General features: G+C 39.4%; 2 protein-coding genes across 3 annotated transcripts in view; one reads left to right on the top strand and one right to left on the bottom strand.

Annotated features, from left to right (window-relative positions):
* The window catches only part of nradd (neurotrophin receptor associated death domain), a 12,748-nt gene extending 424 nt beyond the window's left edge, over positions 1-12,324 (top strand). The window contains exons 2-6 of the mRNA XM_081388603.1: positions 5,876-6,008; positions 6,121-6,489; positions 9,463-9,694; positions 9,872-10,014; positions 11,052-12,324. Of these exons, the coding sequence (XP_081244729.1) occupies positions 5,876-6,008; positions 6,121-6,489; positions 9,463-9,694; positions 9,872-10,014; positions 11,052-11,365 (1,191 nt within the window). The 3' untranslated portion in view covers positions 11,366-12,324. The remainder of the gene's footprint in view (positions 1-5,875; positions 6,009-6,120; positions 6,490-9,462; positions 9,695-9,871; positions 10,015-11,051) is intronic.
* Positions 12,325-28,094: 15,770 nt separating this feature from the next.
* On the bottom strand, positions 28,095-69,849 carry setd2 (SET domain containing 2, histone lysine methyltransferase). Of its 2 annotated transcripts, XM_081388132.1 has the most exons (23): positions 69,240-69,594; positions 67,419-67,518; positions 50,408-50,530; positions 48,922-48,943; positions 44,834-48,822; positions 44,531-44,662; positions 44,168-44,296; positions 43,947-44,070; positions 43,756-43,833; positions 43,404-43,501; positions 43,154-43,298; positions 42,429-42,563; positions 42,148-42,276; positions 40,804-41,970; positions 39,959-40,007; positions 39,582-39,858; positions 38,542-39,358; positions 36,756-36,881; positions 35,761-35,897; positions 35,465-35,576; positions 33,402-33,476; positions 33,196-33,297; positions 28,095-29,536 (listed from the first exon to the last, which is right to left on the bottom strand). In XM_081388132.1, the coding sequence occupies exons 3-23, from the start codon at positions 50,434-50,436 to the stop codon at positions 29,366-29,368; spliced, it is 8,043 nt and encodes a 2,680-aa protein (XP_081244258.1). In that variant the 5' UTR covers positions 50,437-50,530; positions 67,419-67,518; positions 69,240-69,594; the 3' UTR covers positions 28,095-29,365. The 2 variants fall into 2 exon arrangements, with proteins under 2 accessions (XP_081244258.1, XP_081244257.1); XM_081388131.1 differs by lacking the exon at positions 67,419-67,518 and having other exon boundaries at positions 69,240-69,849.
* Positions 69,850-72,089: the final 2,240 nt, after the last annotated feature.

Here is a 72,089-nt window from a genome sequence, read left to right as displayed (position 1 = left end):
AACTCGTAACACGTCGTTTCGTTTTTTATTTAATTTCTGGTGCATGGCTGTAAATAGTTTTCACTTCTCATATTTTCCGACGGTAGTGTCTTTCCAGTTACGTTACTTTTAATTAGGGGAGCCCGGGGAGGGTTGTAACACTGTTTGCTATAAGGTCTGTAACTCAATGTTTTTGTGCCATGTATCTAAAACTTGATCTAGTATGCCCATGTTTTTAAGATACATATTAAAGTAGTTTAGAAATCCACAACTTATCCCTAAACTGTATCAATTAAAGTAAAGTACAAAAAGTGACTGTTGTTACAACCTCTATTCGGTTAAGTTGTAACAAATCAAATTTAGGCTACTTGTTCAAACTACTTAAACACCCACCTTCATTTCATTGTAAACTTTTTAATTGAAACAATTTTTTTAATTGGAGCTAACAGCAATTAAAAACATATATTGACTGACTATATGTCAGTGCAGTATATTGAAATACATCGGAAAGTGTTACAGTTCATGTTATATATCATATTAAACAAGAGAACCTGATTCAAGTGACACTTTATTTAGCATTCATTAACATTTTCACAACAAGTCAGGCATCCAATTTTACTTTCTTATATCAAACCAGCAGGTTAAGAAAGAAATCTTGGCTAAATTCTTGTGGTGTTACAACTCAACTGCATTCCAACACTCCCCGTTCTCCCTGAACTAGCATGTTAGTCTGTCAGAGAATTGCAGGATTATATTATGCAGAATGTTTTTTTTTTTTTTTTTCCATGATTATCTTTTAATAAATTCTGGGTATTTCGTGTGACAAAAGCAAAGACAGTAAAGTAACGCCCTGTGTCTCCCGGGACCTGCATAGCATAACTTTAATGTTTTTCTTTCACACTTAGTGCAATATCCTGCAGTTGTTCTCAGTGTGTATAAAATGTTGAAAATTTACCATCCAAATGGAAAGTTTTCCAAATGATAAATTATGCTCAAATAAATACGCCCTGCAGATGTCAAAGCAGAGACAAATGGCCCTGTGATTTATTCCCGTTTATCCGAACACCAAAATAAAAAGCCGCTTTTTCACTCTAAATTAAAACCGTTAATCACAAAACGCCTGATTCATTTGTTCTGACTGTTACAGACGTATGCAAAACCCAAACGATGAACGTTTTTGCTTGATGATTTTGCACCCTTTTCAGGTCAGTGGTAGTTAATGCATTAAATGCTTCTTGCCTGATCCAGATCCATGTCTCCTGGTGTGTTCAAACAGTCTCTGGGGGAGCCAGGGATAGCAGCAGACCCCCCCCCCCCCCATGTCTGTTGGTTGATAGGCAACCACAGCTTAAGAACTGCAGGGGCCCGGGATATCCGGAGCATTGTAATTATCATAATTTTCTCTTGGTCTGTGGAGAGCGAGGGTGTATAAATCGCAGCTCAGTAATTTGACTTTCCATTTAGCCACATCACTTTACTTCTTTCGGTGGGGGCCAGAATTGCGGTTTCCTCTTGAACTCACAACCTCTTTTTTTTTTCTTCCCTCTCTCTTGTTCCCCTCTCGTTTTGATAGAGAAGTCTTTGGCGGCAAACTGACACTTTTGTAAATGATCTTGAAGTTGTACAGGCCCGAGGCCGTGTTTAGCCTGTTGTGAAACAGATCTTCTGCTACTGTTGGCTGCAGGAGATAAGATAGCGGTCAGTCTCAGTGGATGTCTGTGGTTGTATGTTTGGCCGGTAGGAGTGAGGGGTCAATCCCTGTTGCCTTTAGGGGCTCATAGCTCCTTTCATGTTCTCATAATTCAGACTGCTCTTTCCAAACTCGCTCATGGCAGCACAGATGTGCTTATATATTATATTATATCATACACAGCATTGGACTTAAAGGCATAGTCAACCCAAAAAAATATTACTTGCCTCACCTTCATGTCATTCCAAATCAGTATGACTTTCTTTGTTCTATAAAGAAGAAGATATTTTGAAAAATGTCTCTGTGGTTTTTGACCATACAATGAAAGTTAATGGGGTACGATGTTGTCTTTGACCCCACTGACTTTCATTGAATGGACAAAAATAGTTCTTTAAAACATCATCTTTTTGTGTCCCGCAGGTCATACAGGTTTGGAAGGACTATTAAATGATGATTGAATTTAAATTTTTGGGTGGACTATCCCTTTACGAAAGTCCCTATCATTCAGTGTGTGGGGCATGTTTGACCTACATTATTAAGTGTGGCATCCAGACTGACATTATCTCTCAGTGAAGCGAACGAAATGTTTGGGTAAATCAAAGATGTTTTGTGTGAAGTCGCTTCATTCATATGCATTATCTCTCTGCATTATGTGGAATCAGCACTGACGTGTCTGTATTCATGCCCACCCCCGTCCCTCCTCAGAGCACTACATTCCTGCTCTGCCCAAATGTTTATAGGTGTAGGTGATATATCATTTGTCCCCACTTTGTACATTGTATTTAGCTAGACTTAGGTACAAATTATATGGTGAGATATTGTCATTGAGGATGTTAAGTTACCCTCAGCTTACTTTGTTTGGTTAGTATTAAACACCACATTAGGAAAACTGTACATTCCAATAGTACTGCTCAGAAATCTCTCTGTCTCTTTCCATCTTTCCAAGAAATAATGTATACTTATTTATAGGACCCCTTCCCCCAAAAGCTTTTTCCAATTAGTTTTAATTCAAACCGTACCTGTCAAGAGTTTACTTAGGAAACTTTAAAAAAAAGATATGTTTTTGAAAGAAGTCTCTTATGTTCACCAAGGCTGCATTTGTTTAATCAAAAATGCAGTAAAAACATCAATAATATTGTGAAATATTATTACAAATTAAAATAACTGTTTCTCTAAAAGTCATTTATTCCTGTGAAACATTTAACATTACTGTATTTTTGAAGAAATAAATGTGGCCTTGGTGAGCATAAGAGACATCTTTTAAAAACATAAACAATTTTGGACAGGTACTATGGTACTGTTCAAGTTTAAGTGTTGGGTTTGTAAGATTTTTCTATAATTCAGTCTCTTATGCTTGCCAAGACTTTTTTGTTTTAATATTATAATATTGTGAAATATCATTACAATTTAAAATAACTCTTTTATTTGAATATACACTACTGTTCAAACGTTTGGGATCGGTAAGATTTTTACCGTTTTAAAAAAAAGTCTCTTATGCTTACTAAGGCTGCATTTATTTGATTAAAAATACCAAAAAAAGGAATATTGTTAAATATTATTACAATTTAAAATAACTGTTTTCTATTTTAAAATGTAGTTTATTCCTGAGATGCAAAGTTTCAAAGAATTCTGAAAAAAAATGTACATAACTATTTTCAACATTGATAATAATCCACAGGAAATCCGCATATTAGAATGATTTCTGAAGGATCATGTGACACTGAAGACTGGAGTGATGATGCTGACAAATTCAGGTTTGCATCAGGATTAAAGTATATTTTAAAATATATTCAAATAGAAAACATTTTGTAATAATATTTCACAATATTACTGGGTGAGTTTTGTATTTTTAATTAAATAAAGGCAGACTTGGTGAACATAAGAGACTTCTTTTAAAAAGATAAAAAATCTTACCGATCCCAAACTTTTGAATGACAGTGTATCTTAAAATGTCATTTATTCCTGTGATGACAAAGCAGAATTTTTTAGCATCATTGCTCCAGTCTTCAGTGTCACATGATCCTTCAGAAATCATCATTATACGCTCTTTTGCTGCTCAAGAAACATTTCTGATTATTATCAATGTTGTGCTGCTTAAAATTTTTGTGGAAACTGTGATTCAGGATTCTTTCATGAATAGAAAGATCAAAATGGCTAAATAAAAGGAATCATTTCTTTAAAAACAAAAATCTTACTGACCCCAAACTTTTGAACGGAATATATATTTTATTTACTTTATTTATTTGGATATATTACCATGGACATCGAGGAGGCATTTCCTTAATATTAAAATTTGTGGTTCAACAATATGGGATTTTTTTACATGGCACATTCTTAAACATTTAAATTCAGTCCCTTTCAATGTATTGTATATTTGGTTAATCGCTACTCAGCTTTACTTCTTTTTAAACAATGCAAAGATCCTGGTGTTTCAACAATAGGCAAGTGTGGCTGAAACGCAGAATAAAGGTGCTCTTTTTACTCACAAAGTGAAGGTTGTTGCCCTGTGGGCTGTTGTGTACAAATGTGTATTAGTGTTTGAATGAGATTATGAGCTTGTGCGCTCATTCAACAGGTTTACACACGCTCTCTTGTCCCAACAGAGATCAGAGAGAAGAAGAGCGAGACATCAGAGAGGCTGCGTGGGTTTTTGCTTTCCCTCTTTGGAGGAGCTTTATATGTTAGGCATCTGTTGGCTCTTGTCAGAGCCCCAGGGGGCAGTTGGGAAGCAGAGGGGGTGTGTGAGGGGTAATTTTCCTAAACATATGCATGTCTTAGATGCCACAGAACTGACCTCCTCTATCACACCTGCAGGTCTGCGGGGAACATCAAAGTCTTTTCTCTTACCCAAACAGATCACACCCTCCCCTGAGGTCTCGAGCTGCACCGCTGTCCTCACTGCTGATGCCTCTGTTTGAACTGGGTGCAAATACACATCATTTTCCATTCCCATGAACGAGGAGTCTTTTTAAACATCCCCTAGTCACGCTCTACCCACCTCATTCTTAATAACATATTTTATAGTTGTTTGAAATGGTGTTGTTACACTCAGTCACTATTTATCCTCAATTTGGAGTGGTCAAGTCACTCAGATTCCTTAAAGGATTAGTTCACTCAAGAATTAAAATTTCCTGATAATTTACTCACCCCACATTATCCAACATGTTCATGTCTTTCTTTCTTTAGTTGAAAAGAAATTAAGGTTTTTGAGGAAAACATTCCAGGATTTTTCTCCATATAGTGGACTTTAACGGTTATCAATTGGTTGAAGGTCCAAATTGCAGTTTCAATGCAGCTTTAAAGGGCTCTACTACACGATCCCAGGCGAGGAATAAGGGTCTTATCTAGCCAAACGGTCAGTCGTTGATAACCGTTGAAGTCCACTATATGGAGAAAAATCCTTGAACGTTTTCCTCAAAAACCTTAATTTATTTTCGACTGAAGAAAGACAGACATGAACATCTTGGATGGCGTGGGGGCGAGTAAATTATCAGGAAATAAGTGAACTAATCTTAAACTCACTTCTGGCTCTCACAGGAAACCCTGTGCAATTTAAATGCCTAGACCTCCTTTTTGGATATATTTAGTTCCCCGTCAGCTCACTATGTTTGGTGAGAATTAAACACCATATTAGGAAACTGAATTTTGTATAATTTTTATAGGGCATCCCTCTTACCATTCTTTTTTTTTTTATGTTTTTGAGGTTTTTGAAAGTCTCTAATGCTCACCAATTCTGTATTTATTTGATCAAAAATACAGAAAATTAGTAATATTGTGAAATATTATTATTACTTAATATTACTGTTCTAATATCTATAATGAAAAATCACAGGGAAGTGTGTGTGTTAGAAAACATAGCGTCCCTTTCACATATGCCCGTGTCAGTCTCTTAATGAATATATACTCCACCAGGCTTCTATTGTTTAGAAATTTATAATCTTCTTTACCTATAATCTTTATAATCACCATTTATATTGTTTTTACAGTTTGTATTTATTCCGCACATTCTTTGAACATAATTGTCTGGCTGAAGATCAGTATATCTTCTCGTTTCTGCTCTGGTGACCTCCTCAGAAGAGAGACACTGTGATGACACTGTCATTCTGTGTCCTAGGGTTGTCTTTTATGTCACTGAGAGCAAAATAATGCTACAAATTCCATTTAATTATTATCACTAATTTGAATTTGTGCTTGTGTGTTTTGCAGGTGGCTTTTGGCCAGGCCTGTATCAGTGAGCAGTTCACAAAAACAGGCGAATGTTGCAGCATGTGTCCTGCGGGCTCTGGCTTGGCAACCAACTGCGGCCAGGAAGACACCAAGTGTAAGCCGTGTAAAGATGGTGAGTGTTTTTTAAAACTAACTTTGAATAAATGCCTAAATGTGAGTATTGTTGTTTTTTGCAAATGTTTACATTCATATTCTTGATAAAAATCCCTTTAAATCTCTCCCAGGTGTGTCGTTCTCAGACTCTGAGAATCTTTCAGCCTGTCTGTTGTGTGCCCGCTGTCCTTCCGGCATTCGTGAACTGGCCCGCTGCACGCCCACTCAGGAGACCCAGTGTGACTGCGGTGAGGGTTTCTTCCTGTGGCGGGATGGTAACAGCACAAGCTCGCTGTGCGCGGCCTGCAGCATGTGTGGACATGGAAGTGGAGTGGCTCGGGAATGTGGTCCGCTGGGAAATACCATATGTGAGCGGTGTAAACCAGGGACTTACTCAAAGGAGAGGAGCGACAGGAAACCCTGCATGCCCTGTTCGCAATGTAGTGACGAAGAGGTGGAGATCAGATCCTGCCAGCGAGATTCTGACACCGTCTGTATGGGTGAGTGTTTTGTTCATTAAATTCTAGTGCGCATATATGTAAATGATCTTGGGTGTATGTATTGTGATTATTAAATCGTAAAGGATGGGATTTAATTAAATAAATATGTGCACTCTGTGTCTTTATTACTCTATTTTTTATTTTACAATGAAATATTACAATAGTAACATTTCTTGTTTTGTTTAATATTTTTATTTAAACAATTTTTATTAATAAACTATTTTACTGTCATATTTCTATATGATCATAACATGTTTGGCCAAGTTGTGCAGCCCTACAAACAAGCACAGCAAACCTGGAGCTTTTTTTTTATTTAATAAAAAAAATTATTGCAATTGCAGAAAATTTCCAATTTGACTTTTTTTTTTTTAATCGTGCAGCACTATAGTGTGATTCAACCGTCCTGATATCATAATGAAGACAAAAGCCTTATTAAAAGGATGAAAAAATAACCCTAAGTAATTTTCCGTTTAGATTTGATTATTTCTTAGGGAAAAAACTGTAAAATTTGTATTCAAATATTATAAATATATATATATAAAAAAACTTTTTTCTATATATATATATATATATATACAGTATATATAATAAAATCTAAACTAACCTTGTCATGTTATAAAAAGGTAAAATAATAAAAAAAAATTGCTAATATGATATTGTCTGTAGGGGCCGTCTCTATGAATATATATATATATATATATATATATATATATATATATATATATATATATATATATATATATATATATATATACAGACAATATCATATTAGCAAAAAATTTAGATTATTTTACCTTTTTATAATGTGACACGGTTAGTTTAGATTTTATTATATATATAATACATGTATTACAATATGATATATATATATGTATGTATGTATGTATGTATGTATGTGTATGTATGTATGTATTACTAAATGGTATATTAACGCCTAATAACAATGATATTTATTAATAAAGAATTAACGATATTTGTCAAATATACAGATTAGTTTGAAAAAAATAATAATATTGTAAAAAAAAAAAAAAAAAAAAAATAATGGATTAATGTGTGCACTCCCACGTATTCACGGTATAAGGAAAAATATAACTTTGTACTCATTACATTTATTTAATTTTTTTGTCAAAAATGGAATAAATATTTTTTTAAAACCATGTGAAACCAACATGGATATAAAGCATGAGTACATTTCTAAGAACTTGACATGTGCTGTTTAAACTAGATTTTTAAAAGAAGTTTCCTTTTCCTGGATCTTGGACCTTTTATTTGTCATTGATTTGACGCACCTGTTAGTAAATATGATTGTCAATCCCAAACACTGACTGTGTGAGCGTAACCCGATATGCATGTGTGTCTTGGATGAAGTTTGTGCCAAGCTATATATAAAAACATTTATGCATGTGTGTGAGAGTGTGTGTGGTTAGATTGTTAACATGTGGCAGACACCTGTGTTCAGTCAGAGAGAAGCTTTTGAGAAAATGCAGCTCTCACTTTGACTTCAGATGTTCTGCTCATTCTTCAATGAGCTTAGCAACAATCCAGTCATGATCAGATTAAGAAGATAAACACGTCACATATATTTTGTTTGATCAAATATTAAATTGTTTAGCTTTTTTTTAATATAAACTGTCATTTAAGAAGCGGCATGTCCTCATTGGATTGCGTGTTAAACTGTGGCCTGAGGTGAGTTAAATCGGTTTGGAGGTTAACCAGCTGGCTAGTGGGTCGCATCCCACGTTGCCCTCTGTTCTCTGCAGGGTGGAGTGACCAGTTAGATCACTTGACCTGCCGAGGTCAGGGCAGCCACACCGAGTGTTTGATCCGCACAGGCAGCCTGTGGGGTGTATGTGTGTGTGTGTGTGTGTGTGTGTGTGTGTGTGTGTGTGTGAGTGAGAGAGAGAGAGAGTGAGTGGACAAAAGAATGCATGCATCTGTGTGATAGTGTGTGTGGGGTGGCCTCGCCTGTACAATCTATTTCAGGATGGAGGGCGGGAGGCATGAATCCTCCTGTCCTGACCATTCCACACTTTCCAACATTTCGATCTGGTATTTAGTCTGTCAGCTGTGCCTGTGCACACTGATGATGTGTTAATCACTCACAGCAGATGTGTGTCAGATGTGGGTTTCATATGTAGGCTAAAATGAGCATCTGCATTTTTCTGCATTCTAGGTGTTTGAATGCTCTAGGCTAGGGTGTACTTGAGTGTGCTTCAAACGTATAACTATTGTGAGTCTAATGAGTTTCACTTGATTTATGAAGACCGCACAACTACTCATTTAGTTCAACTACCAGAGGAGTATATATGCATTCATTTTTCAGATTATATCTATTTAGTTTATGTATATGTGTGTGATATGTATGTCTGTATGTGTATATGTATGTATGTATATATATATGTATGTATGTATATATATATATATATGTATGTATGTATGTATGTATATATATATATATATATATATATATATATATATATATTTGATTAGATTATATTTTTTAACATCATTACTTCAGTCTTCAGTGTCACATTATCCTTCAGAAATCATTATAATATGCTGATTAGCGGCTCAAGAAACATTTCTTATTATTATTAATGTTGAAAACAGTTGTGCTGCTTAATATTTTTTTGGAAACCGTGAAACAGTTTTTATAAGTTCATAATAACAGCATTTATTTGAAATGGAAATATTTCGTAAGATTATAAATGTCTCTACTATATAAAATAAAATAAAAATTAATGCATCCTTTTAGTGTAAAAGTGTTAATTGGCTTTTTTTCTTTTTTGAACAGTAGTATATATATATATATATATATATATATATATATATATATATATATATATATATATATATATATATATATATATATATATATATATATATATATTAAAGTTCCCAGTTTTTCAATATCTTGTTTGAATATATAAAGGCAGTTCAAAATGACTTATTCCGTTAAATCTCTTTTTCCAGTGAAAGACCTCAGCATCCTGTCCCGGCCATCTGGTTCTGATGTACCGCGGGAATTCCCCCGATGGCCGACTCTGAGTGATGAAACCGAGAACAGGAGCAGCCCAGCACCAGGGTCCGGAACCCCTCGACTCACACCACAGGATCAAGGGGGCAACAACAACAACATCCTGATCTACGTGTCTGTACTGGCTGCAGTGGTGCTCGGCCTCCTGCTCTACGTTGCCTACAAATGGTGAGGTCATACAGCGGTTTCAAGAAGAAAAACTATGCCTTACGAGATGATTTACTCAAAAATTAATTCTACTTGTATATGTAAGACAGAATACCATAATGTGTCTGCTGAGTGAAATATTATTCTTGTTGGTTTTTACTGTATATAATAAGTGTGTGAATTGGGGTGTGTGTTCAGCTGGAAGTCATGTCAGCAGAAGCAGGCTCTGGTGAAAGCACGGGTTGGCGAGTTGAATAATGCCGGGGAAGGAGAGAAATTACACAGCGACAGTGGTGTGTTCCTGGACTGTCAAAGCCTTCAGGAAAGCCAACCCAGCAAAGGTATAAGAGAACCGCTTAAACACAGATACATTGTCAAGGGCTGAGAATCCATTCAGATTTCCTGATTTGACTTGATTCTATAAATCAAGACCGCAAACTCAAAACTATTTATTTAAAGAACTGGCTCATAAGAGTCATTCGTTCTATCCATTTGTTGTTTTGAACGTCCAATAAGAATAACTTGTACTAATTAGTCGTCTCTTTTTACTGTTCACTAAAACAACCAGCTCATTGTACTATTCATTCATCTTTTTGAACTGTTCATTAAAATAAATTGCTCATAAGAGTCATTTGTAATATTCATTCATTTATTTTAACTGTTCATTAAAATAACTTGCTTAGTCATTTGTTCTATTTAATCATTTCTTTATTAAAAGAACCAACTTTTAAGACTCATTTCTTTTTGGGAATCATCAGACTACAATGGTTGTGAGAAAGAATCGTTTCAAAAGAGCAATTTGTTGGACAATTCGACTACACTGGTTGTGTTAAATGTTTGTTTTTGCATGTACTTGGACGGATTGTCACTCTTAGGCCCTGTTTACAGCTGGTATTAAGATGCGTTTTGGTCGACGCATTTGGATCTATGTAGGTAAATTAATGTTTTTTTCAGATCTTTCGATCTAGTGGACAAAATAAGTTTGCGCAATTTACATATGAGTGCGCACGGAGACGGCTGAAAAACACACGGAGAGCAGCAGCAGCTTTCGTTTCTGCTCTGATAGCCGCAAGACTACACCGAACACTGAGTGCATGTTAGAAATCAGGAATGGTGAGAGAACATTGTGCTTGGTGCATTTTTCGTCTTCAAACACAACTTGGGTCTCCGGCCAACAAAGTTTAAATCCCATCCGGCTAGCGTGCTTCCCATAAAGTTTGCGCGTTAGGTCAGTAAGTCATCCGATCAACCAAAACACATCTTAATACCAGGTGTAAACAGGGCCTTAGTAAGTTGCTACTGTAAGTTGCTTTTACTAAAAGTGTCTGCTAAATGGCTGATTAGTAATTATCTGATCGCTTTCTCATACTCTCGGCAGGCAGCAAACGGGACAGCAAACAGGACACGCGGCTTTATGTGAACCTGCCTCCCCACAGGCAGGAGGAGGTAGAGGGGCTTCTCGCAGAGGGGGGCAGTCGGAGCTGGAGGCAGCTGGCCGCCACGCTCGGTTACGAACAGGACCGTGTGGACGTCTTTGGACGAGGCCAGGACCCCATCCACACCCTCTTAACTGATTGGGCCCAACAGGAAGGGTCCACGTTGGGCCTGCTCTGCTCCGCTCTGGCACGCATCGAGCGGCCGGACATCATCACCGCCCTCGCCGCCACCTCTCAAGGAGTGTCAGTCGTCTGAATACTTGAACATGTTCCTTACGCCTTCGTGAAAGTGAAAAAGGCTCTAAAATAATAGAGGAAGAGCATCAGCCGACTCATTTTCGAAGGCGAATGCCTTGCAGCGTGCACTAAGACTTTGAAGAGCAGGATTGGAAATAATAAGGGGTTTTATTAAACATAGCGTTTCACTTATGAATTTTGTTTCAAAAGCCTGAGATGTTCCGCCACCTCAGAACATTTTCTGCTCGAGACAGATGTTTCCTCCAGGATTCATGGGCAGTTTAAGCTTAATGAGATCCTCATTGTACTGTCAAAACAAACTCTGTTTTCTCCGAGACACATTCATGCTGAACATTTTCATTGTCAGTGTTTTGGGTGGTTTTGGTTTCAGCTGTGGTTGGTATCAAAGAACACGGACATTTCGTGAACATTTCTGCGCCCTCGTGAATTTCATGACAGTTTTCCTGTCATGTGGAATGGGTATCACAGTGCTAGAGAAAGCATCATGCATGCGATTCAATCGTGCTTTTGTATTTATATTTCAGTGCTTCTGTCATTCGGACAATGATCAACACCGAAGTATTCAGTTTTTATACTGTTGTTTGTCAAAGGCAATGTTATACTGTAAATAAAACCACTAAATGGGCTTGTATATTCGGAAATATATATGCTGGGTTTGCACTTTAATCAACAATGCAACCTAAAAGCAAAGTTATGTTTTGTGTTTTATGTGAGAGAAACGCTCAGGTTTGTGCTTTGCTGGTCTTCTATACCATGTATGTATTTTAGGGTCATTTCTGTATGTTAGTGCTGAGTTCTGGGTGAGACTTGATGGTTTCCGTGCTGAGAGGCTTTTCATATTAATAACATCCACGTTATGTATCTATCACTTATGTGTGTCCTTTTTTAATAAGGAAATATTGATGTTTAGAGGTATCTTTGTATTTTTAAAGAAAATAAATAATGCATTGTGTGAGCAAAGTAGTAGTATTTTATGACACTAATGATGTATAATGGTGCAATGTTACTGTGAAAACAAGATTTGAACCTGGAATTATAGAAAATAACTTTTTCTGCACCATTAACCCTAATAGTCAAATCTGGAGCCGCCGGGTCTGATGATTCTCTTGTCGATTTATTCATAATAATACACACATCTCTTTGCCCTTCCTGTACATTTAAGCGACATGCTCAGAATAATAGTATTTCACTTTAAAACCATAGCAGAAGGTGAAGCTGTTTTTTTTTCTAGCTAATTGCTCAAATTGGCAAAAGAGAGAGCTGCATGTAATTTAAATCTTTTTGAGAGCCAAAAAAGTTTGTTGTGTTAATGCCAACTCGACACCCAACCAAAAACAGCAGTTTCTTGGCACTCAGAATTTCTGATGTAATGACAAGCGTTCACAATAGAGTGCTTTGTTTACATAATACGCGTTCTTGCCTGTACATCTTCCTGTGATTTATAACAACAGTCAGGATTGTAAGAATGATTTAAACAGTGGGAAGTCAAGTCACCGACCGAACAATCATACAGATTGTTTCAAAGCAGCTTCACAGTGATAATAGAAAATTATTAGAACAGAGATTGTTGGCTGAACAGCAGCTCTAGAAGAAAGTCATTGTCCAATGATTGGTTAATTCCCATTGTAAAAATGATTAGTCATTAGACACCGTTTTCATCTGAAAACAAAACTTGTAATGTGATCTGGCTGTTCATCTACACGACAACAGAGTTTTGGTGGCCTGAGAATGCAAACTTTGAAGTAGGTTTCACATTGCAAGTTTTTGAAAACAATACCGTTATCATCTCTGTGTAAACTTCAAAAACGTGAATCTGTGAAAACGGCAAAGGACTTTTTACGTACAATTTTACGTTAGCGTAAAGTTATGGGATGATTATAGTCTCAAAAAGATTAACACGTGTAAGCACACTTATTAATGAACTTGATACATGTTGCAGAAATGTTTTATCCATGCCTTTCAACTTGCGTGTGTAAAATTCAAAATTGAATGAATGTGAAGCAATTTGTACAAATAGAGACATTTTTGTGAATACAAATGTTTTCCTTTGTATTAGTGTATCATAGTTTGCGCATGCAACACAGAAGATGTGCATGTGTGGATCAGGTGACACGCGTGCATTCATTGACGTCTCCTCTGAGTCGATCTCATTTGATTCATTTGAATTTTGAGACTTTCTTTTCGCGGTTTTTAAGCATTTCACAACCCACACACAAACAACTACAAATGAATAGGCCTGGTGCTAATTATTAATGTGTGCACAACTACCCATCTATTTGACAAATTCACAAATGTGCGTCACTACATTTAAACTAATACAATACAACTTGTGTGTGCAAAATCCAAAATCACATGAATGTGCAGCATTTTGTACAAATAGAGACATAGTTGTTAATACAAAACCTCGATCTTGTATTAATGTAGGCCAGAATTTGTGCATGCAACAAGTAAGATGTGCATTTGTGGATCAGGTGACACGCGTGCATTCATTGACTCGTTTCTGAGTCGATCCTATTTGATTCATTTGGATTTTGAGACTTTCATTTCGCAGGTTTCGCTTGCACGATCCACACACAGCTGTCTGAGAAAATCTGCTACCACTAGATGGCAGTATTCTGCTAAAACAGACAACGGCAGCATAATAAAGCGTTCTTCCCCATTTAAGACGCTTAATGAGAGTGATATTGAAGCACCACATTTAGTACACAATATTGGCCTACCTTATTAATAAAGCATACTTTATAGAGGCAAACAGATTACATCAGATTATGAACAACACACATAGAAAACCACTATAAAACGCTTAACGTGCAATCGCGCGTTGAATGTTCAATAAGGTGTATAAGGCTACTGAGTTTAAATATCACCGTCTTACTGCATTGACGTTAAGCTTTTTCTTTATAATATGCTCTATGGGAGGAAAACTATAGAGCCTACAGACAAGAGCCTATATGAACGCGACGCGCGGCGTTTCATGTTAATGGCATTTCCCTTCCTGAGCCTGTTAAAAGAAGCTTAACATGAAATTCTGCAGTTGCGTTTAACTTTGCATGTGTATGGGAGAGAAACCGTCCGAGAGCGCAGTGAAGTACGTTTTAGGTTTGATATTCGCCGCATTTTCAAAAGGGACCATCTGCAAATTCCACTCACAGTCAAAAAATATAAACGTCCAGTCATTCATTCAAATGAATACTTCCAAGGTTGTGGTAAATGCCTAGTGGGCAGACTGACTTAGCCTAGTGTATGTCCAGCCAATATCCCGATTGAACAGTACGATTTTTTAAATTAGCCTACTGTAAATTGTTTTTCTATTCATGTTCCAAAGGTTGTATTACGTTAGTGATAGTCAGGTGAAATGTTGCATTATTCACCTTTAGTAAGTCACCAAAAACCTGTTTGGTTAATTACAGTAATTTTTGTTAAAAAAAATATTGTTTACTGTAAATAGGCAAGGGCGGTATTTGGACAATTTCACCTGTAGTAAGCCAGTCTAGTCACTAGGAACATACTACAGCCATTTTGAACATGAAAAAACCCTTTTAGTGAATTACAGTATTTTTCTGCAGAATACAGGCTACATACAGTACATGAAGTAAAGTAAGAAAGTAATTAAGCTACATTTTATTTATAAAGCACATTTAAACATAGCAGGGCTATCCAAAGTGCTGAACAAAGTAAAAACAAACAGAATAAAGCATAGAAACAACCAAACAGAACAGGCAGAAACAGCATCGGGAGATCATTAAAATGCCAGGGAATAAAATAAGTTTTCAATTTAGATTTAAAAATAGCAATTTAAAAATGAAGGGAAGACTTGTCCAAATTTTACTTGTAAATCCGTCTTACAGGAACCTTCTACAAGCTTTGGAATTTGAAAATGTCTGTTTTTAAATATTAAAAGTAATTTGAATGAAAACAAATTATACGTTTTAACGCAGTGGAATTGGCCGACGTTCCCTTGTGCATCACAAGCCGTGGTTAGCGCGTCAAAGCATTCTCATGTACAAATATGCAGCTACACACGTAGGGCCAGTTGATTTTCAATTAATATTTCATGTCGATATACAATGGTTGCATATTGTTAAAACTAATCGTGCTATAGTAAGACTAGCCTATAACAATGGCTTAAGGGTCAAGGGAAAACAAATGTACTGTGAAAATCGTCTATAACATTTAAAAACAGACATTTTCAAATTCCAAAGCTTGCATACTATGAATATTATGTGTAGTCAGATAAATAATAAGCATAATATGAACGCAACTGCGAAACATTTTTTTTTAACAGGAAGGGAAATGCCATTAGAGCCATTCCACCGAATGGGTGACATTTATGTCCCCAGAACATCATATGTAAAAAATTGCATGAAAATTAACTCTAAAATACATTTTATTATTAAGCAAAATGTCCTGCATATTAAGCTAACTACAAATTATAAAATTTATAATTAAAAACATTAATAAAAACTACATAGAACACAAAAAAATAGCATTTTCTGCATGTCCCCACTCTCTGTCTCTAAACTTTGCCATGAAATATAATGATTAAAATCCTTCAGAAATCTTAAGTTTTGGGGATTGTTGTATGACTTAATATCCAATGTATTTAAAATGTTTGTTTATTTTTATGAGAAAAAAATATTTTATCTAATATTTTAGATAAAATACACATTTTAGTCATGTCCCCGGGTTTTCACTCAGTCCTGTTACCCTAACTCATCCCCCCCTCTGAAAAACTTGGAATATTCCATAAGACACATTTTCAACAGGAAGTTGCATCATCTTGATCTTCTAAAGGCAATGGGAAGATCATAAGTTAGTCCTCTTATTTTAATTTCTGTATATTTGATGAAATTGTAACTATGACTGAGAAGGTCAATCTCAACATACTATCCTGTTACCTAAATAATTTCTTAGAATGTATTTGTTTATTTTAAAGATATTAACTTTTGTTAAGTTACTAGAATTTGCTCAGTGTCCTCATGCTATTAGCATGTATGCTATGTGGCCGTATGTCATGTATTTGAGAACTTTTTGCTTATAAACTCAATCCTGTTACTTTCAGTCCTGTTACTTATATGAAAAAATAACAGGAGTGAGTTAACGTAACAGGAGTGAGTAGAGTCCTCTGTTTTGATGATTTAATACTGTAAATATTATTTCTCTTTCCACCTCATTTGCTGTGAAGTACTACTAGCATATAGTACATCACTTCAACATAGAAATCTAATGCACACACAGTCATGTACACTCTCTCTCGTGCACACACATATGGACACTCATTCCTGTTACCTGTTCCTCATTCCTGTTATAGTTCATTCCTGTTACCAAGTGTTCATTCCTGTTACTATTATTTATTTATTTTCTAAAAAAATAAAGTTAAACCACTTTTTTTATCAGTTTTGTTTGGTCCATCATTTATACAATTGTTTAATAAATTAAATTATAAAAAAAAATTATAAACTTGAGGCTTCGGCCTTCTTTAAAATGAAAAAATGGCTTTGTGTTTTTTATTAAAATACACTTTGCCTTAATATAGTGATTTTTTTGTCACAAATATCAGTTATTTGAACATATAACCAACAATATCTTTAAAATAAACACTTTCTTGTGGGGAAAACAAAGGAATAATTGACATGCTTTTAAACATGCTTTTTAAATGTCACATGAGTTTCGGTAACAGGACTGTGAAAACATGCATCCATCTTCTACTTAGAAACCTTGTAAAAAATTAAATAAAGTAGCCTGAGATTTACCAATACACATTTTGAATAGGTAAATATTTGAGTATTAGATTCAGTGTTGAAAAAAATCAAAAAATTAAGTTTAATTTTTAAGAGTTACAACAAGCAAAAGTCACCCATTCGGTGGAATGGCCCACTAACATGAAACGCCGCGCGTCGCGTTCATATAGGCTCTTGTCTGTAGGCTCTATAGTTTTCCTCCCATAGAGCATATTATAAAGAAAAAGCTTAACGTCAATGCAGTAAGACGGTGATATTTAAACTCAGTAGCCTTATACACCTTATTGAACATTCAACGCGCGATTGCACGTTAAGCGTTTTATAGTGGTTTTCTATGTGTGTTGTTCATAATCTGATGTAATCTGTTTGCCTCTATAAAGTATGCTTTATTAATAAGGTAGGCCAATATTGTGTACTAAATGTGGTGCTTCAATATCACTCTCATTAAGCGTCTTAAATGGGGAAGAACGCTTTATTATGCTGCCGTTGTCTGTTTTAGCAGAATACTGCCATCTAGTGGTAGCAGGTTTTCTCAGACAGCTGTGTGTGGATCGTGCAAGCGAAACCTGCGAAATGAAAGTCTCAAAATCCAAATGAATCAAATAGGATCGACTCAGAAACGAGTCAATGAATGCACGCGTGTCACCTGATCCACAAATGCACATCTTACTTGTTGCATGCACAAATTCTGGCCTACATTAATACAAGATCGAGGTTTTGTATTAACAACTATGTCTCTATTTGTACAAAATGCTGCACATTCATGTGATTTTGGATTTTGCACACACAAGTTGTATTGTATTAGTTTAAATGTAGTGACGCACATTTGTGAATTTGTCAAATAGATGGGTAGTTGTGCACACATTAATAATTAGCACCAGGCCTATTCATTTGTAGTTGTTTGTGTGTGGGTTGTGAAATGCTTAAAAACCGCGAAAAGAAAGTCTCAAAATTCAAATGAATCAAATGAGATCGACTCAGAGGAGACGTCAATGAATGCACGCGTGTCACCTGATCCACACATGCACATCTTCTGTGTTGCATGCGCAAACTATGATACACTAATACAAAGGAAAACATTTGTATTCACAAAAATGTCTCTATTTGTACAAATTGCTTCACATTCATTCAATTTAGAATTTTGCACACGCAAATTGAAAGGCATGGATAAAACATTTCTGCAACATGTATCAAGTTCATTAATAAGTGTGCTTACACGTGTTAATCTTTTTGAGACTATAATCATCCCATATAAAGTAACGACTTTAGCGTTTTTAGTCGTATTAGATCCGTGAACGGGAATCATTTTGATAATGTTTTCATCTGTACAGAGTTAAAGGGAAGGGGAGGAGGCCTTCACAGGGGATAGTGTAGCTGACACTCTGCTGACACTTCAGGGCTGCGTTGTGCTCGTGTCTAGACACAGGTCCTTCATCAGATCTGGAAATGGCCCAGACCCGGCTGACTACGGTAAACCTCGGGATAAACAGAGGGACTAATATTAGCGTAGATGCCTCTCTACTTATGATGTAACAAGTACATCAGGTGTTATGGGAAGTGTTCCCGGTTCCAGCTGATCTAGTTTATGTAGCCTAACAATCATTTTACATGATTTGAATTAAAAATTGAAAATGTGTATTCCAGGTTAAATAGATGTGTTTTTAGTCTAGATTTAAACTGACAGAGTGTATCTGCTTCCCGAACAATGCTAGGAAGACTGTTCCAGAGTTTAGGTGCTATATGGGAAAAGGATCTACCGTCAGCAGTTGATTTTGATATTCTAAGTATTATTAACTGGCCAGAATTTTGAGATCAAAACCATTTAGTGCTTTGTAAGTAATTAGCAAGATTTAATAATGTATACAATATTTAATAGGGAGTTAATGCAGTGTTGACAGAACCGGGCTAGAACTAGTAAGAACCAGTAAGAGCTGCTGCGTTTTGGAGCAGCTGGAATTTTTTTTTTATTAAGCATACAGGGCAACCAGCCAGTAGAGCATTACAATAATATAGCCTTTAGGTCATGAACGTGAACTGTTCAGCATTTGCCATTGAGAGCATATGTCGTAGTTTTTAAGATGGAAGAATGTGGTTTTACGGATGCTAGAAACATGGCTTTAAATTAAAGATTGGTATCAAAAAGAGCACACCAAGGTTCCTAACTGACGACGCAGACTTGACAGAACATCCATCAAGTGTTGGACAGTGTTTTTTTTTTTTTTTTAGAATTAAGTAGAAGGGAAATTACTAGTTGTCCAATTTTTTATAACAGCTATACATTCGGTTAATTTTGTGAATTGGTAAGTTTCATCGGGGCGCAAATAAATATAGAGCTGAGTATCAGCATAACAGTGAAAACTAATGACATGCTTCTTAATGATATCTCCTAAAAATAAATGATTAGCATGTTGCTAGCATGATTAGCATGATGCTAGCATGATTAGCATGTTGCTAGCATGCTTTTAACAAGATGATAGCATGATTAGCATTTTGTTAGCATGTTTTTAGCTAGATGCTAACATGATTAACATGTTGCTAGCATGATGCTAGCATGATTAGCATGTTGCTAGCATGTTTTTAGCAAGATGCTGTTGCCAGGTGGTTGCTAGGGTGTTCTGGGTGGTTGCTATGGTGTTGCTAGGCAGTTGCTAAGGTGTTCTGGGTGGTTGCTAGGCAGTTGCTAGGGTATTCTTGGTGGTTGCTAGGGCGTTGCTAGGGTGTTCTGGGTGGTTGCTATGGTGTTGCTAGGTGGTTGCTAGGGTATTCTGGGTGGTTGCTAGGACGTTGCTAGGCGGTTGCTAGGGTGTTCTGGGTGGTTGCTATTGTGTTGCTAGGTGGTTGCTAGGGTATTCTGGCCCTTTTAGTTAAAAGGGTAGCATGTACAGAGTGAAAAGCAACGGTCCTAGTACTGAGCCTTGTGGTACGCCTTACTGAACTTGTGATCGATATGACACCTCTTCGTTTACTGCAACAAACTGATAACGGTCAGATAAGTATGATTTGAATCATTCCAATGCAATTCTACTAATGCCAACAGTATTTTCGGGTCTATTCAAAATAATATTGTGGTTGATAGTATCAAATGCAGCACTAAGATCCAGTAACCCTAATAGAGATACAACCATGATCGGATGATAACAGCAAATCATTTGTAACTAATGAGAACCAAACAGTTGATGGGGCACAGTTTATTTCCATATGGGGTAAAAAAAAAAAAAAACTATGGATTGGGAGTCAATGGGGCCCAGCAACTGTTTAATTACAAACATTCTTCAAAATATCTTCTTTTGTGTTCCGCAGAAGAAAGAAATTCATACAGGTTTGGAACAACTTCAGGGTGAGTAAATGATGACAGAATGTTCATTTTTGGGTGAACTCTCCATTTAAGGTAACAACTGCATGGAGGAAGCCCCCACAGAAGTTAATTTGCCTACAGACAAGGTTGATGGGAATTTTTTTTTAAAGAAATTATTCCTTTTTATTAAAAAAACATTTTTTTCAACCCTATGAGTTTGGCGGTAACAAACTCTGGGGCATGTTAGAGTTACTTTTACATGTCTGTGCCCTTAAACCGAAAGTGTTATTCAGGAAAACAAACTTTATCTTTTTTAACTTTAACTTGAAAGACTCTCTCCGAATGAAACGTGTTAATGATTTCTGTGATGATCTGTTAAGTGAGAGCAGGGACTTGGGCGGCTCTGCATGCCGTCACGTACTCCAGACGGAGCTGCTTAACTGCGGTCTGGAGCAGCCCCGGAATGCCCTGGCCCTGGAGCTCTGCTCTGCACAGAGAAGGGCTGGGCTGAGGGGAGGGGAAAACCAGCTCTGCACAGATGGTTAAGGCACTGTGTAGACAGAGTCTCTGAGCCCTGGAAGAGCCTATAATGAAAGCAGTGCACCACTTTGATTCTCTGATTTAATAGAGCCAGATCTGTGCTGTGGTGGCAGTCTATGTCTTTGAAAACAAGGAGTTTAAATGTGTATAAAGTCAACATGAAACCAAAAATATAGTATTTACTTTAATTTACTACTTTTTTGGTCATATATTGTACATCAGGGTGCATGCATTTTTTAAAAGAAAAATAAAATCTCACAAAATCTTTTATAATTTGTCATAATCTTTCATTAAATGCTATTAAATTGCCTTGTCTCTGAAATTACATTCCTTTTTGGTTAAAAGAACCAACTTTTTGATGCCAAGGACCACCAAATATGATAATCCCCTTGTTAGACACGACTTCCTAAAATATAAAGGCAACTCTTTATTTCCATGTGCTGTAATATACAGCTCTGGAAAAATAAAATAAGAGACCAATGCTGCAAAATTAGCACTGGATTTTCTGGATTTGCTATTTACTAGTGCAAAATGCCCATGCAAAATCAGTTTTTTGTGTGTGTTTTTAGTAATTGTTGGTTTGGTGCCCGTGAAAGAGACTGTGAACGCATTGAATAGGATATGTTTAGTTGGTGAATAGCATAGGCTACTATTACACAGCAGCGATAACGTTAAGCGCACCAGCATGAAATATAATATTCAGAAGTAAACAGCAGAGCTGACTTACAGATTCAGTTAACATCCACAAATGAATAAGCGTGTCGATTCAGGGAGCAGTGCAAAGTGCCTGTGCAAAATTAGTTCTCTTACGAGAGGTTCTCTCGTATTGCGTAAGTAGCTTACGCTGCGGGTAAAGTCATATTTTCTCGAGATATGAAGCCAAAAAATTATCCTTAATTTTATAATTTTGTCAACGCAGTGCAGCAGCAAGCAAACCTAGAGCGGGCATACAAGCGTGCTCATTGGCTGCCCTGCAGCAACTGCAGCAGCCTATCGCTGAGCCCTTGGCGTGACATCACGCCCAATGAGCGCGCTGGACGCTCAGCCTCCGTCTTCGCAGCGACGCCAGGGCGGCCGCCCTAGACAGAGCTCAGTCAGCCGTCGCAGACCGCCTCCCCCCGGGGACCCTGGCCCAAGATAGCGCTGAAACCTGAGCCCGCGAAGTCCTCCTAGCAGCCGCAAGGAGGAAAAGATGGCTGAGTCCCGCTGCGGCCGGACCGCCATCAAAGCGCCTAGCCCTGTCAGTCCCCTTAAAAAAGGCTACTGCAGTGGCTTACATCGCAGCCAACGAGCCAGTAAAACAACTCGCTCGCCTGCACACAAACGCCGTTTTTACGGCGGCCCAGAGATATCTCATAAAGAGTTTGGTTTCGGGTTTTCCGGCTCACGCCGAAGGTGTCATGAGTGTAGAAAATGTGCCCACACCCCTGTGTTCACCACTACACACAAACACAATCTCCCCGGTAACGCTCACAGAGCGCACTCTCATAAAGCGGGCACGCGCCGCTCGAGTGCTAAGTGTAGAGAATGTGCCCACGATTCTGTGCCCACACCTACCCATTGCCCGCTCTGTCACACAGTTATCCCGGGACGCAGATCCTCTTATGCTCCCCAGCACTGGCCGTGTTGCGTATGTAAGCCCTGTGCCCGCTCACGAGCGCGCGCACTTACTATCAAACACGTTTACAAAACGTTCCAGCTGCAAAATGTGCCTCGTCCACAGCGACCGAGCCGTTGTGTGCTGTACAGCCAGTCACCACTGTCTGCGAGCCCCCGTATTCGAGCACCGGCGGCGCGCGCGCCGCCCCATCCTCTCTGATACAGGTTCCCCATCCCGCGCAGTGCGGCGATCTGAACCCAGAGACCATTCGACCCCTAGCGAGGTGTGCGAAAGCATGGCAGGCTATCCAGGGTGTGTCAGAATGGGTGCTGAATACTATAATGCACGGCTATTCACTTCAATTCGCTCGTCGTCCACCGCGCTTTCTAGCACGAACCGAGACGAGAGTGAACACAGAAGTGGCTCATCTGCTTCAGGCAGAAATAGCAAAGCTGCTGCACAAGGGGGCTATAGAACAGGTGCATCCTTCTCTGAGTGAGTCGGGCTTTTACAGCCGTTATTTCCTCGTACCCAAGAAGGACGGAGCGCTAAGACCTATTTTAGATCTGAGGCATTTGAACAAAGCCCTCATGAGACGGCCGTTCAAAATGATTACAACCAGAGAAATCCTCGCGCAGATTCGCCCGGGAGACTGGTTTATCTCTCTCGATCTGAAGGATGCATATTTTCAGATCCAGATAATCCCCCGTCACAGGCCATTCTTGAGATTCGCCTTCGACGGTCGGGCATATCAGTACACCGTCCTGCCGTTCGGTCTATCTTTGGCACCCCGTACATTCACGAAGTGCATGGACGCGGCTCTCGCTCCCCTGAGAACACAGGGGATGCGGATACTGAACTATCTGGACGACTGGCTAATTCTAGCGCAGTCAGAGACAGAGCTTTTGTCTCACAGGACAGCGCTTCTCAGCCATCTGGAAAACTTGGGTCTCTCGGTCAACTGGACCAAGAGCTCATTACTGCCCCGCCAGTCAATTTCCTTTTTCGGAATAGAACTGGACTCGGTGGCTATGACGGCCAGATTGTCGGAGCAGCGCGCGCGCCGCATTCGACATTTCGCCGCGTCTTTCCAGATGAGCAGCCAGACTCCGCTGAGAACATTCCAGCGAATCCTGGGGCATATGGCCTCAGCTGCAGCAGTGCTTACTGCGCATGCGCCCGCTTCAACACTGGCTGAAAGCGCGAGTGCCTCACCGAGCCTGGACGGCCGGCAGCTCACGAGTCAGGGTGAATCAGGGCTGTGTCTCAGCCCTGCAGCCCTGGCTGGCAGCCGAATGGTATCGCACAGGAGTGGCGATGGGAGTTGTCTCACACCGGAAAGTTATCTCGACAGACGCGTCCAACCGAGGTTGGGGAGCGCTCTTCGAGGGCAGACCGGTCTATGGCCTCTGGTCAGACCAGGAGTGTCGCCTTCATATAAACTGTCTAGACATGCTGGCGGTCGAGAAAGCGCTCAAGCACTTCCTCCCATACCTAGAGGGCCACCATGTACTAGTCCGCACGGACAACACGTCAGTGGTGGCCTATGTGAACCGCCAAGGCGGTGTCAGATCCAAAACGCTCTGCACCCTGGCGGAACGCCTACTTGTGTGGGCTCAGTACTCACTGCGCTCGCTAAGAGCCGTGCATGTGCCGGGTCGCCTGAACGAAGGTCCAGACAGACTGTCCAGGGACAATGTTCCCCCGGGTGAGTGGTCTTTGCATCCCCAAACAGTCCGGTCACTGTGGCGCCGTTTCGGCAGAGCGAAAGTCGACCTCTTTGCGTCAAAAGACAACGCGCACTGCCCAAGGTTCTTTTCAAAGAGCGAGGACGCGCTGACCCAGACCTGGCCCAGCGGCCCGCTCTACGCTTTTCCCCCGGTCTCCCTGCTGCCGCAGGTCATCGGGAGAATCAGGGAAGCGCGCCACTCGGTGCTCCTCATAGCCCCGTATTGGGAGAATCAAACGTGGTTCCCGGAACTAATACGGCTGGGAGACACAACCCCCTGGCCGTTAACGGTGAGAAGAGACCTTCTCTCTCAAGCCCGCGGCTCGATCTTGCATCCTCATCCAGAGCGCTGGTCTCTGCATGCATGGATTATCAACGGATACCCGTTGACTTGCCGATAGGGGTTATGAACACGGTCACACAGTCTAGAGCTCCCTCTACGAGACGGCTCTACACGTCTAAATGGTTTGTGTTTAGTAAATGGTGCACCGCCAAAGGGCTGGATCCACTAACATGTGGGGTATTGCAGGTGCTTTGTTTCCTCCAAGAGCTGCTGGACATGGGCAGGTCCCCCTCCACGCTCAAAGTATATGTTGCGGCCATCTCAGCTTTCGCCTACTCGGCACTGGGCCGCGCATTAGGGAGGAACGAGTTCATCATCCGCTTCCTTAGGGGAGCTAGGAGATTGAACCCCCCGCGACCCCCTTCGGTTCCTATTTTGGATCTTTCCCTGGTCTTAGAGGCCATGAAAGCGCATCCCTTTGAACCCATGGAAACGGTGGATATGAAATACCTCACGCTCAAGACCGTTTTTCTGATTAGCTCTGTCTTCAGTTAAACGTGTAGGTGACCTTTATGCGTTATCAGTTAACGCTGCATGCCTCGAGTTCGGACCTAATGACTCTAAAGTCATTCTCAAACCGAGGCACGGTTATGTCCCCAAAACTTTGGGCACACCGTTCAGAGCGCAGGTCATTTCTCTCTCGGCCCTGCCGGCATCCGGCAGCGAGATTGACGGTAAAATCCTTTGCCCTGTCAGGGCGCTGAGGAATTATATTGCGCGCTCCGCCGCTGTCAGGCGCTCGGAGCAGCTTTTCGTTTCGTTTGGTGAGCGCACCAAGGGTCTCGCCGCCTCGAAACAGCCTGTCCAGATGGATAGTGGACGCTATTGCAGCTGCTTATGCGTCTAAAAACCTGCAGTGCCCATTGGGCATTAGAGCCCACTCCACCAGAGGCATGGCCTCATCGTGGGCTTGGTCTAGCGGAATTTCCATTCACGACATTTGTACAGCGGCGGGCTGGGCCTCCCCCTCTACATTTGTCAGATTTTACAATCTAGAAGTTCCCGCCCTGCAGGCCAAACTTTTATCAGTCTAAGTCTCGCGTAGCCGGCCCACTTCCGTGTGCAGGCTACTGCTGTGTGATTTAGCTCTTCTGGTTGAGCTTCACTTACAGGGGTTGTCAGTCAGACCGGCCGCGCCGCTCTGAGCGCCCTAATGTGTGCTTATGTATTGCACTAGCCATTCTATTGGCCGCCCGGCTCCCACTCATCGTGTTCCCCGGGCTTTCCCTGGGACTCATTCAGTGGATGCTGGGCGCGCACGGCGTTGACAAGGGAGTTCCCGCAGCGTAAGCTACTTACGCAATACGAGAGAACCTCTCGTAAGAGAACGTATCGGTTACCTAACGTAACCTCTGTTCTCTCTAGAAGAGGGAACGAGTATTGCGTAACCCGCTGTGCTCGTGCCACGAGCTCACGAGCTTCAAGCGACAAAAACCAGAGAAAGCAGCCTCTGAGCCTTCTTTTATACGCTAAGCCACGCCCCTTCTGATGGGCCGTGACGCGTGAGCACGTCCAGCGCGCTCATTGGGCGTGATGTCACGCCAAGGGCTCAGCGATAGGCTGCTGCAGTTGCCGCAGGGCAGCCAATGAGCACGCTAGTATGCCCGCTCTAGGTCTGCTTGCTGCTGCACTGCGTTGACAAAATGATCAAATTAAGGATAATTTTTTGGCTTCATATCTCAGTAGCACCTCAATGCAGTACAAAAGATCCGGGGGGAGGAGTCGGATCTCATATAAGGGGTGGAGATTGGTAGGTTTAGGGGTGGGTCTAGGGATCAGGGGGTGGAGTTGGGTAGGTTTAGGTATGTAAGGTGGGAGGAGTTGGATCTGGATCCGACTCCTCCCCCCGGATCTTTTGTACTGCATTGAGGACCATCTCTCATATCTCGAGAAAAGATGACTTTACCCGCTGTGTAAGCTACTTACGCAATACTCGTTCCCTCTTGTAGAGAGAACAGAGGTTACGTTAGGTAACCGATACGTTTTTGTGTGTGTTTTTAGTAATTGTTGGTTTCTTGGTAAAGAAAACACATTTTTACTCAAATTAATCAAAATGGATTTATCACGTTCTGGAACCAAACTATAATCAGAAGTAAACAGTGTAGCTGACAGAGTGTTTATGTCAGAATGTTTATTTTTGAACCACAACCTTCTTGGGGCTTCTTTGACCGATACAACCCTCTAATGTCAGAATGTTTATTTTTAAACCACAACCTTCTAAAAATGATATATTTAACAATATCTTTTGCATTTCTCATCCAAACAACGTCAAACTTGGCACTGCACTTACTCGTGCCCATAGCAAGACACCTGTCGAGTTTGAAATCCACCGGACTAACGGTTCGAGAGATATGCGGTTAACAGACACACACAGACAGACAGACAGACGTTCCTGTAATTTATAGATAGATATGTATGTGTTTTAGTAAAATTAAGATTTTTGGTTTATTCTATAAACTACTGACAACATTTCTCACAAATTTCAAGAAAGAAAAAAAAGAAGTCATTTAGAGCATTTATTTTCAGAAAATAATGAGGGGTCAGACAAAAAAAAAAAAAAAAGATGCCATTTTTTCAGACCTTGATTGAGTGTGTAGGTTTTCATTTCTTAAACAACCATGTAGGAAGACACATCATGGCCATATTCCAGGATGACAATGTTAAGATCCACCAGGCTCAAATTGAAAGAATAGTTAGGAGGGAGCATGAAGAATCATTTTCACACATGAACTGGCACCTCTGAGTCCAGACCTTAAACTCATTTAGAGTCTTTGGGATGTGCTGGAGGAGACTTTACATCGTGCTTGACTCTTGCATTGTCAATACAAGATCTTGACCTAAAATGTATGCACATCTTGATAGTAATAACATTTATTTCCATCAAGAGGTGCATTCATTTTTGGTCAAGATGGTCAAGGGGGAATGGAATCTCTTTTTGCCAAGATAACAGCTCTGAGTTTTCTCCTTTAATGGCTGATGAGTTTGGAGAACACCTGACAAGAGATCAGAGAGCATTCCTCCATACAAAATCTCTCCAGATCCTTCAGATTCCCAGATCCATGTTGGTGCTTCTCTTCAGTTCACTCCACTCATCAGGTCAGGGAACTGGGACGGTCATGGCAGAAGCTTCATTTTGTGCCCCGTAACATTTTTGTGTTGATTTTGTGTTAACAATTTTAACCTAATTTGCATTATTTCCCCCCCCCTTACTTTAAGAAATAATAAAATCATAAACTTTTTTTTTTTTTTTTTTCAAATTTAATTTTATAATTCTAAATAAATATTAATAAAATAATGGTAAATAAATTATTGCAAGTAGTTCCAGAACAGATTTTTGGAAGTAGTGGGAGCCATTTTCGTCACCCAGGTTCAAACACAGCAGCATGTTATTGCTGGACGCTGATGAACAGACACTATTTCTTCAACACATAGGCATTAGGTGATAAGAAATAATAAATGATAATACATTTTTTTTTTTTAGAAAACAGTTTATTTTATTTTAAAATGTTTTTACACTCAGTATGACAATGTGCTTGCACAGTACTTACAGTGGAGTGGGGTGAGACTCCTATTTGCACATAAAAAAAAAAACTTTCTACAGAGAAAGCAAAGGAAAAACAAACCATAATGACACCCCAACCTTTAAAATTCAACCCAATAAACGGAGCAGTGGGATAGTGCGGAATTCTGCTTGATTTAGGAACAACGGAGCTGCACCGGCGGGGCGGAGGACTCAGATCTAGTTGCATCCTTCTAATCCCGTTTTCCCAGTCTGGTATATTACACATATTTACACAAGACATTGTGGACCTTGTCTCTGCTAATGGTCTCAAAAACTAAATCTCAATATATTCACATATAAAGCAATATAATACATGTCTTGAAACAGATTTAATGCAGGTTAATAAGGTGGGGTGAGTTAATTAATGGCCAGAGCTTATGGGATGGTAAACCTGATCAATCTATATGTGACGGCCACAAAAATAAGCTACAAACTGCCTGGAGGGCTTCACATATGCCTTTGTGACATGAATAAAAAAAGTTAATGTAAAAACAGTGAAAGACGTTGATAAAATATCATTGCTACATAACCTTCCCCCCAGTCGAGAAGAAAAATAAGACCAGGGCAAATGGGGTTAGATCACAGACCTGCACACTTCTATAGATTAAAATCCATAAAAACAATGCTGGGCGACCCATGGCCAGTAAGTCCAAAATGACTAGTTCTGTGGATAGTTGATCTGAGACATACCATAATCCTTAGCGTCTGTCTTTCTCCTACCCTCTTTCCTCGACTAATGTCAGCGAGGAATCGGGACCTTCGGCGGAGCAGGTAAGCTAATAAAAGCCCTTGGTAACAACTACAGTAATGTTGTGGGGATTTTAATGGTCCACTTATTCTTTTTTTTTCCCTCTATAGTTTCGGATGATCCTTTTCTCCAAATTGATGAGACTTGCCTTAGAGATAATTTGAGAAGACAAAAAGATCTTGGAAAGAGTCTGTGTAGCACCCATGGATTGCGTCCTCCACGCTTCACACCGCAGCAGTTCATCTCATCATTAAAACGTCCCCTGCGTGGGACGGCTCAGGCAATGCCCCCTCCCAGAGCAGCATTTACGACATGGTTAGAGGGTCAGTGGAATAAAACAACAGGACTCGTGCTTGAGCCGCCCTGTCCCGACGCACCAAAACTGTTCAGGCCAGGGGTGTTCGGTTGGAAAGAGCTACCAGGAGATTCCTGGGGTTGCTTCAGGCTAGTAAGTCCAGCTCTGTGTCTTCCTTGGGTCGGTACACAGAGCCAAACTTCTGCATGTACTTCTTGATGTACTCCTTGGTCTTGTGTTTGACGTTCTCATTGCATTCAAGATCTTCAGGGTTCTTGCAAGACTTCAGTTCCTTGTTCATCACCCCATGAGTCAGCTGTGAGCAGACACACACACACACTCAGGTTTAGAGATGTAAAATAAATCACATCTATTAACATGACATGCAGCAATCCAATGACATCATAATAAAATACTTCAGTAAGCACATCATTTGCTCCCCCTTATGCCATCCCAGATTTATATGACTGACTTTTTCAAATGAACAGAGATTTGAACAAAAATGATCAATTACTTGTGAGTCCATATAGTAGACAGATCGCTCATAAATATCTAAAAAAAAAAATAACCATGGGCAGAGAGTGGCATAGGCTTATCCTTCCCCTGGAATCTGCTGCTGCTTCTGATTGTTTTTAAAGGGAAAAGCTGCTCATAACTGCTGGTCTAGGATCAGTTTCTACGTAATAACAGCATAGCATATTGGCAATCTGGCAAGCGATTCAGTGCATATCTGTGTTTACGCTATGAAGTTTTTGCAGCATTGAGCAATGTAGCCAATCACAGGCATTTCTGTTGATTTCTTAAAGGTGCTCTAAGCGATGCCACGCGTTTTTTAGGCCAAATTTTTTTTGTCACATACAGCAAACATCTCCTCACTATCCGCTAGCTGCCTGTCCCCTGAACACACTGTAAAAAAAACGCGGTCTCTCTAGACACCACAGGCTCCACAAACGGCAACAAAAACAAACTGGGCTCACCCGCACCCCGAAACATAACAAACAGTGCTCCAGCCAATCACTGGCAAGAAGTATTGGAGGGTGGGGTTTACGGGGTTAGTGCGTGTACACATGAAGGGGGTGTGTGGAGGAGAGAGAACAGAGAAGCATGAAGAGGGAAGTTTGAATTATGGCCGACACACGACCAAAGAGACGACGTTCCGATGAACAAATTGCAAAGAAGAGGGACAAGGATTAGAAACGCGCGTAGTACCGAATTTACATCGGAAAAACCTTTGAAAGGTGGCGAGAACTCCGCCGGCAGAAGGGCTTCCGATCCGACATTCAGTTGCTCTGTTTTTGCAGAACAGGTAAATCCATCTTTCTTTCTAAACAGACGTTCATGTTCACCAAACCAACACAAGGATGTAATTAGCTAGAACTATGCAGTCAGCGTTAACTTTGGTGAATACAACATATGTTTCTAGCAGCGATCAATCTCTATTGTAATGATCAAGCAAATTCACAGTAGGGCGACAATTTGTGTGAATGACTGTTTTCATCCACTGTTTGTTATGAATTTGAATGTTTATTTATAGGCTATTAACAACTTTGACTAGATTTGTTTACGACGCCGCCGTTGTTTATGCTCACTGGGAAAAGCGAAGCTAACGTTATCATGCTATTATTGCGTCCTCCTATGGGAGCTATAGTTATAACCTCAGGTGGCGAAACGATTTTAAGATAATGTTTCTCTTTTTCTGCATTCTGTTCTGCAATATATAAAACCGTTTATCTAACTTGGCGACATTACACATTGCTTGAAGTATCAGTATTTATAGTGACTACTTTGACTTTCCTTTATGTCGGAAGGGAGGGGAGGAGGAGGAGGGAGGAGACGGGATGAGGAGGAGGGAGGGTCTATCTAGCCTCCATTTTGTTTGACAACAATTCGAATGTCAACAATAAGTTACGACTCCCGGGATCGCTTAGAGCACCTTTAATAGCAATGGCCAATAAGGGGTCTTTAAAGTTAGAATCAACTCACAGCTCAAAGCCGGAGTTTTTGTCCAGTGCTGAGTTCTGCTCACTCCCAAAACCTCTCGTTATAACGAAGTATAGAAAGACATAGACAGCTTTATTGATTATAACGGAACTTCGTGAGATCACGTCATCGAAATGAACTAAGATGAGTGACAGCTTTTTAGTGATTAGAAAGGGACTGATCTTTGCCCACTTTCAAGGCAATATAAAATCAGTTCAGAATTCGAATACATCTTCATGCTTGACCAGCAGCCACATACACACCCAGCAAAGTTTCGGGAGTGCCATCTTCTAAATTCATGTATTTGAGCAATTATTATTGTCATGTATACATGATTTATCTTATTTCCCACAATAAAAAAATTGGCTCAATCAATTAGGTGGACCAACCATCAATCTGAGTGGGCCAGTGTCACTCTGACCCTTGTGTAGCCTCACCACTGCCTCTGACACGGGTCGAGTCTGATAATAGTGGCCTCGGGTCCCGGGTAATTTAAAATAAATGTGCTTTTACAGAGTGGAATTCTATTAAACAATCCCAACCTTGCACACAGAAAACCACTTTATAGCTACAAGATCCATCAGGAAACGCCACAGGTCACTGCATCTTCATGCAGGGTTTTTCTTTTGCGTGCAGAAGCGGTTCGCCAGAGCGGAGGTAAATAGTGTTGCAGTCAACACTAGCGGATCTGTGATTTATAAGGGTTCCCATTTCATTTTTGTCATGCCATCAACTGGTCACAATTAAAAGAATTGAAATTCTGGCCGAAATTCAAAAATCACTTGTCTGCACTGGGCAGGCTATAATATAAAGTAATAATAAATAAGTGAATAAATAAATGAAAATGAATGGAGCAGTTGGCCAAATCAGTCGCCAGGTCACGGGGATTTCTAAGAGCTCCCGATGGCCAGTCTGGGCCTGACTGGTGCATGTGGTGCTGCAGGCACACGTCAATGCCGTTTACGTTCTGTCGGATTTGAAAAATTGCCGTTGAGTCGGGTCTGATGTTATGGAGTCTGTCTTGGATCGAGATTTTCTTTTCTTTGTTTTTATTTATGCATGCCGTGTTCTGTGATGTGAAGTGATGTGTACAGATGTTTGGACCAGAGAAGACCTCTACTTCTTGCCTGAGTTTCACAACATGCTTACATTATGCTTCACAACATGCTGACGTTTCAGTCACAGGAATAAATGTATGACAGTTGGCTGTAAGCAGTGATTTATAGCTTAAAAAGTTGAAAATATAAGTATTTTTCTCACACACCCCTATCGTTTTGCTTCAAAAGACATTGTTTCAATTTATCAGTTGTGAGGGATGCATGACATGGACTCACAGAGATGGATTACTTTTTTAAAAATCTGTTTTTTGTTCATCTGAGGAAAGAGTTTAAAAAAAATCTGGGACGGCGTGAGGACAACAATTGAAATTTTTGGGTGGAGTATCCCTTTAAGGGTGTGTAAACTACATATTTTCTGAAAAAGGACACTGTGAATAATTTGAGTATTAGATAAGTTTCCTGTTTAATTTGTTTATGTATTAAATGTTTAATTTATTATATTTCTTTTTACGGTGTAATTTTTAATCAAAATGTCTGCATCTTACGGTGACTTATCTCTGGTAACACACGCCAGACTTCTCCAATCATTTAGTCCCGCTTTACCCCATTCCTTTATTACAATCAGCTAAAAGCTTGTATTCAGATCTGCCTCCATCCAATCAACAACTGATGCATTGAGCCATTTTTTTTTCTTTTCGATAATCCATTTCACACGGATGTATGTCACAGACGTAGTCAACTCTTTTCTTCTGTATTGTTTCACAGTTTTAAAAAGCCATAAAATAAAAAGGTGCAAGCCATGGATGTCTATGCTTGCGTAGCGATGCACGTGCTTTAACAGGTCTTATCTGAGCATTTAAAAAGACAGACATAAATGCTTTTTTGCAAAAAGAATGTTATTTGTCTGTTTTTAAAAGCATAAAGACACACACATTACCTTTCTAGCAAGATGTTTGAAGTCTTCTGTGTTACTGATACGGCCCAGCTTGCAGTCTGGCTTGCGGTACGGATTAAGGCATTGCACAATAAACTGTGACATCTGAAGAGATAAGCAGGAGAAATTGAAAGGTTAGAAGAGTCGGACACACATGAGCTACCGCTATAATAATTTGGTAAAAAAAAACAGGAGAATCTCAAGCTCACCTCCTTGCGGAAGACTTCTTTGCTTTTTTTGGCCAGCTCACTAGACGTGTCTGCCTCGGCGGTCTTTGTAGAAAACTGTGGAAAGGGGTCAAACAAAAGCCAACGCATGAAAATAAATTGTGAATTCTGCCAATTTGTTTGGAATATAAAAAACACTGACGGTTAATTTGACATATTACTCATGTAAGTGTATCTAGAAATTGTTTTAACATTCTTTTCCAAAACATACTTGGGAGACTAAATTCTGCAACATGCAACATTAAACACTGTAACTCCCAGAGTCCCCTTAGGTAGCCGATATGACATAAATGAGAAAAATCAATGCCAAGAGTGTCAACTCATTGTCCCAAAAAGCAATCCAAAGGGCAAATCAGTGCACATCAAACAAAATGCTGACATACTGACAACAGACGACAAAACCCCTTGGTAACGATATCTGTTAAAAGTTTAATAGTTACGATATTTTGAAGTCTAAAATGAAAGGACGATTGCTGAAAAGACAAAAGAGATTCTGCAAAGCTTGAGTCCCAAACAAGAAACCACACATAAATGAATGCAGTTTCAACAGCTGGGTTTGATTAGTATCAAAGAGAGCCAGAGAAAACACCAGCAAAAGAAGCCTGAGAGAGAGAGAGAGAGAGAGAGAGAGAGAGAGAGAGAGAGAGAGAGAGAGAGAGAGAGAGAGAGAGAGAGAGAGAGAGAGAGAGAGAGAGAGAGAGAGAGAGAGAGAGAGAGAGAGAGAGAGAGAGAGAGAGAGAGAGAGAGAGAGAGAGAGAGAGAGAGAGAGAGAGAGAGAGAGAGAGAGAGAGAGAGAGAGAGAGAGAGAGAGAGAGAGAGAGAGAGAGAGAGAAGAAGAAAGTGGAAAGAAAAGAAATGCAGAGTGGGTAATGAGGAAGAGAAGACTTTAGTGAACTTTAGTGGTTGTGACCTTTGAGTTGACGTCTTTAAAACAATGTTTACTGTAACTTGTTTTTGACTTTGTTTTAATTTGGTTTGGCCCGGTCATACCTATCGTTTATTTGCATCAGATAATGTCTTAGAAGCCAAAGCCTTTTAAATGCTGAGGGCAAATCTAAGTGCTCTAAGTGTTTTCTTAAAAAAAAAAAATCCAAATAGCTTTTCTCTATTTGGATGAGCCGCATCTGCGAACCATTCCATCCTTGATGACTGGAACAACATCTTCAATTATCCAGAGAGGCTAGGACAGTCTCAGGCCCAACATGCATACTTAAGCGAACACTAAAAAAAGCACTTAAGTTCTAAGTCGATACTAAATCAATCAAATATGCATATCATTTTATATGATATCGCTTGATATTCTGCTGCTTCTTCGTCTGTGTTTTGATCAGGAGATTCTGTACTCTTTTAGAAGATGTGTCATAGCACCCCTTTTGAAAACACGGAAAGCCAGAAAATTCCCTCAATGGCGGGGAAGTGTTGTCTCACAAATAACGGAAATTTCCGTCGATGGCGGGAAAAGAGATCATAAAAAAAAAAAGAGAGAGATACTTTTTTCTTTAGCGTATTATATGCAAATACATATTATGACAGGCAGGTAGGACATCCTATTATTGCTATCGGACCGAATGCAATGATTGGACACACATTTTTTGGTCCTGAGACTTCCACAGACGATATATATACACATATTTTAATATTTAGAACACTTCTATTATTGATTGCTATCAGGATGTGAAGAGTGTTTCAACCAGTAGAACAAAAATTGTTTATGAAAAACGTAGCCTACTGTATCTTTAAGACATCTTAACTATAGATGCTATAGATGGTCTGCAACTAATGCAATTATTAAGTCCCATGCATGTGAAATGAGTAACAAATGTCCAAAGTTGCTGATCTAATGTGTAATCATGGACAGGCATCTGTTAATGTATTTGTAGTGGTGATGTCAACACTGTAACAATTTCTGAATTATCCGTTTTTACTGTTTAGTTTTAGTAGATGATCTGGATGTTATTAAAGAAGAACACTTACCATATTTCTAACTCAAGGTTGATGAAAATCCCAAGATTTTTCCCTTTACAGCATGAGGAATTGTTAAATACCTTTGAAGGATTTTCATCATATGTGGGCGTCCCAAGGTCCATCTCAGCCTCGTGTTCTAGACTGCCTTCCTCTGTAGTCCCATCCCAGCTGGGAGGATCCCACTGTGTTTGCCTGAAAGAGAGAGAGCACATGAAGCAATTACAATAGGACAATGGAAGACATGGTCTGTCTGTGATGTCGAAACTCAATAAATCAATCCATGCTGATGTCGTCAAGCTTAATTGAATAAAAGGAGGTTTGATTCTCTAAGTTTTAATGATGTACAGACTGCTTGTTTAATAAGGACCATTCATACCTGGTGATGATGTGGTAGTAATAAATTCTGCCCTCTGGGTCTCGCGCCACTTTCCAGCTGGGAGGCAGGATAATGGTTTTAGGTTTGGGAGGGGAAGGAGGCGGCAGGTCAATGATGCTGTTGGGTACGATCATTTCCTGTAGTGAATCACAGTTCAGGGGAGGTTAGTCAGAATGTTGAGATTCCTGGAACCCTGTTTATAGTCTATAAAACACTAATTACAAGCTGTCTAACAGGACCATGATAGTATATTATAGACTATGTGACCACATTCATTAATATTTAAGAGTAATAAACATATAGCTTATAGTTCTGTATCAAATTTACACGCATCACACTGAATCAAACCCGCATTACAACTTGAAGACACAAATCTCCAAGTTCCTGTCTTTCAGATTTTAATTAGCAAGTCTTTAAAGGAATAGTTCACTTTAAAATGAAAATTCTGTCATCATATACTCACCCTCATGTTGTTTCAAACCTGTATGAATTTCTTTCTTCTGCTGAACAGAAAGGACGATATTTAGAAGAATATCAGTAACCAGACAGTTTCTGGGTCCCATTGTCTTCCATAGTATATTTTTTTCCTACTATGGAAGTCAATGGGACCCAGAAACTGTCTGGTTACTGATATTCTTCTAAATATCGTCCTTTCTGTTCAGCAGAAGAAAGATTCATACATGTTTGAAACAACATGAGGGTGAGTATATGATGACAGAATTTTCATTTTAAAGTGAACTACTCCTTTAAAATAGTTTTTATTTCATCTCTATATTTTTATTTATGCTTTTTTTTTTTTTTAATAAACAGGAATAGCTTGTTCAAGTCATCTTATTTTGTTGCTGGTTATAGAACGCATGTGGAATCTTTTATTTTATTTGACTAATCGATTATTCATTTATGAGTTAAATTAGGAGTAAGGAGTAAGGAGTAAGAGAGAAAGAGAGAGAAAGAGTAACAGCACCCTCGTCTGGTGACAGGCATGACTTGCATACCTGTTGAACTGTCTGAGAGGTGACAATGGTGGTGACGGTGCCTCCCTGCTGCACTACCACACCCTGTGGATGACCCGTGTACACCTGCTGCCCATGCAAGTAGTTGGCAGCTGGCTCAGTGTATGTCTGTACACAACCACAAACAACAGTATGCCATTACATGCTACTTGTTAAGTGTTCACTCTTCAAAAAAAAACAAAAAAAAAACACCTGAGTACATGAAGTTATGCCCTGAGCTGTCATTGGGTTTAGATATAGCATGAGATGTCAGTTATACTCCTGTGTGACCACCATGACTTTCATATCTCACAGCATTGGTCCCATGAGTGATCATTTCCCAAAGGACAAAATCAAGTCCCGCCTATCTTTTTTTTTTTTTTTTGTGGTTTCACTCAGATCCACGTCACAATAGCGAAGAAAAATGGTTGCAAATTCAGTTTCATGCAGACTTGAAAGTCAGTTACAATGTTTTTTCAGTCTAGCCTAACAAAAGTTGTTTTGAGATCTTTTACCCTCCCCGTAAGGATATCCTGTCTCTAGCCACTAACATAAACGGTTCGTGGTTCAAAACCAGCATGTTTCCAAATGAAACTGATCTGAAGACAGATATTTTCTACCATATTGTGGGGTACATGCAGGTAAAACAGATTATCGAAAACAAGAAAATTGTAAGAAGTTTAAGTAGACTAATGGCGCTTTTCCATTACCAGTACCAGCTCAGCTCGCCTCGACTCGCCTTGTCTCGGCTCGCTTTTCGCTCCGTTTTCCATTGCAGATAGTACCTCCACAATTGTACTTGGTCGTCAATGTGACGCCGCAGGAAACTGCCGTGACTTAATCTTCTACGCGAGGCACCCGCTACCCACACACACAGGACAATGGAGGAAATCGAGTGCATGCTGTTTTTGGATGTTTTTGTTTTTGCTGTTTTTTATTCAGGATACTCCGTCTGGCTCGTGCAATGATGACGCAGTGAATAGTGACAATTCTCTCTGACCAATCAGCAGACTGCCGTGTTTTCACGTCACATTTCAGTATCGCCTCAGCTCGTTTAGAACTTCGCCGGAGGTGGTACGAAAAAAAGTACCTGGAAGCAGGTACAGGTACAACTTTTACACAGTGGAACACCAAACAAAGCCGAGTCGAGGCGAGCCGAGCTGGTACTGTGTAGTGGAAAAGCGCCATAAATGATTAGAAAATTCAAGCAAGAGAAATGCGTTATTTCACTGTAAGATTATTTTCAAATCAAGTAGAATCGTTTACTGTAAGATCATTGACATGCATTTAGAAAACAGATGGGGTTGTGCAAAACCAGTTCTCTCAAACAAGAATGGCCTTTTCTTTGATGTAAATGCACAAATTTGTGCAGCGTCAGAATGTTCTCCAAAATTATCTCCAAAATTAATTTAGGCATTACATTATAATGTACAGTATTTTTATTGTGGTATTTGCTAAAGATCACCACTTATTAAATGAGAATAATATTATTAAAGGTAATCTAAATGTAAAAAATAGGGGAAACTAGCAATATATTAAAATAAAATCTGTAATATCTGCCAGTAACCAATATTGTACAGATATTTTTTCATCCCTATTTTTTTTTTTTGCATGTAAAATGTTTAATTTGTAAGATGTCTCATTTGCTATCATTTTATGGAATAGCATTGCATCATATTTTGTATTTACAAAAATACCTCTCTGCTCTCTAGATATCTGCAATGAAAAACGTTTAAGAGTTGACCACTATGTGAGAATAATGATTAAAAGGGAAGTACTGGTATCCAACCTGTATGACAGGAGTGCTGGTTTGCGGGTAGCCTGCAGGAATGCTATAGATGGTCTGGCAGGGCTGGCCCTGATAGTAGATGGCCGTCTGAGGCTGTGCCGTGGTAGAATACTGCTGGGTGGGCTGCGTCTGCACCGTGACCGCCTGCTGTGTGTTGGGGTCCCAGAGCGTGGTGTAGCCCTGCTGACTCTGGACCTGCGTGTTGGCTGTTTGTGCAGGCACCGACAGGACGGCCACACTCGGGTCCTGTGCTGGCACAGCAGGCTGGATGAACTGCTGAGTCTGTGTGCCAGAGGAAAGCTCCAGAGAGGCAGAGATATGTGCCAAGCTGGAGGCAGGACAGGCCTGGGTGGTGGTGGAAGAAGAGGGTGAAGCTAGACCGAGATCTGATATGACGGGCTGAGTAGGTGTTTGTTCGAAGGGACCGGCAGCTGGGGTGACACAAAGAGGCTCTACAGGAGGTGTGGGCAGGAGCACTTTTCCTGCATTGGGATTAGTGGGATCCACATAGGTCTGGATAGGGTATCCAGGTGGGTAGGCCATGAAGCTTGGACTGGAGGTGTAGGCCAGTGGGTTAAACGGAAGCGTCTGTAATTGCTGTTGCTGTTGTTGTTGCTGCTGCTGCTGTTGTTGTTGTTGTTGTTGCTGCTGCTGCTGCTGTTGTTGTTGTTGTTGTTGTTGTTGCTGTTGTTGCTGCTTCTGTGCTTCACGCTGAGCCATTTCCTGTTCAAAGAGCTTTCGTCGTTCCTCAGTGGACAGCTTGTTACGAGACTCTTTGGTGTGGGGTTTCTTCTTGCTGCTGTTGGCCTGCTCATAACTACAGAAAATAATACAAGAAGATCTAAGGGCCGGTAACCAGACTTTGAAAATCTCTCATGTCTTTTTAAGGAATAGTTTGTCTGAAAATGAAAATCATGTTTCATATTGTTCCAAACACTTTCTCTAGGAAAGAATGAAACTTGTACAAGTTTGGAACAACATGAGGGTGATTAAATCATTATAGAATTGTTGCATTTGTTTTATTGTGCCGTAAATCTTACCGGTCATCGTTTCTGCGGCCCCTTTCATAAGCTGAAGGTGGAAGAGGGGAAGTGGAGCCTCGTCGTCTTTTCCTATCTGCACTGCGAAGGGACGATCTCTCTCCATCCCTCTCCCGTTCCCGTTCCCGCTCACGGTCCCAGTCCCGTTCACGCTCCCAGTCTCTGTCCCGGTCTCGGTCTCGATCCCGATCACGTTCCTTCTCTCTTTCCCGCTCTCTCTCTCGACTGCTCGAAGGAGTGCGAGGGGTCATCAGGGCTTCCCGATCACGACTGCGATCTGTTAGAGGAAAACAATGGATCAGAGGTCATTAACAAAAAGTATGAAATGGTTTAAATTAAATTGGGTAGGATAAGAGTATGATGCGTTCTTGACCTACCATTTGACTCTTTTTCAACCTGGCTCTTCTTTGGTATCCTGTAAACCTCCTGAGAGTGAAATAAAACAGCTTGTTTATTTTTGATCCATCATTATCTAGTCTTCAAGTACACTATTTCTTTTAAAGGGTAACTCTCGCCAAAATGCAACCTAGGGTCTTTTTGTTAATCTACCCGAGACAAACTTTCGTTTAAAAGCATAATTAGAATGGAAACGTCACTTAAGTTTGACCGTATTTTCGTTTTCAGTCAAACTGCCTTTTGAATGGGAGTGCTTGGGGCACGACTATGATAGCATAAAAAAAAAAAAAAAATTTATAAAAATATTTTTAAAACACTAAGAAGGCTCGACTATTTTTGACTGACAAAATGCCGGTGGACACAGCTATATTGAGTTTTTTTTAGTAAACTGTGTACACAAATAATGTTCTCAGTGCTCGAGTTCATGTGTAGAGCCAGTGGTGATACTTCGAGCAAAGTTTCATGTTGTGTCAAGCCTTCTTAATGTTTTAAAAATAGTGATTTTTGATGCTATCATAGTAGTGCCCCAAGCAATTGGAACTACAACTACAAATGAAAAAAATTCAATGCGCCGGTGCGACCTTAGCATACAGAGTAAATGTGGTTAGAAAAATCAGACATAAAAATGTTTTTAAAAAGTGTACTCCCGGCTTTTCTAGTATTGGCTTCAGGTTAAACGCTACCTCAAATGATCAGTCCCACTGTATTGTACTTAAAAATTACAGCATTACTAAAAATACAGGTATTAGTGAGAACCAAAAAGAATCAGTATTTGTACTTGGCCTCCAAAAAAACTATATCTGCTTTTAACAAATCTTAGTCTTGCCTTTAAGTCTTTCCAACTGTCCAGCAGCCGGGCGGCCATGTCACAGATATCAGAAGCCCGAACTTGTGGCTCCTGACTGCGCTCGCTTTCGACGTCAGAAACGCCTTCCTCCTCATCTTGAGAGGGCGTTCCCACTGCAGCGCCCTCGGCTGGAACAGCCACAACAGCCAGGGCCGATGCATCAGCAGACTCAGCAGCTACAACAGCCTCTGATGATGTGTTTTCAGTAGAAACAGTAGCAGAAACAGGTGGAATGGTCTCCAAAGAGACAGATGGAGATTCTGTAGGTGTGCTCTCTATGGCAACAGCTGTAGAATCAGAGGTTACACTCTCCATTATAACTTCTGATGGTTGCGTGGGTGTGATTTCTGCCATGCTACAACTTTCATTCCCTTCAGAGCTGCACTGTTCAGAAGATGCATTCTCCACCTGGGTCTCAGTGATGGGAGTTTGCACATCAGCAACTACATTGTTACTAACATCTTGTGCAGATGTGGTGTCTGTGACTGAGGGGACACTGTCTTCAACGGTCACTGACTCTGTCTGGATCTCTGATGGCTCCTCACTCTTGGTCTCTTCCACCATCTTCTCATCCTCTAGTTGTTCTTCAGGCTTACAGATGAGTTGTTCTTCAGGTTCTTGCATTACAAGTGTCTCTCCCTCACTGACAATGGCCTCTGGTATTGAAAGTGAGATTTCTACAGTTTCAGGGGGTTCCTCTTTCAATCCTGCCTCAAGCTCAGCTTGACTTTCAGAAGGTGCTTCAATGCTTTCTACTTTCACCTCCCTTTCAATCGTGGCTTCCAACCGTGAAGCCTCATCCTCCATCTCTTCCTCTTCCTCTTCCTCCTCTTCTTTTCCATCTGAAGCTTTACTAGCATCAGACAGTGCGCTGTCCAGACTGTTTTCACTGATGATCTTCAACCTACGATAGACAGCTCGCTTGGGAGTGTCCCCGTCCAGCTCGGTGGCCAGCTTGGCCGGTGGACCATCAGGAGTGTTGAGGGGCGTTTGGGCACGGGAGGTGCTCTCACTGGAGTAACCATCCTGTTCAGCCGGTTGGCTGAGTGGTCGGCTTTGAGCCCAGCGCTGGATAAACTGCAGCACTCGGCTCTCCTCCAGCATGTTCTTCGTTGAGATGGGTAGCACTGCCAGAGCCTTCATTATCTAAAAAATTTGCAGCAACAACAAAAAAAACCTTAAAGAGGCTGCACCTTAAATTTCTATGGATGAGTTTAAAACTATACAGCCTTATTATAATTCAGCAACATTTACTAAAATATCAGGCCAAAAGGAATTTCTAGAGTTTGCTAAAGGAACATAGCAGAAATATTGAACTTTTACCTCCATCTGTAGTTTAATGTTGTTTACAGAGTTGCTCTTAGCCTCAGAAAGTTCAACCATAAATATCCACAGCAGCGAGAGGCCATGGTGATCCAAAAACTGCTTCAGGCACAAGGGATTCTGGGTATTCTGCTCAGGTGTGCAAAAAACTCAGTAAGACCAGATATCAATCATTTTTAAATGCTTTACGCAAAAACATGCAGCAATATGTCTTCAAACACTGCAATGCTGTGCAACCTAATAAATCAAATTCATCTCAATGTGACATTGTTGTAGTTTACCTGGATGAGTTTAAGGCAGGTAAGTCGCTGCTCCATCGTCTCCACTCGCACCATTAGTCTGCAGAGTGCAATCACATCTTTCTCTCCACATAAGCCTTCTCCATTCTCCTGCAGAGCCTCCAGTTCCTCATCCAACTGCAGAACAATGTCAACCAGTTTAGACACCAGCAGCGTCACAGGGGAAATCTTTCTTGTTCTCGATCAAACTGTGACCGTAGCAAAAGCTCACTTCCAATTTTAAGTCATTTCATTTCATGTACGAGGAGGATGTTTCCATTTTATGCCAGAAATGAAGAGTGCTAGAGTGCAAACAAGCTAAAAAATCCTTAAAATGCAATTAGCTTGAAAGCATGCAAAATATATTAGCCACGATATTTGTAGACTGGAACAGGCCCTGAAAGTCTCAGAGCAATTAACATGCAAGCAAGAACAAAGCTGACCCAATTCAACCACAAATCACTGCTCTGGTACTGCTGGTTTAAGATTACGCTTTGCCTACAACGATTTGAAAATCTAGCAGGCCATGTTATTTGTGTCTAGCTTTAACACATAATTCTTCAAGCATAAATGTTGTGAACTAACAATGTGTCTGAATAAATAACAGATTAATATCAGGAGGGACTTGACATGTAAAACACTTTCTGTCAATGCATGGGTTCATTCTGTCTTTCTCCTGTTATTTCCAAAAGCTGGATGTAGCACAATAATTAAGCCCTCTTCCTCACCGTGGTAAGTGCACTGTCAGTGTCTTTCTTCCGTGAGCGTTCCTTCTGTTTCTTCCCACCTGCTGCTCGGACACTGACCCGAGTCTCTCCACCAATTAAACCCCGACAGCTAGGAGCTCCACAGAAACACTTCTGGGCCTCTTTACTGGTTAACAGAAGCAGGAAGTTGTGACATTATGGTCAACATTTATGTTGTTTTATTTTCAAGAACAGTAAGGCCATATGTTATATAAATTATTTGATCTTTTACCCATATCTTTGGAACTGATAATCAAAAGTGAGCTCTGTCCCAGCTGTCACAGCTTTGGTGGTGAAGAAGCCAACACGGAGCTGGCCATTAACAGTCCACTGCAAAGGGTGCAATGGATTAGAAATTCAAAACAAAGATTTTACATGGAAATCAAAGGCTCTAAGTTCCAGTAGCACTTATTCCTACATGGGCAAAATCAGACACAATCAGATGCATTTCTTAACAATATTTGGATATATGAAACAGATATTAGGTTATAGAACAAATATGGCTAAATAACCATTTACTGCATGTTAGTAAGTAATCAAGTAGTCATCCTTGATAATTGACGAATCATTTCAAGCGCACTTACTTTCTGAGTTTCGCAATTGGGTTCACAGCTATGATTCATGAAACGGGAACAGTTTCCTTTTAAAGTAGCATCAATTATCTGCAGACATAATGGAGACATATGCTCATCAATACATTTTTTTAAACTTAATTCATGAAAGTTAGCAACAAAACTTCTAATTCTCATCTTTTGCACCAATGACACTAACTCACCTCATTATTTTTCAAAGCCATGAAATAATAGTGAATGTTCTTGTTTCGTGCGTATTCCTTCACCCGCGCTTTAAATTCCCGGTGATCCAAAACTTCTCCGCAGTATTCTAAAACAAAGGTGTTCCTGGAAAAATATATATATATATATAAATAGGTAACTTACATAAAAGACAAAAAACATATCTAATAAGCACTTGATAACTGAAGCAAATAGTACTTACGGCTGTAGGTCTTTGCCTGCTCGTAAACCCCAACCTTTGCTCTCTGTCAAAATTACCTCAAAGTCTGCATGCTGTTTCATTTGGAAGCGCCGGTTGGAGCAGTATGCCCCATTTAAACACCGGGAAGAACTTGAAAGAACAAGAAAAAGGAAAAAAAATATATATATAATCATTTTGCCTTCCATGTTCTTTCTGCAAATTAGAACAAGTTGAACCAGTTGAAGATTCCAGTCTCAACAACCGCAATCTGCCAGATATATAAAATAAGCCAGTAACATAAACACAATATATTAATTACAGTCTATCTCAACAGGTTCTCTCTGCTAGAAAGCAAATATTATGATGTAGTAGCAGGATATCTACCACTCAATCATCAGCAAGCGATTGAGGCAATCTTCCCCACAGGCCATTATCCCTCGGGCTCGCTCTTCTCTTGAGAGGATAGCACACTCACACTGCATACGCTTGATGTCACGATGAGACTTACTCTTTTTGCTGTAAAGACAAAGATCAGATTTGATGAGCTTTAAGAAAGTTCAAATTAAATGGACAAACACTTAGAAAATCAAAAACAGTAGAGCATGGTGCTACCAACACAAAGAATATGAATTAATTTGCCAGGGACAAAAATGTGTGTAAAAAAGAAAAAAAAAAATCGACACTTACCGTTCAGTCAGATACATATTTTCTTCGATGAGGTCAAAGTAGGGTGGCATTTTTTTCTGCTTTGCCTTTTCCCTCCACACAGATGGATCCCGGAAGTTGTTAAGACTAAGCAGTGGGCGCTGCACCTCTTGAATTTGATGGAAAGATTCCTTACTATCTTTCAAACTCCTTGAGTTCTCATCCAAACTATCCCTTTTACTGGTCAGACCGGGCTCAGCCTCATTATCTGATTCAGATTCAAAATCTTGACGTCTCTTCTTAGGTGGGCCCCTACCTCGATGAGGCTTTTGGTTGTCTTCTCGAGGGGCTTCTGAGATGTTCTGATTTTCTGTGGTGAAGCTGCAGTTGCTACTTATCTCATGGGCTTGAACAAATGGGGATGATCCTGAAAGATCAGCAGACAGGATAGATCCTTGTTTGATCCCTACTACCCTTCTCTCACTATCGTAATCATGGTCATTGGTCAGAGAGTCTGGATGGATCTGGTTAACTGAATTGTGATACTGAAAAGGCACATGTGTGTTGACTAGTCTGCTGGTTTCAGAGATGGCAGAGTGAGCCCATGGAACTTGTCTGTGAACATTATCAAACAGAGCAATTCCTGGCTGAGAAGGGCGTTCTGTGCCATGACTGCTGTCGGGTTGCTGAAATGTACTGCTGGGCTGTTCTGACTGATTGAAGTCCCAGGCCAAGCAATAACCCTTCCCACCGCTGAAGTCATTTGAGTCCCCATATTGCTGCTTTCCTCCCTTCCTTCCATTCCAGCTATCTGGTCTATCATGGTACTGATGGTGATCTGATTCGGGTCGCCTGCAATTCTTCTCAAAACTCTGAATAGAGGCTTGGTTTACCTGGGCATTTGGTCTTTCTTGGGCACCCCAGTTCTTGTCCACATGAGCACTGGTAGCCTCCGAATGGCTGGTGCTATCAATCATGTTGCTCTGCGATTGGTAGGAGACACCTTTAACATCTGGAATTGCAGCTTGTGCACCGGCCTTAAAAAGTGCAGCTGATGATTCTTCAAGCTTGGACTTATTGTTAAAGCCATAAGCAAATTCCCTATTAATGCTTCCATGTGTATCAGTCAGTTGCTTGCCAGAAAACACTGAGGACCCAGGAGACGGTTCAGTCAAATCATTTGTCTCAAGAGCAATGGTTGAATTTTTTGGCACAACCACCACAGAGTGCAACCGCTTTAAGGAGACCCGCTCATCATCTGAATCAGAGTCCGATTCTTCACTCTCACTGTCCTCACTGTGGCATTTACCATCATGGTTTAAGGAATCAGGGTCTTGAGTTTCAGGCCTTGGTTTATCTACATCGATTTTCTCTTTACCAGTAGAGCGGCAATTAAGGGGAAGATCACTAAAAACCGCAGCATTTGTTGACTGAGGAATTTCAACATTCTGATTTTCTAATTCACCATGGGTATATTGGTTTCCAAGGTCAGATGTGTGGGGAATTACTTTGTGATGAGATTCAACTGAGGTTTTGTCCTGTATTTGTCCTACAGATTTTTCAAATGGTAATTCAGAATCCTGTTTCTGTGTACAAGATTCATCAGGGGTAGTATCATTGTTGAGCTCTATTTGTTTTACTAAAATTACCTTTTTCACATCTGGATTCATTATTTTTATAGGACTTTGATATTCTGAAGTGACTTGACCAACAATGTCCCATCTGGATTTTTTAGCACTACCATCCTTTTTCAAAATCTCAGTAGGTTGTTCAGAATTCACGCTAAGTTGCTCAGAATCTTTTTCAAAAAGTTGAGCACTCGGTGTGACAGGTATATTGATTGTACTAATGCTTAGCGATGACCCATCCAATTTAGTGTTTAATTTCAAGCATCCTCCAGCTGGTAATTCTTTCACAGAAAGAGAAAGATGGTCTGCCAGTGATCCTACTGAATCCTGACTAGGAGAGTGGCCTACGCAAAATGACTCGGCCGGTCCTTCTGTCAGAGCTTCGCTTTGGATTGGAATCTCATCTTTTATTCCAGGTTTATCAGTCTCAGCGGAACTTCTAACTTCAAGGCTTCTACTTGTTGCAGAATTGGATTGCTTCAAACTTTCAGTTGTCTTGTGACTCTCAGGGACATTTGTGCACTTTTCCAAACTACTAAGATCTTGGTTTGGAGGCTGATGCTCTGTGTGTTGATTTGTTTCGAACAAATTAACTTTGAGTGTAGCTTCATGCATCTGTTGAGAAATGCATTTAGCTTTAGGCGGAGTACAGTTGTCATCAATTTTGTTGCATTCCTTCTGAAGAGTAACTGAACTGGGGACTAACTCTGACTGTTTTGTGTTATTATTGTCTGTTGATTGTCTCTCTGTTCCAGTAACATGATTTAAAGTCTTGTGATCCATTGAACCTGTTTTTTTGGATGATGAAGTCCGAGACCCAGATGATCTATCTGATCCTTGTGACTGATTTTTTTTTCTGTGCTCCTCATCAGAGTCAGAGCTGTTTTTATGGACCTTTTTCTCAGATGTTCGAGATGAGGTAGCTCGGTTGGAATTTGAGGTTTTAGCATTCATTTCAGATTTTGAGTGGGCACTGGATTTCCTGTGAACTGCTTCTGCTTCAGGAGAGCTCTTTCTATTGGATTCAGAATCACCAGCTTTTAAATTAGATCGTTCTGATTTTGAATGCGGTGTTCTTTTGTCTGACTCAGATGATCGAGAACAATCTGTGGGTTTTAAGTCCCTGTGGGATCTGGAGTGAGTGGATGATTTTGATTCTTTTTGTGAGCTAGAGTATGTAGAGGATCGGCTTGAGTCACTACCTCGAGTCCTTGTCCGCCGGTGGTCATCCTCCGAGTCAGAGCTGTCACGAGACCTGCCATCAGTTCGAGACCGCGAGCTTCTCCTTTCACGATGAGGAGAACTTCTATGAAACCTCCGCTCAGAATCATGGTAATGTGACCTTGACTGTCTCTCACTCCTTGACCTTTCAGATCTGGAATAAGAATTAGTTCGACAGCCTCGAGATCTGGACCGTGAACGACTTTTGGTCCTTCTTCTGTCTCTGTCAGAACGAGATGATCTTAAAGACGTGTGCCTGGAGTCACGCTCAGACTTTGCCCGACTCGACCCCTTTTCATCTTCTTTCCTATCAGGCCTCGGCTTTTCTAATTCCTCTGTTTTGAATTTAGAGGATCTTTTCACTTCATTTATCTGGGATTCAAATTTTATTTTATTTCTGTGGTCACTAGATTTCTGGCTAGATGATGTACGAATGGAATCCCCATCAGACTCCGAACCTGGAAGTGTGCTTTCTGATCGTGGCTGGGATTTTCTGTTTTCCTCATGCTCGGAAATATTGGAAGAGTCCATATCTCCCTTCCCAATATGGGAAGAAACAGGACCTTTAAGGCATGAGTCTAATTTCTCCTGAGGGTTTTCCTCTTTGATAACTATTTCAGAGGAACTATCAATGACAGAGTTCTTGTGAGACTGTTGCACTGAGGTGTCAGTTTCAACCTTGGCTGAAGATCTAATTTTGTCTGACTCAGGTGGGACTACTGGCTCTGAAATATCTGCTGAGGCAATGCTGACAATGGAATTATCCTCAACAACAGTAACGCTGAGAAACTGTTTCTTAAAATGCATCTTTCCAAGAACATGTTTTGATTTGAGTGGGATGGATACTGGAGCAGGTGCAGTCTGGTTCTCCCCCACTGCTGGAGTACTTGTGTCCACATTCTTGATTTCATCAGTCTGTCCTGCTAGATCTGTAGTAGGTACAGCTCCAGCTTGCAGTGGAGAAGAATGTTCACTTGCAGATTTCTCTGGGCTTGGTGGGGCTAAAAATACATTTTGACGTGGTTTCTTTGTCTGTGCAAAGCTAAAGGAGACCTTCTGTCGACCCTGTTCCTCAAGGTTTACCTTCGCCTTGTTTCCTTTAGGCAGGAGATGGTTAGTCAATACGACCCTGGGTGCAAGGCCTTTGAATATGACTTGCTTCGGGAGGCTTTCAACCTTGATCTAATGATGCATATAAAAAAATAGAATTTAGCATTTTATAACCATGTTGTGAGTATGTACATTTAACAAACAAAAAGATATCTAAACTTAAAGACCTACCGAACAATCGTTTACATCTTCCCTGTTGTCAAATGAACAGCATGAAAGAAAGAAAGCAGAACATTAGTCCAATTTAAAATCTCATTTTAAAGAAAATTAACAACCTGCAGCCAGTTGCATAAACATAGCCATTATGTTAAGACTGTGTCTTAACCAACAAGCAATTAGTCAAATGGCAATCAGTATTTTTATGTAACAGGCAGCTATGAACAGTATTAAAAAAAATGTATGACTAACTTGTTATAGCCTACTAGTCATAGCAGTTTATACAACCAGCCCCTGCTGTAAAATAACATTATTTTATCCAAAACGTCAATGCTTAAAAGTTATAAAAAGGTCTATGACACACAATTATATGGTTTATATTTTCTTCCTGTTTTTTAAGTCTCTTCATATCATACAAAACTGACACACTTGCAACAACAAATAAGCATACTGCTTGCTAGTTCTAATATGAAACCTAAATGAAGCTACCAAGCAACAACTAGGTTACATGTTTCTCTGAGACCCATTTTCTTCATCTGACCTTCATAATGGAGTCACCCCACAATGATAATAGTAGTTATGCGAGGGGCTTCTCATGCCATTCATTTGTCAAATCTGTCAGCAATATTTTAATCTACCATGACCCTATTTAATTTTTTTTTTTAAATAATGGCACCATCAAGAATCAGGTATAATAGAATGAATAGCATTTTGATGTGTGACACACTTTAGCCATTCTAATGCAACATTTCAAATGATACTGCTAAAAAATATATCCTTAATGACACTCACTAAAAGCATAAAATAAACTGAAACATCAGACATGTGAAATTCATTTCATACATAAGCTCAAATACTGAACACTGCACAAAAGCCAAGTGCTGCACTGTTTGTTAAAAATGCATACAGCCATGATCAAGCAAGTCCAGCACATAAACGTGGCAAGCAAATGAGTAGGCTAACAAAAGTACTGTCTAATCTGAATTTAGCCCACAATATTCAGGTTTGAATACAAATACTTATGGATTATACATTATACAGCCCATGGCCCCACACATTCCAGATGATGATGTCGTATATTGTGATAAAAATGCTTTGGCATTTCTCTAAAGTTTGTTTTAAAATAACTAAGGGGCAGACTGAGAGGTGAAATGCAAAAAGGTTTTAAAATCTTTTAAGCCTACATAATATATGCAAGCACTCGGTTATCTAAAATCCCTCAATAGTGCAAAACCAAATTTAGCCTGGAACTGGAGAAGCAGGATTAATATTGCAGGGATGCATGGCTTAACATTCTTGCATACTGTCCGTTGACATAAGGAGCTAAAGATATAGCCTATTGGCCCATGTCAAATTGAAATTGGACACGGAATTCTGCAATTCAAGTTATGTTTAGTGAAACACAATTGAAGATTATTGCAAAGCCTCTGTTCTATTAACAGCCAAAAGTGAAAGTTTTGTTTTTGCTTGCAGTTTAAACAAATGGTATAATGCACCCTACCTGAGATCGGGATTCAACAGAGCATCCATGTTGAGGCAGATCTGATGTTGAGCAGCTTGAAGGAAGCTGCAACACTGGGGCAATCCAACTCAGAGAAGTATGCTCTCTGACAAAATGTCACACCTATGGAGAAGAGACAGCATGCCTTAATTTAGTCAATGTAGATTCCCTGATGCAAATATATTTGTTCTCCACATTTGAACATACAGTATTTTATCTACAGATGAAGCTTCCAGGTATCTAATTGTAAAAAAAAAAAAAAAATGACGATCTCCTCCACAGATACATCACTAGATGTTTCTATAAGTGCTAAAATATATTTTAAAGATGCAATGAAATGGATAGAGCTATAGAATATAATTATTTTTACGATGCATTGCGATGCTGAAGTGAGTGATTCTGAATTGATACATGAAAACTAACTATTCAATTTTTTCAAATGTAATTAAATAGGCCTATCAAACATACTAATGTACTGGTGTATTTCAAATAAACTACTCTTCTAATGTATTAATAAAAATGGTTGCATCCTTCAGAAGCAAAGCACTTGCATCTGATGTTGGCAGATAATGTACCAAGCTTCTTGAAAGCAGATATTTGGGCACATTTCAGCTTATTAAGCACAATAAGGCACGAAAAAGATCTCAATGCGTTACCCGCGCTGATTGACACACCTGAAGCGTGTGCACAGAAAGAGCGTGTACAGAAAGAGTGTGTGCACATCCGTTTGTCCTTAGTGTCAGAAGTAGCGAGAGCATTTGGAGCACTGTCAGGAATTTAGTGTGTCATGTTGCGCCACGCCACATGTAGACAATATCGTTGATTATAATGGGTTCAATTTGATTTTGTGTTGTCCTGCCACTTGCTTCTGGTGTAGACACATTGTTTTGCTAGTTGTGACGTTTTAAGCAAATTCATCATCTGTTTTACCTTTACCTGACACTAGCAGTCCTTTCACAAACGTGTCCATTATATTTTTACACGGCAATACTCAATTCTGATTCTTCAATCGGGCCGTGTAGTGCTCTGTTATTCCACAACAACAGCCACTACAACTGATAAGTGGTTCCAAAACTGCCGTAAGTGATTGTAAAAAATCTGATGTGTAACATGTTAGATCCGTGCATTATGTCTTAATATAATAAACCTGCTGCTGCATGCTTCATTAACGTTGATCAAACAAAAAAAATAAAAAGAGGGATTCACCCACTGCTCTTGACAGAATAACTTTTGTAGTAAGAGTGCATTGTGATGCATTGAGAATCGTTTAATAATCTAATCACTTTTTGACGTCACTTTCCTGCCGGAACACGCCCCCTCAGCCGGACTGAGTGGCAAAAGAGCCTGTTGTGTGATTTAATAGGGGAAACTGCGAAAACGTGGGTAAAACAAACGATTATCAGTTTAAACTAAAAGTTGGATTTGATATAGTGTTCCTTACAACTTACCAAAGATCCAGTGATCCATGGATATTGACATGCAGCCAGGAATCATGTTTCCTGACATTTACATGTGCTTGATTTTGACGTCGGGGAAATACATAAAGCAAATTTGCTTTATATAAATACAATAGGTGGTTTGCAGTCACGTAATTGTGATGACGTGCGAAATTCAGATGGAGGGCAGGAAGTGAAGAGCGGAATGGACGAGATGGAGTAAAGTCCGAACTGTACTACTTTAGACGCTATTACTAGAGAAAGATATAACAAAAAATGTAAAGAAATGTTGGACGTGATCCTTACGTTATGAAGAGGAGCGATTTTTCAACTGAATTGAAAGATTTGCCTGTAACGTTACGCTTGTCTTCAGTTACAGGGGTAACTTACAAACTCAAAGAAAAGAAGAAACAATTACTTTAACTTTACAAAGTTCGGAAAATGGTACGTTACACAAACATCCACATACAGTCAGGTCCATAAATATTGGGACATCGACACAATTCTAATCTTTTTGGCGCTATACACCACCACAATGGATTTGAAATGAAACGAACAAGATGAGCTTTAACTGCAGACTTTCAGCTTTAATTTGAGGGTATTTACATCCAAATCAGGTGAACGGTGTAGGAATTACAACAGTTTGTATATGTGCCTCCCACTTTTTAAGGGACCAAAAGTAATGGGATAGATTAACAATCATAAATCAAACTTTCACTTTTTAATACTTGGTTGCAAATCCTTTGCAGTCAATTACAGCCTAAAGTCTGGAACGCATAGACATCACCAGACGCTGGGTTTCTTCCCTGGTGCTGCTCTGCCAGGCCTCTACTGCAACTGTCTTCAGTTCCTGCTTGTTCTTGGGGCATTTTCCCTTCAGTTTTGTCTTCAGCAAGTGAAATGCATGCTCAATCGGATTCAGGTCAGGTGATTGACTTGGCCATTGCATAACATTCCACTTCTTTCCCTTAAAAAACTCTTTGGTTGCTTTTGCAGTATGCTTCGGGTAGTGTTGTCACGATACTAGAATTTCTAACTTCGATACGATACCTTAAAAAATATCGATATTCGATACCATTTTCGATACCACGGAGAAAAACTGCCACAATATTAAGGGGGTATTTTTTTTATTTAAAGCTGAATATAACAAGTCTAGAACATGACAATGAGGTATATTTTACAAAAATGTCCTGAGTTCTATCTGTTAATATTTTTTCTTTGGACCAGAGCTATATGAGCTGTTGTATTTTTATTACCTACTGTTATCAAAGATTAAAATATACTGTAACAAATGCATTGCTTATCGGTCATAAATGCTGGTTAATACATTAACGTTATTATTTGATGAATAGATTTAAACACAAACGTGCGTGCATCACACGCGAAAATAATGCTCACTGGATCGACATTAAGTCAAGTCAAGTTACCTTTATTTATATAGTGCTTTTAACAATAAAGATTGTCAAAGCACTTAACAGTATCAAATTTGAGGATAGAGTGTCAGTAATGTATAATAAGATTAAACATTAAATTTTCAGTTAAAGGCATTTCATTATTGAATTCAGTGATGTCATTGTCTAGCTCAGTAATTGCTAATGAAGGCAAATTGCAGAATTATATAATATTTTTTTGAATAAATTTAAATAGGCACAAGTTAATTTACATTTGACCACAGTTAAAATATTTACTTCTAAGATTCCACAGTCAGATTAGGCCTATATTAACATTAAGAATTACAGTGGAAAAACGAAACAACACACTTATAACAATACTAGGCCATCTTGGTTAATGTTTCAGAAAAGTTAAAATGAGAAGTTACAGGGGAGTTACAGTTAGTTAAAGGGGAATTCAGAAAGAGGTGACCCATTGATGCTGAGTAGCATACAGTTACATGCTGCTAAATGGTCCCCCTGGAGCTTGTTCGATTAATTACCGGTAAGTCTGTTTTCAGAATTTAAAAAAATGAGTGATGTGAGGGATATTGATAGCCAAACAATATTTTGGGTGCCCGCAGCCCGCTCAGTGTGAAGCGCGTGTCCGCGCTATTCTCCGAAATGCCCGCTCGCGGTGTGTAGCGCGTGTCCGCGCTATTCTCCGACATGCCCGCTCACGGTGCGTTTTTAACGGGTGTCCGCGCTATTCTCCGACATGCCCGCTCGCGGTGTTCTTTATCAACCAAAGGTGGTTGCGAGGGCGCCGCACTCGCTATCTTTCCATTCACTTCACTTTTGCTATAGAGCTCGGGCGTAGACGTTATGGAATGATGCATTGTGGGTAACGGCGGCCATTTTAGAGGCAACGCAGAAGCGTTCGGAATAAAGTAATAGCGTAGCCGACCGGTCTCCACCGGCACCGAGAAAGAAAGAGAAAAAGTTATGGGCCGTGACAAAAAAAGTTGGCTATAATGTATACTGACAAACTTAATAATGAAGCCAAACAACGCTACTTAAAAAAAAATTAGATTATAGGCGAATCGATCCCTATGAATAAAAGTCTGGAGTAGGCTAATACCAAGCCTCAGTTTCCCTGATATTTTCCTACCTGGTCTGTGGAGTGAGCGCTTACACCTCCGATCCAGAGCCGGATTTACAATTTCCTGTGCCCTCGGCAACAACATTCACACACACATTTTAATTGTTTAATAAACAAATGGGTTTTTTTTTTGTCACAGTCGGCTGCAAAGATGAGGTTGACGATGCTGATTGGCGATCTTCGCTGTACGCGCCAGAGAGAAATGCAAATTGCATACTGATTAACTTACATAAGCAGAGAGCTGTCTGTTTTCTTTCGTTTTGAATTGTTTGTTTAAAAGTAGACACTTTTAGAAAAGTAGAAACTTGTCACTGGAGGCTCACTTGCAGTTCACAAATGGATGAGTGCAAGATCTGCATATCTACAAGGTAAACGCGGAGAAAACAATCGTTCGCACCGTGAACTAAGCATCAGTGGTGACACACACACACACACACACACACACACTTGTCAGATTCTGTGAGCTATGAAGCTTGTCTATGCGGGTTTGTTACACTTCAGGAGTAATTTATCATACGTGCAATAATCCACTGTTTTCGTCCGGTTGACGACCAGCGGCGACCCAAGCCATTCAACGAAAATAGGGAAAACTATTATGATTTATGAGGCGTTTCCCCTGTCGATCATGAGACCGATTACAGCAGTTTACAATACAGCAATACTGAACCATTTGCCAAAAAATAACCTAAATTAATGACCAAATGATCAACGTTACCTACTGCCTAATATACGCTACTATACAGTACATCTACTTCCGTACCGTGATTCCCACAATGCATTGCGGCGTGACGCAACGATCCCGAGCTCTATTTAAACAGAGCGAATGAGACGAGTGCGGTCACGTGTGATGTTTGTCAATGCGCCTTTGGAGAGAAGTTAAAGTGACAGCTCGGCTAGTATGGGAGTATCGATACTTCGGGACATTAGTGTTGGTATCGTTCAGACATTTCAGTATCGATATTTATCGAAATATCGATATTTTTGACAACACTAGCTTCGGGTCATTGTCCATCTGCAATGTGAAGCGCCATCCAATGAGTTCTGAAGCATTTGGCTGAATATGAGCAGATAATATTGCCCGAAACACTTCAGAATTCATCCTGCTGCTTTTGTCAGCAGTCACATCATCAATAAATACAAGAGAACCAGTTCCATTGGCAGCCATACATGCCCACGCCATGACACTACCACCACCATGCTTCACTGATGAGGTGGTATGCTTTGGATCATGAGCAGTTCCTTTCCTTCTCCATACTCTTCTCTTCCCATCACTCTGGTACAAGTTGATCTTTGTCTCATCTGTCCATAGGATGTTGTTCCAGAACTGTGAAGGCTTTTTTAGATGTTGTTTGGCAAACTCTAATCTGGCCTTCCAGTTTTTTAGGCTCACCAATGGTTTACATCTTGTGGTGAACCCTCTGTATTCACTCTGGTGAAGTCTTCTCTTGATTGTTGACTTTGACACACATACAGCTACCTCCTGGAGAGTGTTCTTGATCTGGCCAAATGTTGTGAAGAAAAGCATGTTGTGACCGAATGCTTCAGAACTCATTGGACGGCACTTCACATTGCAGATGGACAATGACCCGAAGCATACTGCGAAAGCAACCAAAGAGTTTTTTAAGGGAAAGAAGTGGAATGTTATGCAATGGCCAAGTCAATCACCTGACCTGAATCCGATTGAGCATGCATTTCACTTGCTGAAGACAAAACTGAAGGGAAAATGCCCCAAGAACAAGCAGGAACTGAAGACAGTTGCAGTAGAGGCCTGGCAGGGCAGCACCAGGGAAGAAACCCAGCGTCTGGTGATGTCTATGCATTCCAGACTTTAGGCTGTAATTGACTGCAAAGGATTTGTAACCAAGTATTAAAAAGTGAAAGTTTGATTTATGATTGTTAATCTGTCCCATTACTTTTGGTCCCTTAAAAAGTGGGAGGCACATATACAAACTGTTGTAATTCCTACACCGTTCACCTGATTTGGATGTAAATACCCTCAAATTAAAGCTGAAAGTCTGCAGTTAAAGCACATCTTGTTCGTTTCATTTCAAATCCATTGTGGTGGTGTATAGAGCCAAAAAGATTAGAATTGTGTCGATGTCCCAATATTTATGGACCTGACTGTAAGTTGTATTAACTCACCTTTGACGAAATGATCACTGCACACACGGGCATTTTCCGATTCGGCTCCTCCCGACCGCAGACGTAGGTTTGCAAGCCATTTTTTCCGGCATTTTTCGGTCAATTTCTTGCATTTGTCCCCCTTATGAACAACCACTTTTGGTATACGATAAAAACTCCACGTGGTTTGATCGATTTGAGCAACCATAAACGACGCAAAACATCGGCATTTTGAGTTTGTTATAGCCTAGTGCTTCCTAAATGTAACAAATCACTTCCTGCCCTCCATCAGCATTTCGCGCCTTGGCAACGCAGTGACGTGACGTCATATGCAAACAAGCTATATAGGTAGGTCTAAATTCGGGTGATCAGTTATATCAATATTATGTGTATCATCCAGCCCTAAAAACTTGTATAGTTTTTTTATCAGTGTTTATCTAAAAACATCCAATTATGCAGAATGTACGATGGTAAATGGGCGATTCCACAGTTTAGGGCTAACTGCAAGGACAACAGCCTGCAAAAATCAATCTTCATGGAGAAAGCCATTGTCCTCAGGTTAACATCCTGAGAAAACCTTGGGTACAGCTGTGTGAAAGGCAGGATAAATCTGGCAATGGTAAACTAGTAAACTTTGATCAAAGTTGAGTTGATGTCAAATTTAACGTATGTAACATGGACGGAAAAACAATGTAAGTTCAAGCAGAAAGTGTACTTAATCTAATTCAGTTTAATAAAATCTGGTTGAATCCCAGTTCATGTTTTACTTTGTTCCTAATTTGGTATAGTTATGAGTCATGCGTTGTGTATGGTTCACAAAACTGGTAATAGGACTTCCATGCAGGCAGGGTAGCCATCTAATATTATCTGTTCTATAAACTTAAAGGTGCATTTTTGAGTCTGGTATGTTCATAAACTGAAAGCCAGCAAAATTACTAACAAATACCACAGGTATATTTTTCTAATTTATTTGCCAAATGTAGAAGACAAAGGAACTCCTACAAGTGTGCTAAGTTATAACGTGTGTAACGTGGACGGAAAAAATTAAACAATCCTGCAAGATTGCCTTTGTAACACAAAATAATACCATTTCATGAAAACTGGCATAGAATAGAACAAGAATAGAACAAGTTCATAACACATTAAAATAACCTGTCATCATACTATCAAATTTAAAGATCATACAGATTGTGTTAACGCACTATTAACGTGTTAACTTCGTCAGCCTAAGCTATATTCTTACGAACATTGGACAGAAAAAAAAAATCATCAAAAAAAAAAAAAAAAAAAAGAAAAATGTCATTGATGATGTTGACTTTCATGAACAGCTTATTGGGTCAAAAATACGCAGAAAACAACGTTGGAAGTTGGACAGACTGAAAATTTCCGTCTAAGTTACGAACAAGATGTGCAGAATCTGTCAAAATGTATAAAACCACCATTCATGCATGCTCTTTCACAATGAACGACGCTTTCGGTCCGAAACCACTCGCAATCATCCGACTTACACACTCTTTTATCCTTTCTCACCACAATGATCCTATTTAATGTTTACTTAACCAAAGTTTACCACGTTCGTATCATTTTAACGTTCGTAACCTTTTGGACAGAATCCACAAACTTACCCACATTCGTCGAAATCCGTGAAATCCTGTTAACCCTTTCTCACACGCAGAGCAACCGTGACCTATACAATCTTATTTCTTTGATGAGAACCGTTGAGACATTAGTAGGCCTGTCGCGATAGTCGATAAGTCGATTAATCGCACGATAAAAAAAAACGAGCTCGATAATTTTTCCGGCCGCGATAATTCCATTTGCATGCTTGTTTGTTTTCCTCGTCTCTCTCTCTCTACCAAAGAGACTGGATGACCACTCTCGCTCGGTTCTTTAGCGTATAGGAGGAGTGAACCCTCTTGTTGTCAGTTGCATGGTCTTTGTGTGAGAAGGCGGCGCCGCGGCGCTCAGTCACATGGTCTTTGTATGGGAAAGCGCCGGCGGGAGTGTTTGCGGCTACTGCCGGGAGAGAGAGAAGACGCTAGTTGTGAGTTGCGACAGCGAGCCCGATCACATGAAAATGCGTATCTATACCACGAATGTTATTTCTCGTGCCATTTATACGCCAAAAATAGTTTTTGCGTGCATATGATACGCTCTTTATGGCGTGTAATACGCACGCACTCCTCACCCCTAATCCTAACCAAGTATTTTCAGTGCGTAGCATGCCTTCCCGACAGTACACAATCACTTGACAAAGTAACAGGAGGACAAAGTAACAGGAGTAACAGTGCAAAATTGTGCGATATGGCTTGTTGAGGCTTTTTTTTATTTGTTTACAAAGGTCCTAACTGTCAGTTTTGCCTGTTATGGAATGTATCACTATTTAATAATGTCTAAAGCCTAATGTTTAATATTTTTTGAAGTGCAATTTTGTTTCATTTTATTTATTAACAGACATTTATTTTGTTAACAGACACTAAGAGTCCATTGCTTTCATTGTTTTTGGTTGTTTTGTTCATTTTTTGGGATATTTAAAATGTTTTCCGTTTTCAATGTTTAATATTCTTTAGAAATAAAAGTTTATAGATCGTTGAAAAGGTGTACCTGCATTATTATGCCATTATAATTATATGAAATGAAAATGGTCTCAGAACGACAATATTATCGTTTATCGCGATAATTTCTTGGACAATTTATCGTCCAGCAAAATTTGTTATCGTGACAGGCCTAGACATTAGGAGATGGAAATTCAGCGTCAGAATAAAATGTTCGAGCGTTATGATTTTTGGACAGAAAATCTCGGCCCCTGTTTTATCCCGATTTATTAACAATTTATCATGTAGCAACGCATATGAGAATTTAACCCACACAAGATGGTTTTATCGTTATGCTACTGATAGAATTACATGGAAAAATTATATCTCCGCTTCCTTTAGAATCATATTTTAACGTGCGTAACTGCTTGGACAGAAAGTGTAACGAACGTTAGTAAATGTTTCCATTGCATCGTGGTGGATTAAGGGAATTCTACTTTCAGTGTTAGTAGTAGTATTTTGTAGAAGACACACCAAAATAAATGTTTTGCGCCAAAATTCAGGATTTTATTAAAGGAAATGAAAGAAATGACTTAGGAAAAATCCAGATGCACTGAATGTCCCACCGTGACATCCGCAATTTATGGGGACGGAAATAAAATAAAGTCTCATTACATGATAATGCCAAGGCCTAGTGGGATAAAAGTAACTTTATTATTTCTTACATCTATCTTTAACAAAATAGTGAACTAAAAATAAAAAAATGACAACAACTGGGTATTGTTCAATCTATATTGTTCATTACACCCCTTGTGGACAGATACTGTGGAATCGCCCAAATATTTAATTGATGAGTTGTCAATATAATATATAACAATACAATATAGGGTATGATTTTACCCCTAAATTCAGCATATTAACACAAAATGGTAACTTGCTGCCTGGAGTCCAGTTGTTTCTATGAATTGCAGCATTCCATTTGCTTCTCTGCAGCTTTTAGGGGTATTTGCTGCCTTTTAACGCTAAGAGGCACTACAATCACCGACTTTGAAAAGTGTCAGTTTATTCTTTCTCTCTATTGCGTAATCTGACGCGGCTCGTTGAGAACTGGCCAGCTGATAAATTCAAAAGAAACTTTGTAGTTAAACGAATTCATAATAACTGAAATTACAGTACAAATTTAGAACTGAAACATGTAGCTTTCTATTATTGTATCAAATTTAAAGGGGTGGTATAATGCCCTTTTCACAAGATGTAAAATAAATCTCTGATGTCCCCAGAGTGTGTATGTGAAGTTTTAGCTCAAAATACCACACAGATATTTTATATAGCATGTTAAAGTCGTCACTTTTTGAGGGTGAGCAAAAACGCCTCGTTTTGTGTCTGTACCTTTAAATGCAAATGAGCTGCTGCTCCCAGCACAGAGGGTGGAGCTTCAAGAGCTCGTCATTAGCAGCTTCGATTACCTCACACAGACATGCACTGAAAATTTCAAAAACTTTTAGTCTTTTATGTTCAAACCGGAGTCAGAAGTGAAAACATGTCAACATTTCTGAATGGTTAGCCTAGTTGATGAATATGTGTAGTTATATTCTAGCCACTGATTAGCATATTCTGTCTTGATAATCTATAAATCGTGTTCCGGGGGCGGGGTTTATGTAAATGTTAGGGTTAGTGATGTCACTAACCCGGGAAGAATGTCGTGTAGTCCCTACCAGCCTTTTGTTTTAGTCCTTAAAAAGCGATTTCTGTAAAAGCAAATATCTCCCTTTGCTTTTAACTTTGAGCGTTGTAACTTTGCAGATGTTGTATATGCTCAAACAGCAACATTACACACTAAATAAAGTTAGAAAAGTGAAATCATAATCAACCACCCCTTTAAAGGCAGGGTAGGCAGGATTTTTCTAAAAAACTTTTTTTTGTCTTTATATACCAAAAACTGTCTTTATATACCAATACATAATTAAAATGTAAGTACTCTGAAAAAGAGAGTATAAAAATCGAGTGTCTGTAGTCCTCTCAGGGCTGCAATAAACAGCTACTTATTTCCATTCGGAACGAATGAAATGATTGGCTGGGCGATTGTCACTCTCCCTCGCTACCATGGCAACCACCCCTGCAGCTACAGGAGCTGCCCATATGCGCCCGTTTGACTCGAGGCGGGGAAGAGGCACGGAAGCTAGGAAGAATCACAATTATGGCAGAGAAAGAGCAGTATCAATGCAACCTGTTTTTAGCTTTGCCTTATGTTACTAGCTCGTTACTAGCTCGTAAACTTTACCAGTATCGATATGCTAGCTTGATAGTGAGTACTAACAGCCATGTTAGTTGTTTATATTCATAATGATAAAGTTAGGTATTTTATTACATGTGATTCTGACATGATGTCACTACATGCGCAGTGCAAACGCGTCCTCCTCCAGCTGAGCGGTCGGCATCGCGCATTCATGTGTTTTGGGGGCGTGGCTTTGGAAGGAGTCCAGAAGGGAGGGGGTGGGAGTGAATGGAATAAGTACCTGTGTTTATTGCAGCCCTGAGAGGACTACAGACACTCGATTTTTATACTCTCTTTTTCAGCGTACTTACATTTTAATTATGTATTGGTAGGGATGGGACGGTATGAAAATTTAATATCACGATTATAGTGACCAAAATTATCGCGATTATTAATATTATCACGGTTTTGTTAAAACGAGATGAAAGTGTTCAAAAAGAGTTGATGATCACACTGAAGACATTTCAACAAGTTTTATATTTGAAAATCAACAAACAACAAATAAAACAAGCAGCTCTATGCACTTTTTAAAGCAAGATTCTATTATGTGGCATTTCCTTCCTTATAACGATGGTCGTCAATAGCAACGCATAATAACACTGCGCACATCCATTGTAACGGCCACCTAGTGTTAAGTAGTGTTCATGACATGAATGTTGATGTGCCTTTAAGATAACTTATTCTATGGCGTACGTTATTGTATGCATGCTGTTTCTATGTGAGCGCGCACGCACAGTGAGAGTGAGATTGATCACGCAAAGAGGAAGATGACTGCTCTACTGCTGACCGTTGTTTTATTATAATGTGTTTACTTCCACTTTGATTTGTAGCGTGTTTTAGAGTGTTTTCTTTTCCCTTTTAACATTCGCTATTCGACATGTATGTGAAGAGTGTGCTTAACTGAGAGAAAACATCTATAAAAGTCTCGTGGAACTACCAGTTCATTTGCACTGTCTTGTATTCTTCATCTGGGCAGACTTCAAACTCTCTGACAGACGTTAACGTACACCATGTATCACAATGGACGCGCTCTCTTGTTTCATTTAAATACAACTTGCCGTCTTGCGTCTCCGTTTTTAATTGTATTGAAAATTAAGTTGATTTATTGTTTACAGAGTTTGATAATATTGTTGTGATCATCTTGTCTGAACGATTGTTTGTACGCTGTACATAATGGATTTATAAACAGGTAAGATTTAAAACAATCTCAATTCAATGTCCCCGTAATTATGTGGTAAAAAAAAAAAAAAAAAAAATCGGTGTAATAAGTGTATAATGAATATAAATTATTATCCTTTAAATGTCACTCTTAAAGGGATAGTTCACTTTGAAATTAAATTTTGGTATGTTTTAGCTTACCTCAAGGGCATCCAAGATGTAGGTTTTTTTTTCCGCAGTAGTTTCAATTTTGATATTTTTAGGTCAAACCGTTCTTGTCTTTCAGTCATATAATGCAGGTCTATGGTCACTGTCTCAAAGAGCATGCACAGAGTCCAAATTAAAACAATTCCCCATCGTCCAAATTAAACAATTCCCCATCATAAGTACACATTGATGGCCTAAGACACAAAACGAGCGGTCTGTGTGAGAAAACGAACAGTATTTATATCGTTTTTACCTCTTATTCACAGCCACGTCCAAGTGATCTGAGGGCGCGCGCACATCCTGGTGTGTGACGTGCGCAGACTGGTGCAAAGATATATACACTAGATGTCGCCTTGGCTACGGCAGTTCATTGGAACGAATGTCTTTAATGCGACATCTAGTGTATATATATATCTATGCACCAGTCTGCGTACACGTCACACAGCAGGAAGCGCCCGCGCCCTCAGATCACTTGGACGTGGCTGTGTTACAAGAGGTATAAACGATATAAATACTGTTCGTTTTCTCACACAAACCGCTCGTTTCGTGTCTTAGGCCATCAATGTGTACTTACGATGGGGAATTGTTTAATTTGGACGATGGGGAATTGTTTTAATTTGGACTCTGTGCATGCTCTTTGAGACAGTGACCACAGACCTGCATTATATGACTGACAGACAAGAACGGTTTGACCTAAAAATATCAAAATTGAAACTACTGCGGAAAAAAAGACACCTACATCTTGGATGCCCTTGAGGTAAGCTAAAACATACCAAAATTTTATTTCAAAGTGAACTATCCCTTTAAGTCTTGTTTGAACTTGTTCGTTCGTCTTTGGCTAAGCCACTTGCCGCAAACTTTTCTTTGCGGAAGCTTCACGTTTATTTCAAGTGATTGATATAAAATAGTTCAACTTAAAACAACATTTTATGCCCTATTATTTCCCAGACGTAGTTTTGGTATTGAGGTCAAAGTTACCTTGCCTTGCGTTCGCTAAACAACAGTCAGTGTCGGTGATGGTCACACAAGACGACTCGGCAGATCTGAAGTTTCCCCCTATTGCAGCGACTTTTTCTTGTGCATGTTCTGCTGACAGGGTGACCATCCTCGATTAAGTTTCCCTCAGGCCTTTTGTTAAAGCCAAAATATGACCACACCTCAGAATTGGTTCTTTTAAAGGGCACCTATTATGCAAAATTCACTTTTACATGGTGTTTGAACATAAATGTGTGTTGGCAGTGTGTGAGCAAAACCACCCTAGAATGATAAAAATCCACCCAGTAGTTTTTTTACTATCTCAATAAATCATAAGCACTGTCTCAGAACGAGCTGTTCTAGATTTCCCTCATTGTGACGTAGAAATGAGCTAAGCCCCACCGACGCGGTTTGATTGACATCTGGTTTTGGCATAGACCCCGCCCTCGGTGATCTGTTCTGCACACCATCGCCATTGTTTCAACGACAGCCGGTAATGTCTCCTAAGAAGTGTAGGTGTTCTGTTGTGGGATGTAAGAATGGACATACTAGTCTTCACTGACATCAGAGCCACTGAAAACGCAGCGGATGGATTTTATTTATGAAGAAAAGGCACCACTTAAACTTCCTAAATACAAGAATCATTTTCTGACTGACTGTTTAGTGAACGAGGGTCAAAGTTAATCCTCAAGTGTGGATCGTTGCCTACTGTTCGCGATCCTACGTCACCTCCAAGAGAAGTAAGTGTATTTTATCATTTTTGAGCAAATAGTCATTTCAATCGATGTCATGTCAGCCAGTTCAATAACAAATGCGTCTAAAGCTATTTATTGTCGTAGTCATAGGATGTCTCAACAAACAACGTCAGACAGTTTTATGTCACGTACATTATTTTTTGCAGCAATAAAAAATGTAAAATGAATACCTCTATCTCCATAGACAGTATAAACGTCTATCTCCCTGCAGCATTTGTTTTCTGGTTCTGCAACGTTAGCCATCTTCTCATATTTGCCACATAAGCGTGTGTATAAGTTAGTTTAAAAAAATTGCGCGAAAGTTATCACAATTTGTTTGTGTGTGTGTGTGTGTTGCACATCCATAATTGCAAAGGGGACGCGATTAAAACTCTATAAGTACATAAATGTATCAAATAACCTTTCCGAGACGTTTAGTCCATTCTCATTCGTGTTTATTCTGTGCCGGACTCTCTTCATCATCTGGGTCCAGCAGGGCGGGGATATGCAGCTCATTTACATTTAAGGTGGTATAGACCAAAAACAGCTCTTTTTAAAACAGGCCCCAAAAATGACATTTTCAAATGGTTATAATAAATTAACTCTGGGGAATTTTGTGCTGAAACTTCACAAATACATTCTGGGGACACCCAAGACCAATATTACATCTTGTAAAAAGGGGCATAATAGGTGCCCTTTAAAAGGCTGAAAAATCTCCCGAGCACGGTCACTGCCTTCCGCAATTCCTTATTGAATAAAAAAAATAACATTGCGCGCTGCGCCTGCGTCAGACTGTTGCTGGCTGAACAGGATCTAAAATCGCGATAATCAAACACGGTTTTAATGATAATTAAATTTTAAACGATATAATTAACCGTCAGTACATTTTATCGTGGTTTATAGTGAAACCGGTAATCGTCCCATCCCTATATATTGGTATATAAAGACAGTTTAAACAAATTTGGGAAAACGTTTTTTAGAAAAATCCTGCCTACCCTGCCTTTAAGCAAAGTACACACGTTAACATTGTGTGCCCAGTTTTTCTATAGCTAGAAAGGCAATGCATGTAAAGGTTGTGTGTCTTACACTTCATGTTAATTTAATTTGTTAGTAGCCCTAGATTTATGAACTGAAACACAACAGTGAAATGAATTAAACTAAATGATCGTAATATTTAAACATTGTCAGGACTTGCTAACTGATGTTAGTCGGCAGCATTTGTGTTTAGCATTAATTAAGAATTAAAAATGCTTACAGTAGGTTGTTATGATTGCATATTTTTCTTTAATAAATAAATGAAAACATTTAACAAACATTGCAATAGAAAAATGTCACATCAATGAGGCTTTGCGTAAGCATAAGAGGTTAAGCTCATGCTCGTAAGACAGCGTTCAGACGATAGGTCTGTGGTCAACGCTTCAAATGGTCTTAGTTCAAATCTCAGCTCTTCCAGCTTCATACTTTTTTTCTGTATGTTTCGCCCTGGCAAATCGCACCTTGCTTACAACCATTTTTTTTTTAACTCTTTCTGTATCCACCTTATTCTGCTCTAAACAATGGGCGCTGCCATAACGACGACTCCGGTTCCCTACTTCCGGTTCGTAGCGCTTGACCTGTACTAGTAGCGAGAGAAGTTCAGTTTTAACGCTAACCACTCTAAACGTTTACTTTATTGAATGTATCTGATACATGGGCATTATCTCCTTCTTATCTTATGCTCAAAACACCCAGTTTCTAAAAAGTTTGAAATCTTCTTTGAATTGTTAAAACAAATAACAACAGCACATGAGGAGCTTGAACTCATTCTCTCGCTGCTAGTACAGGTCAAGCGCTATGAACGGAAGTAGGCAACCGGAGTCGTCGTCATGGCAGCGCGCATTGTTTAGACTGAGCAGAATAAGGTGGATAGGGAACATTTTCTTTCTATTTTTAACAGAACTGCTTTTGAAATTATGATTGGAATTACTATACAAATGTAAATTCAGTCATTCTGTTGGATACTTGTTCCTTAGTGTAAAATGGAAATGCATGGTCATTTTATTTTAGAAATATAAGCAAAAAAAAAAAAAACTATGGTGTAACAGAGTTATAAAACTAGACATATCTCTCTCCATTAATAAAAAAAAATTACAGTAGCCCATGTTTGATCAGGATTTGAACCCGTGTCATCTAAATCATTGAAACCTAAGTTCTACCATTCGACCACAAATTTACTAGAAAGCCCTGAAGATCGGTTGTTTCTCTCACACGAGAGAGGAGCGCTCTCTAGAATAGAACAGTAATAATAATCAGCGTCATTGCACCTAATTTATTTTCACTGACTGCAAGATATGCCGATAATGGTCTTTTGGTGTATTTTTTATTTTTTTTTTGTTATCGCGCTGCTCCGCCGAGGAATAGGCTTCTGTTGCCCACCGACGTCTACAATATGAAATATAGGCTATATTGTTGTCGTCTCTATTTTTAACTTTTGATTCTATTTTTCTGTTCTAAAAGTTTGTTCTATTCTGTTTAAATTTACTTTTACATATTTAATTTTTGCTTTCGGTAAATTTAACGAATTCTGTTGAAAAAAAAAAATTTGTTCTAAAAGTTTGTTATATTGTTTTTTGTTTTTTTTACATTTGTTTTTCCTGCTACCATTGGTCTGTGGCAATTACGTATTAGGTAGGTGTGCTCGGACGCTCCGCCTTCTTTCACATGAAAATCTTTTCTGGCTCATGTGGCCTGTTCAGTCGGTCGCGGTCTGACGTCCTTGAATGAAAACATGAACACCCTGGAGAGCTGCTTTACAGTAAAAAATGAAGTTGTACTTCTGATGAAACGAGACACATACACTGTTTTTCATGTTTAATACGGTAAAGCTGCTTGATTTTAATCTATTGTATAAAGTGATATGTAAATAAACGTGACTTTAAAATATCCACGATGCTATGATCATATGCTTTTCTTATGCTTTAATAAAATGCTTGCTTGTTTTGTTAATTTTGTTGTGTATTAATTTTGTGATTGAGAGGAAAGTGTGCAGCACATATTTACATATTCATCTAAACAGCGTTCTCCTCTCATCAGAGTGGGCGGCGTCAGATGTTCGATAATAGTATATCGCTGCACACGTATTTCGGACTTCGTTTTACCCCTAAATGAAAAACGAAAAAGAACTTTGTTGTGAGTATATCGGGGCCTTTACGTTGTTCCAAACCTGTATGAGATTCTTTCTTCTGTTGAACTAAAAAGATTTTTTTTTGAAGAATTTTGGTAACAAGACAGTTGACGGTTAGCACAGTAGGAAAAAAATACTATGCAAGTCAATGGCTACCATCTACTGGTTACCAACATTCTTCAAAATATCTTTTGTGTTCAGCAGAAGAAAGACACTCATACAGGTTTGGAACAACATAAGGGTGAGTAAATGATGAGACTTTTTTGGGTGAACTATCCCTTTAAGACAGTAAATTAATTAAGCTTATTGACATTTCAAAAGTGAAACACTTCATTTAGCTGTCAAAACTATCTTTACAATATTCTGCTGCAAATTAATCTGTCACTTGTCTTGAATATTAATATGGCTGCTAATAGTAAAACAATATTTGGCCTAGTGTTTGTTCCATGTTTCTGGCTGGTAAATTACTTCTGTGTAATTCATGGATTTACATGACTTTTCATATTCAGCCTACATGTCATGTTTTGCATATGAATGGGGCTATGCAGTTAATTGTAATTTTCATTCATTTCAAGTTTGATTTTTAATATTTTTAAGAATAATAATAGTTAAAGCCTTAGATTTGCTATGCTTGTCGAAACGCGAAAATGTAGAATTGAAATGGTCATCTGGCTGCTTGTAGCAGCAGACAGAAGTGGAGGGAAGAGCACTTATCTGGCTCAGCAGGACAAACTGCCTTTTGTCTCATATGTGAAAGGTAAACTAACGTTACGTGCCCTGGACGCAAAATATGGGTTCTGACATAAATGAGTAAGACTGGATTATGTTGTTTGTTATGTCCAATAATTATAGCTTGATCGTTGATCATATAATAAAGGATTATAAATCGACATGTTGTGGTAAAGTGGCAAAATAAATGCTTAGCTGCTAAATACTGCAGAGGAGCGCGTGTGGGTGACATTTGTTTGCACAACATAGCAATGTTTTGTCTACAGACGTCTCAGTTCAATTATTGCTGTGGACGACCATAACGAAACTAAGGTTATTTAATAACACGGCCTTCGGTTAGTTACCAGTAACTCCAACAATGACTGTCTGGTTCATAATGTCAACGAGCTGGCCCTAAACAGCGCGCGGGGAGCTACAAAATTTACCTCGTGGATATGAGGCCTACACGGAGGCCTCGCTGCATCTATTTTCACTTGTGTATCCAGGACATACGATATACATTGACATTACAATATTGTCTAATAATATTTTAGACATTCTGTGAATTTCCAGCAACGAAGAACATCACATTTTATATAATCTTACTTACATTTTTTTTGATCGGTCCCTGCATGTAGTAACGTTAGTTTCCTCGGCTCGCTGGCTAACTGCACAGTGAACTGTCGCTATGGTCACCCATTTGAAACGTCTATGAATGTTTATTTTTCATAACCGAATCTATTTGTTGAGCTTAACGGGTTATCTACACTGCCCTTTTCTCTACAAACCAAAATGTACAGTTTGACCTATGGTTTATGCTCTGAACCCATGAAAACGGGTCACCGTGAGCGTTGGGTTAGCGAGTTAGCAGTAAAAGGACTAACTAGATAGCTCAATGGCTAACTGGTTAAAATCTGTAGTGCATGTAGGTTTTCATTGGGTATGTTTTATGTGCCAAAACAAACGCACAGCAGCTGTAAAGTACTTACTTCGTATACTTCTCCAGTTCGGTCAAGCACTCCATCTTGTAGGACAATGATGGCAGTTTCTTTCACTTGTTTTCTCCCTAAACATCCAGCAGAACACAGACGTCAAATCCACACGGGTCAACAATTCGCCTGGTGTTAGCATGCAGCTAGATCCAAATGCTTGCGTTTAATGCTCGGTCCACGGTGATCAAATAAATACACATTAGACGACTCCTCTGTACTGGTTTATCAGCACGAAGCGGGTTGTGGAAGGCACCATCCTTTTTGTTTCATGGTGTAGTAGGGCAGCCTCAGATGATCTGGCGGAGTCGATATGCGATGCACCGGTCGCGGGACTCGCGGCTCCTCCTCTCTCGTTGCGAGCCACAGCTCATGCAGTGAAGAAGAAGGTCGACTGATGTCTCTGCTGTCCAGGGGGACTGATGACGATCCTAGTCGACGATCTTGGGGCCTTTGTTAAGCTACGAAATCTTCCACTACTAGATAACGTGGAATCAAATAGTTTAATGCAAAGAGAACGCGCGACAGGCTCAGCTAAAGACTATAGTGCAATGCTTTTGGTCAGAGAGACAGACAACATGGAACCCGGATAGGCATTCAATGGTGTGGGATCCCCAAGAAGTCAGTTCAGCATCTTTAGTATTATCAAGGGTTAAATTGGAAATGTGAAATTCGGAGGAAAATTGGCAAGTTGTATATGGCAAGCAGTTTATTCTTTAACACAAACTAGAATAGATTTTAATGTTACTAGTTCCAGTGGTAAGTAATCCAATTGTGACTATATATTTTTCAATTTAATTTCACTAGAAACTGAATAGGCCCATTTGTCACTATTGGGAAAGTGACTTGTAGCAAAGTAATAAATAGTAGGCCTAGTAAGGTTATCTAATCAATATACTTGCATTTATTACTTTGCTACTACTCACTTTACAAATAACAGGAAATAAACAAATTACTAATTTTGCCATATTTTAACTGTGGTCCAGATATCAATTATTCACTTAAGACTGGTATGCTTCAGTTGTTACTGATGCTTGTTTCACTTTATCGTGCCTTACCAAACCATTCATTACTGTTAGCGCTTGTTTCTTTGTTACTATTTCCATTTCTAATATATAATAATCCTAGTGACTAGTTGAATACCAGTCACTATTAGATCACTAACTACTAGTAATTAAAATAAGTATTAGTAACATAAAATACTAAATACAATAATATATAAAAAAATGCTTGCATAAAAAATATCTGAAATATAAATTGTTAGTTTTAAGAAATCAATGTTAAACAGCTTGTGGTTTATATGGATGCAGATAAAAGCTTTGGAAATGCTGACTTTTCTCCAAACGATTATTTTCCAGGAATTTCTCCATCTGTTGTATTCAGCAGTATCTTAATAAAAGATTTCATTTATAATATATTGTGTCTGGTTTTATGAAAAGCCCTTCCAGTGATCTCGTTTTGAACCATTCCTTGTCATTTTTGCCAGTCTTTAAAATAATCCAATTAAAGTTAAACCTGTATGGTTTATCATTGCACTCAGACTATATATAAAGTATTTTAAAAGACATTCAGTGTATACAAATTGTCAAATGCTTTGCATAGTGATGCCACTGATACCTACTGGTAGGTAATTTTTAACTAAATGTCTAATTGCACAATAGCGGTTGTGTTTGATGTTTTCTGTGGTCAACAATTCACTCAGTTAGTTTAGTAACTAATAAAACAATTAAAGGCAGATATTCTCACACAGAATTACTAGCAGAGATCTCAAGCCACAGGTAATGGACATTGGCTCTTCAAATAAAGGCATGTCTTAAACATTTTGATGTCTATCTCTTCTGGGGTCCATTCATTTCACAACATAGGCTAGTTAACTTGCTAACAGTTTGTGTTTAGAGCTTGAGAGTCTATTGTCTTTACTTAGTAACTTCATTGCCAATTTCAGCTGAAATGTAAAAATATTTGGGCTGATAAAAAGATTAAAATATAGATATAAAAAAAACAGTAGCATGATTATTTTGTAATAACATGGTGTTTGGTTTGGTGATGATGCACAAGCCTTGCTGATCGGAGTACATAATGTAAAGTGTGTTGGTTATCTGGTTATCTTATCTCTTAGCTTCATGAGGAAATTTGTGATGAGTTTCCAGTGGGAAACATCCTAACAGTTCCAGGTGGAGCCTCGTAGTGGAAATAGCCCTGCCTAGTCCATCTTGTACTGTGCAGGTCTCTTTCTTGTCTTCAAAAGTCTCACACTTGACGAATTGTTTGTAATTCTGTACATTTTCTCTTTTCTACAGGTCTGATGTTTTCTTGTTATCTTCAGATGGCCGTGTCTGTCTAAACATATTTTGTTTGGTATGTTTGTCTTTAGTGAGAGTTCACAGTGAGAACACTTCAAAATTCCAATTTGATGACAGACCTTTTTTGACTCATTTACTGTATTTTCTTTTTCAGTTAATTCCTGTGTTTTATGCTACCCTTTTCCCAATTTTCTATTATTTTATTTATTTGTGAATATGGTATCTCAGCACCAGGCTCAGTATGATTATTTAGGCAGTGTTGGCAGCTGGCCAGGGTAACCAGCACAACCCCTTTATCATGTCTAAAGCCTCACAGAGGTTAAAATGAGGGTATCATTGTGTTCAATGGACCACTGAATCAGTAACCCTTTGTTGTAGCTCTATCTCCGTTAAAGGGATCTGCTCAGAGGACTATTCTGAAATCAGGTTGTTTGTAAATTTCTAGATTACAGGTGTCATTTGCTTGTTGTTGTACCAACTGTGAAACAAGTATAGGGTCGTTTAACCACTAGACAAGGTGGCCCCCATGGCCAAATTGTCTCCCTAA

The sequence above is a fragment of the Scardinius erythrophthalmus genome (genome assembly GCF_964197995.2).
Source record: "Scardinius erythrophthalmus genome assembly, chromosome: 16".
NCBI lineage: Eukaryota > Metazoa > Chordata > Actinopteri > Cypriniformes > Leuciscidae > Scardinius > Scardinius erythrophthalmus.
This window is presented reverse-complemented; position numbering and strand designations above follow the sequence as displayed.

Bases quoted from the DNA above. Each gene is read 5' to 3' on its own strand.
- setd2 (XM_081388131.1), bottom strand. From the start codon at position 50,436: ATGGATGCTCTGTTGAATCCCGATCTCAG. The intron at 48,823-48,921 runs GTAGGTCTTTAA...ATGCATCATTAG, and splicing joins AAGATGTAAACGATTGTTCG to ATCAAGGTTGAAAGCCTCCC. The intron at 42,277-42,428 runs GTAAACTACAAC...ACACCTGAGCAG, and splicing joins CCTGCCTTAAACTCATCCAG to AATACCCAGAATCCCTTGTG.